The sequence below is a fragment of the Rousettus aegyptiacus genome, unplaced genomic scaffold (genome assembly GCF_014176215.1).
Source record: "Rousettus aegyptiacus isolate mRouAeg1 unplaced genomic scaffold, mRouAeg1.p scaffold_m13_p_8, whole genome shotgun sequence".
Classification (NCBI taxonomy): domain Eukaryota; kingdom Metazoa; phylum Chordata; class Mammalia; order Chiroptera; family Pteropodidae; genus Rousettus; species Rousettus aegyptiacus.
The window spans coordinates 85,642,606-85,714,694 of NW_023416311.1; the positions used below are offsets into that span (position 1 = coordinate 85,642,606).

General features: G+C 32.8%; 1 long non-coding RNA gene across 1 annotated transcript; it reads left to right on the top strand.

Moving 5' to 3' along the window:
• The first annotated feature begins 30,039 nt into the window (after positions 1 to 30,039).
• LOC107498330 lies at positions 30,040 to 50,627 on the top strand. The gene is made up of 4 exons (XR_001594038.2): positions 30,040 to 30,147; positions 36,424 to 36,591; positions 47,657 to 47,720; positions 50,531 to 50,627. It is a non-coding gene; the product is annotated as an uncharacterized LOC107498330 (long non-coding RNA).
• The last annotated feature ends 21,462 nt before the right edge of the window (positions 50,628 to 72,089 follow it).

Here is a 72,089-nt window from a genome sequence, read left to right on the forward strand (position 1 = left end):
ATGAATGAGAGTTCCCATTTATTTACATGCTCACCAGCATTTGGTGGTGTCAGTGTTCTGGATTCTGGCCATTCTAATAAGTGTGCAGTGGTATCCCACTGTTTTAATGACGCATGATGTTGCTTATCTTTTTATATACTTATTTGCCATCTGTATATCTTCTTCGAAGAGATGTCTGTTCAGGTCTTTTGCCTGTTTCTTAATCATGCTGTTTATCTTCTTATTGCTGAGTTTTAAGTTTTCTTTCTATATTTTGGATAACAGTCCTTTATTGGATATGTCTTTTGCAAATATTTTCTCCCCAGTCTATGGCTTATCTTCTCATTCTCTTGACAGACTGACTTTTTTTCTTTGTCTTTGAAATTGCCCCTATATTATTTTTGTCTTCTCGTAACTTGACTGCTTGAATTAACTACTATCTTGCTCTGCCATTGTTTACCAGGATGAGTAGTGTCTTTCAACAAGATCCATACATCCAGCTTCAGCTAGTTTGTCTACTTCTGTTTCCAGAGAGCTCAGAGTTCTTATCATGCTTGTCTCCTAGACAGTTTTCCCAGCCTTGTTGTGGAATTACCTCCTGTCCTAAGCCTGGGAGCAAATTCCTTAATGTAAAAAAAAAAAAAAAAAAAAAAAAATCAAGGAAATATATGACCTCTTTCTAACAACTGTGCACACAATTACCCTTCCTTAACCTGGCATCAGCTTTCAGAAATGTATGAACATAACAATTATTGCCTTTTATGCTCCTTTCAAAAGAATAATATTTGATGCATATCAAAGGTTGTATGAAACAGATTTGTAAATTATGAAGCATGAAATTAATATAACCACCTGGGAATCCACCTTCCAATTTAAGATTAATTTTATTGGCAATAACATTGACACTACCTATGCGCTCTGCCAACTTTCCTTAGGTAACTCCAAACTTAAATTTTGTTTTATTATTTTCTTTCTTTTAAAAAATAGTTTTGCTATAGATGTATAGTTCCAACAATATATTATTTAGTTGTGACTGTTCTTGGTGTTTTAACTTGTAATGTACCCTGCAGTCTTTGGCAACTTGTTTTCCCCACCCTGTTTCCTAAGATTCACCAAAGTCCCAGAAGTTGCTCCTCATTTCCGGTTCCTTTCCTTCTAAATAACATCTCAGAATCCTCATGCAATTTCCCATTAAAGTTATATTCTTTTTAACAAACAAACATATTGAGATATTTTTGATTTATAAAAATTTATAGATTTAAAGTATACCATTTGATGTTTTAATATATTTATACATTGTGAAAAGAACCACAGTCAAGCTAAATAACTTATCCATCACCTTTGAATAGTTGTCTTTGTGTATGCCCATGTGTGAGTGTTGAGAAGATTTAAGATCTATATTCTTAGCAAATTTCAAATATTATTATCAACTGTAGTCACCATGCTGTACATTAGATCTCCAGAACTCATTCATCCCGCATAACTGCAACTTTGTACCCTTTGACCAATATCTCCTTATTTTGGCTCCTCTGCCTGGCATACACCATTCTGCTCTCTGCTTCTATGACTTCAGCTATTTTAGATTCCACATGTAAGTGAGATCATGCAGTATTTCCCTTTCTGCGTCTGGCATATATCCCTTAGCATAAGTTCATCCATGATGTTGCAAATGGCAGGATTTCTCTTTTTAAAGGCCAGATAATACTTTTATAAATATGTATATTGCATTTTCTTTATCCATTCATCTCTTGATTGACACTTAGGTTTCTATATCATGGTTATTGTGAAGAATGTCACAATGAACATGAGAGTTCAGATAGCTCTTAGAGATATAGATTTCATATTCTTTGGATACGTAGCCAAAAGTGAGATTGCTGGACTATATGGTAGTTCTATTTTTAATTTTTTGAGCAACTTCATATTGTTTCCTATTCTCGTGGTGCCAATTTACATTTCTATCAACAGGGTACAAGAGTTCCCATTTTCCACGTCCTCTCCAATGGTTGTTATCTTTTGACATTTTTATAATAACCATTCTAATGTGAAACTCTCTTATTCTGAAGAAGATTTGCCTGGCAATTTATCAAAGTATTACTCTTCCCACATAGGTTTTAATTCTAATAGAATCAAAACCATGAGCTGAAAGATTATAAATTCTTATACAGGAAGTATAGGCACCAATAAACATGTAGAGATTGATTTGGGGAAATAGCAGTCATCCCCACAATGTTGAAATTGCAACAAGAAAACCTTTTTTGTTGTTTCCAGCCACATATAAGTTCAGTCTTTCCTTATAATAAGGAACTTATTCTTACAATGTCAGCTTTTGATATACTAATTAAATTTACTTATGGGCTAACTGGGTACTAAACAGAAATGAAAAGAATTTTAGTGACAGATTGAATTATGAATAAACGGTCTAATTCCATGTACAATGCAGAAATATATACTATGAATTATACTCAGTTAGATTTAATTTTACTCTATTTTATATTAGAAGGTCTTGATAGAACTAAGAAATGTGTATTTATAGTAGATATTTTTAATTTTTCTAGTGTTGGTGTATCTACTGGATAATATAATTTCATGCGTATAACTTGCTTGGATTAAAATAATCTTTGAAAATTCAGCAACAAATGTTATTTGTTTCAAATTCCTGTTGCCTTTATGATCATTACCTTAAAATATTTTTCTTATTTTCTCATCAACACACTAACATCCAAAGTGAACATATGCCTTTATAAGTAAACATAAATTTAATTCTCCACAGAAGTCTGAGTTAAAGCTAAATATAATCTTGCTTTTCTACCATCAGATGTTTGACATCTGCACTGATTTTACACTAACAAACTGAATATTTCTTGGAAAATTCTCACCTAAGAAAGTGTTGCATTTGAGGAAATTTTAAATTTCTAGTGTTTAGGAGAAAAAAAAAACACAACTTAATATATGACAATTTTCTGTTTTTTGACCACTCATCTATACTTTTAAGAACCATTTTTAATAAACATATTATATGTCTATTATGTTCAACTCTCAGCTCTGGTTTTGAGGTATATTTTTTTCTCTTTCAATGTTAATACTCTAATCCACTTTGACAATTGCATCAGTTTTTATTTTAATCTTACTCCTATAATAGGTAGTACTTTTCCAGTAATCAGTTTTGTCAACCCAAGAAATTAGCTAACTAATCGGTATACAAAACAAGTAAATAATGGAGTCAGCACAGTTTCTAGTTCCAAATATACAGCTTCCATTTTCCATTGGGAATTATTCTTAGCTATGAAACATATTATCAAATGAAAGAAAAAAAGGAGCAACAAATTTATTCTGAAAAATTCCTTCAGTGTCCTTTAAAGAAAATATACTCCTTTTTGTGTCTTTTTTAAATTTACTGGATATACCTACTCTTTTAGCTCAATCAGTAAACTTGGCCAACTTTTATAGATTAGAGTTCAAGTCTTCTTTCCTCATTTTTCCCCCATGAGTACTTTCTGTGCTTCTCAAACTTTAGCGTGAATATATTTTTAAAATCCAGGATGTGTATATTTTTGACATTTTAATATTTTTGACATCTAAAATATACCCTACGGTTGATTCAAATGTTAATTTGCTAGATTTTGTTATTCTTTTAAGCTGGATGTAGTATTATTTTATTTACTGAACATCCTTAACTTCCTTATGAGCGGCCTTTTTTCTTTTGAAACCTGCTTCTTATGATGACATTTTACTTAGTCCTAAATTTCTTTTTGAAATGCAGCTGGAGCTCATTAAAGAGTGAGATGAAAATGAGACTATGAGACAGACACAGACAGAGTGAGGAGAGAGAAACTGCTAGTGGCATTTGATTTTTCAAATTAAAACATATTTAACATATAGCATTATATAAATTTAAGGTGTACATGCTGATTCGATACATTTATATACTGTAATGTGATTGCTATTGTAGTGATAGTAGGCACCTCCATTAGATGTTGTTCAAGGGTGCAAACTTGGAACTAGTAGTAAATAAGTCCTAGAGATCCAAAGAACAGTACGTGAATATAAACAGTATTGTATTATAACATCAAACCTGTGAAGAGACTAGACCTTAGTAATTCTAATCACAAAAAAGAAATGATAATTATGAGCCTTGTTTTCTATTTTCCCTAGGCCTTAAATGGACCCCCTCTGCAATTCCCATGGTTTGATGGTTCAACCTTTACTTTCTTTACATAAAATACCACAGTGTACTTCTGATAAATTCCCCTTTTTGTATATGAAAGACATAAAAAGTCCTGACTAATACAAACTATTATTAATTGTGTATTTTATAATCAATGTCCTTGTGGAATTAAAGAAATCTGCATTTTTTTTTCTTTTATTCTTTTATTCATAGTTTGAGGAAGTCTTTGCCTATAGCAGTATTGATTGGTCAGCAGACATTTGGAAATCACTATTCTATCTCATGGCAAAACTGTTTTGAATTTTATTTGTTACTATTTCATGTTTGTTAATCTTGTCTCCTTTTCTGAGTTGTAACTTCTTTAGTTCCGAAACCATCAAAAAAATGTTTAGTATTACCAAAATTATATTTTCCCTCAAAATTTGGGAAATTTCTAGTGATAAGAGACATGAAGAGAATGTAGAGTCTTTGTAATTGATTAAATGGTTTTTGAAGGCAAGAGTGGATTTCCTGTATTAAATTTATTACTTTCTAACCTGATCATTTTCAGTCCAACCACTGTCAATCAAAATCCTAGTTATAACGTGGTCACGGGCTGCATAACTGACAATAAAGTGAATCACCATTGCTAAACAACTCTCTCTGGGTAAATGCTGACTCTGTAATAACTCTTTCAGATCTTGCCTTGGAATTGAATAAAATTAATATCAATATAACACTTGTTTCTTAAAGCTATTTTGGCTTTCAAACCTCCTAGAGGTTGAGTTTTTCCCTCTAGCATTTTATATTTACCACATCATCCCCAGTATAATGATAAAATCTTCTATCATTTACTCTTAGATTACCATTTGCAGCAAAAAAGCTTTAATTTTTCTCCTTTTTTATTCTTAAGGGGATGAAACTACATTTGAGATGGATGAAATCCTAATTACTGGAATCCTCAACCAGCTGCTTATAGCTGCCTCAGTGTCACAGAGGAGAGGTGTGAGTAGAAGACAAAGGTAAATTACCAGATTATTAGCTAGAGATATGGCTTCAAATCTCTATGTGGTAAACTGATTTCTCTTTTCATTCTAAGTCTTAATCCTGTATGAAATACAAGATCGGAGCTCCATGTTTAGTTTCTTACACTCAGACCATAATCACACTTGATAATAACAATCAGAAGAGCCAAGTTGGAATGAAGCCAAATTAGTGTACCAAGAGAAAAGGAAAATAATTTTGTACTTAAGGAGGAGCCGGTCTTATCTGTCACTCATATCTTCTCATGAGCACAGAGTGCAATTGTGCAGGAAGCAGGAGAGACTTCATTAGGCAAAAGTTAGCTCAAAATTATTTTACTAAAAATGTAAATATTGTTTTGTGATGTCACCTGCTTAGATTGTAGGATTCCAGAAAAGGATGACTAAAAATCCCCATCCACATGAAACCAAACACCACTATCCCTACCAATGAGGAATAGGAAGGAACAACAACAGCAAACAGCATTCCTTATGTGGCTTTAACATCTTTTTTTAAGGGTAACTCCCACCTTATCCTTCCGTGATCATTACATACATGATTTGGCTCTAGGCTGTAGTACATTCCTCCCTTCAGGGACAAATGAGTAGGTAGAGTATCAGGGAATTATAAGGAATAGAACTATTTCTTTAAAAACTACAGCTTCTCTGAAGATCGATGGCCAGAACAAAACAAAGACTTCGGAGCACAAATAAATATTGACTTTGTACAATGGTATAGGAACAACTGTATTTTTTTCTAACAATTATTATTTTTTTTGTGATAGTTAGCATTACCGATTTTCTACCAATGGTCATTTGGTCAACACTCCTACCCTGACGGTTTTAGTCAGAGCCTGAGCTTTACATTGACTTTTAAAATGTAGGTCTTTTTGTTTTGTTTTGTTTACCCCAGTAGATTTGAAAATAAATTTGGTAAACATATAAAAAGATTGAAAATCAGCTTTTATTTTTTTATCCACCCAGAATTTTTTACATTAACCTGCATTCTATGCATTTTAGTGTGACCTTTGATTATCTGGGAAGTTTAATCTTAATTCGAAGACTCAGAAATATTTATAAGATACCAGGTAAACATGGTCTAAGTATTACCCCCAAGGAATCCTGTTGTTTACAGATGCCTAGGAGGACTTTCCATTTATCCTTTTTCTGCTTCCTTTTTCTAAGCCAGAAAATAACTCCTTTTTACACATTCCTGTCACATTATTTCTTTTTGATAAATCTATCAGATATTAGAAATAAAATATAAAGTAAATACATTACAAATACTGGTTTATCCATATTTGCATTCTCATTTTCTCCCTCATTGGGTATTTCAAGATCAGTTAGCCATTAGGTCCTCCACACTCCTTGCCGCCCCCCACCACCAAACACAAACAATTTATGTCAGTTTATTGGTATTTTGCTATGAAGTTTGTCAGCTTGCCCACATTGAGTTCATTTTCAGCATCTTCTTTGGATGATTTTTTATGTGTAGAGTTAATTCCACGCTGTATTCCTCTAACACCATGGTTATTTTGAACAGCAGGATTTACGTTTTCTCTTTGAGTTCCTTCGTTATCCTTGAGTGAATACAATGCAAGAGTTCAGTAATATTCTTATACATAATGTTAGTTGTCCCCAGCTACCCTGAGCTATGACCTTAAATTTGTTTTGTAGCCACAGTGAATGCTATTACTTTTATTTAGTAAGGGTTGCTTGTTTTTCTTTCTACATTTTAAATGACAGTTGCATTGGGGAACAGCAAGTTTTGTAAAACAGATTTTTAAGTAGAATTCTTATTTTGGTTAAACTTATTGATTTTTAAAATGGATATCTAATAAGAATTATTCCAGTGATAAATGGTAACTTGAAAGTTTATGCCTATAGAAAATTTTAATTAATTTTCATTATTTCAGGAAAAACATAATGATAAATTTCTACCAAAAATATTATTGAAAGAACATACCTAATAGGTTTGTACATAGGTATTATTATTGTTTTTAAAGATTCTTTGTACCGTATTGGTTTTTTTTTTTAAATTTTTGCTTCTTTATTGGACACTTTGTAGATGTCACTTGATGCTATACTTTTTACTCAAATAATCATTTCATTCTAATTCTATAAAAGTATTTTTTAGATGACATAATCACGCAAATATAGCACCTAATTATAAATGCTATGATGAAGAATTATTTATCTAAAGTTTTTTTTTAAATAACCACGGTTATGCTTAAAAGTTTTAGTTAAAATTACTTATTACAGACTAGTTTACTTTTATAACCTCACTAGGCCAACAACTCACACAGATTTGTTTTTCACTATCGAGTTTCTTTCTCTCTTTCTGTTTCTTCTCTATCTCTTTCTTGCTTAGCAACCTAAGTGTTCATCAGTAGATGAATGGACAAAGAAATGGTACATATACACCATAAATTATTACTCAGCCATAAAAAATGAATGAAATCTTGCCAGCTGTAACAACATGGATGGACCTAAAGGGTATTATGCTAAGTGAAATAAGTCAACCACCTGTGAATTTCTAAGTTTTTTCAAAATAAAAAATTTAAAGTGTATAATGGATTTAACACCCCATCAACAATAGCAATTGTATAAGTTTGGATTGTACAGAGAAACAAAACCAATAGAGTATCTGTGTATCTATATCTGCTTCTATATCTATATCTATATTTCTCTGTAAAAAGCTTTATAATAAGGAATTGGCTCATGTAATTATGGAAGCTGACAAGTCCAGAATCTGCAGAATTGATGTCCCAGTTCCAGTCTGAAAGGTGGAAGCTGCTGTAGAAGCAGAAGGAGGTGATGTGCCAGTTTGAAGGTCATCAGGTATCAAGAATTCTCTCTTACTTAAAGAAGGGTCAATCTATTGGTGGAGTTGGGCCTTTAACTTACTGGGTGAGGCCCACCCACATTATGGAGTGTTATCTGCTTTACTCAGTTTACCAATTTAAATGTTAATCTCATCCCAAAACACTCTCACAGAAACACCCAGAATAATGTTTGACAGGTATCTAGGCACCCTGTGACTCTGTCAGGTTGACACATAAAATTAACCTTTACAGCAAATTAGGCAAATATTGAGGAATAAAAAAAAATAAGGTACAAATATAAAGTAATATACTCAATCACCAATTTAGCATTTTCTCTTTGGGGCATAATAATTTAGACCAAGGATATATTGGTGTGAAGTATATTCTTTTAAATTCTGTTCACTGGTAGTATATCTTTTTAAATACTCTAAGTGTGGCAGAGCTTAATCCACTGAGGATGGCTGTTGGTTTTTAAAATAATTAAAATCTATTCTAAGTTAATTTTGGTGAATACAGTAGTTTAATAAGCTATATAATGTTGTTTGTTTTAAAAGGCAAATATACATTTAAACTAGTCAAATTCTTCTTTGATTAATTAACTTTTCATAAGGCAAGATCCAAAAGAAAAAATTAAGAGTATAAGTATATCAACAGAATAAGTACATATTCTTACACATACCAATTTTAAAGTACAGGAACTTTTGATTTTTTTTTTTTAATTACTAGGTATTTGTTAAAAATCAGACTCATTTTACAGCCATGTTTTGTAGTTCATACTCTTTAAAGTTTTGAAAGTTATCTTTAATTCTGTCATGTCCAACTTGTAATATTGAAAACACCGAGGTCGAAAGAAATTTAAATGACTTGTCCAAAGTCATATAGCTAGTTAGTGGCAGAAGCAGGACTGAAATCCAGATGGTCAGAAATTTCTTCAGTAATAAACTGGAAAACATCACATAAGAGTTATTCTCTCACTTTCTCTTTCTGTGTACTGTTAATGAATGTTTTCACTTTATCTCTTAAATAGTAGTAAGATTCCAATTTTAGGTAGTAGAATGTTTTTGAAAAGTGAATAGAAAAGAGGAGCTGTTTTTAACCATGTTGTTCTCACTCAAGAAAAACAATTTTTATTTTAGCTTCTTTCACTTCAGGATTTTAAAATTAGGCATTATTTTATTAGTCCTCTAGTATTGTGGAAGTGAAGTTTTGCTTCAAATGGAAATATTTTTTTCTGTAACTTTTCATTGCTAATCTTTACTTTTCATTAATACTCTTTATTATTATTTTTAAAGGCTGGGGTAGATTCATACATAAGGCTATATAGAGAAATTTAAATAGAAATTCTAGATAATTATTTGAGTAATCTGAATCAAAATGGGTTACCCTGTTAAAAGAAGCTAATCAAGGGCAATATATATTTCTATTTGGTTTTACCCTCAATTGATCAGAAAATAATACCTTTTCCATTTCAGTTAGCTTCTTATTGAGTTTCTAATTGATCAGAAAATTTACTGAACATTCTGATGTTTATATAAATATGATTTTTAAAAAGTTTTATCTCTTTACTAACAGTAAGGAAAAGAGAACTTTTTCCCACTAAGGAGAACTCTGCATCTGTGTGTTTGATTACTGGGTTTTCTTTTTTGGGGGAGGGGCGGTGCTGGTGGAGGGGGTCGTAGCAGATTAGATTAGAGATAAACAGAGAAGCACCTAAAGAGCTGCTTTACTTGCTCCGGAAAGGATGATGATTTGCAAGTGGAAGAGAAAAGTTATTTTGTTTATTTTGTTTTAATTAGTTTCTTTATATAACTGAGTTTTCATAAGGCAAGATCCTAAAGAAAAAATTAAGAGTATTTTGGTAGTAGCGAAATCAACAGAATAAGTATATGTTCTTCCACATACCAATATTAAGGAATAGGAACTTTTGATTTTTTTTAACTTTTTTGAGCTTTTAGATTTTTAGCCCATTTGCATGCCTCTCATATCCTTTTGGATCCCTTTATCATTTTCCCGCTCTTGGACTCCCTGTGTGCTTTCTCACCAACCACAGGGACTCTGTGAAGGGTTGGCTTTAGGTTGATGGAAACTAGTTGCTTGTACATATAGAGGATGGAGTATCTGGCAGTTGATATCCTCCCTACTTAGCCTTTAACCATTGACCATGCAGCATATAAATACTTCAGCTTTCTCACCTCAGATCTATACTGTCTGTAGAGCTTAGGTGGGATTAAACCAAAGTGGCTCTATGGAATCTTGTCTGGGATTGGGCCCTTCCTTAGCCTTCTTTTCCCAGAGCAATTCCAACTCTCCCATGCTGAGGATTCTTCCTAATAAATTACTTTCATGAGTATCTTTTTCTCAGACTCTCACTGAGGACTCTGAACTAGTGAGGAAAGGCAGACCACAAAGATAAATGTTTCAGTGGGTGGGAATAGGGAATGGAGGAATTTGGAGTTAGAGAGACCATAGGGGTTGAGGGTGCCTCTGGGAGTGTAACATCTCCATTTATAGGGGGAAAGAAAATTTGAGAGGTTTTATTGTAGATTATGAATGGAATACTACTGTCTTAGATTGAGTTCCCTGAAAACAGACTTTGCAACAGACTAGTGCATATAGAAATTGCAGATAGTTTTTTTCTGGTGGTTAATGCCTGTGGGAATAGCTATGAATTTAGAAAGCTGCAGGTAAAACTGCTGCATCTCAATATAACGCTATCATCAAGGTGTAGTTAATTGTTCTTAACATTGTCTTAAACAGAGTCAAACACAGTAGTCTGTTTAATTGGTTCGTGGTTAAACATCCAGTGCAAACTTGACTAATCTGACTTTTCTGCAGAATATTTGGATGTGGGATTTGTAGTGTAGGATGTCTCAATGGGTGGCCAACGAAAAGGAAAAAAAAAAACAAACCTTTGAGCAGTCGTGGTTTTGTTTTATACCATGAGAACTGTGAAGAATCCAATCTGAGCAAGCGAACAGTGTGAAACACACGTGAAGAAAGAAGCAGAAGAGATAGAGATAAAATCTCTATATAACTCAGTTCTCTGGTTGAATTTAGTCCCAAGAACAAGATGTAAACCTACCATTGAAATGGGTGGGTGTTGAACTCATTTTTCAATTTCATGAGTTTATCTTCAGAGAGACGAAGTGACTTGGTTTAAAGCCTTTAAAATTAAGGAAAGATGTACACCTGAAATGACCTCGATCATTACTAAATTTGAGTCAATATAAGAAAAATGGACTTTAAAAGGCAGTGAAGAAATTTAACCTAGATTTAGTAAAGATTCAGGGGAGATGATCTCATAACTATAGGGTCAAATCCTTTTTTGTTTTTTTTTTTTGTGAATTTTTTTTAAAAAACTACATAAAAAGCAATACATTTGTTATCTAGGTATAAAATCCAAAAGAAGGTAAGTACTATCATTGCTAATTAGAGGAATTGGTAAGTTTTTTGTATACAAAATCAGTGTTAAAAAATTAATTCCATTTGTGACAGTTAAAAAATAAAATGTAATGAGAACCAGATATTTTAAATGTATCAACGCAAGTGATACATTTAGGTGAAAACAAAAAAATGATAACATTTTAGGTGTACACAGTGTATAAAATTTCACTGGACATTAAAAACACCTAAATGGAGAGACATAATCATATTCATGTATTAAAAGTCTCAATATTGAAAATGTGAAAACTTCTCTATACAGTTTTATTATTTATTATTCATTATGATTCCAATGAATATACATTATATTTTTTTTCTGGCAAGACAGTTATACAGAAAGAGCATGAGAAAAAATTTTATCTAATTATTTCATTAAATTGAAAGTGGACAAATATTTCAAAATCGATTATCATATAGGTGGTTAAATACGTATATGTGGATATATTAAAATAGATAGTTATCTATTTCATCTACACTCTAAATATTTACACACTAACTGTGGACAAAAATTTACTTTTGGAAAATAAGAGCTCACTTTGTGACTGCCTTGTATTTGGGCACATACAGGGAAAAATGCTTTTGGTGGTTTTTTTTTTACGAGCAGTACAGTTCAAATTTACTTTTTATGGCTGGGTATTTTTGGGGTGTAAATGCTCTGATTAATACTTTAGCTAGAATATGGGTTGTAATTCTCTCCTCTTGACTTGATTTTCCCTGTCCTGCCCAAAGCTCTATTTTCTCTCTGCCAAGCCCTCCTCCCACCCATCAGACCCACTCCATGTGATGATTAGCTAGTGCCTGGCTATTCTCTAGTGGGTTGGGTCTCTCCTATGAGGCTCTCAAACCTTTTCCTTTTGCCAATTTCTTTGGTGACTTTTAGCATCCAATTTTAGTCTCTTATCTAATATTTCACCACTCCTCTTGCCTTCGCTATTTAAAGGTCTTTTCAAACCTCTGCTGTTTTATTTTTACCTTTGGGTTACATAGTGAATCTCATGTTTTGCCCTTTGGTTCTAAAACTAGACGTCAAAATCTTATGTGAGTTATACCAGGCTATGGAACTTGGCTTCTCTCCCTGCTTTCAGGGTCTACCTTATTGGGAGGAGAGGTTTCCCTTAAGCGTATCTGAAATTTATGAACATTGCAAAAAAAAAGACTCATTCAATTCTTTGTAACTTTTCTCTCAGAAAAGTTTTAAAGGAATTGTTTCTACTTAAATTTGCTTAAGTAACATATTGGGATGTTTTTGTTTCTTTTATTATTTTACACTTTTTCTAATTTATTTCTAGTATTAATTCTGATGCTATTTTCCCATCATATTGTAAAGTTCTTGAGACAAGGGACAGTTTCTCCTCTTTGTGTCTTTATTGAAAGCCAAAATGAAGTATGCAGAGTATTGCAAGTAGAAAATAAAAATTAACTGCTTCAAGAAAGTAAATAACATCAGTTTCAATTTACTCATTTCAATGGAGAAGAAATTTTATTTCAATGAAAAAGTGGTACATCCCAAACACTGCAGAATGCATATACATTTTTTTGAGCTCTTACACTAGAAATAGTACCAATTAGAAGGAGAATCCCTGAAGAGAGGATAAACGAACTGAAATTCTAAAGATGAAAATTAGCCATCATTTCAATGAGCTGGGGAAAGATACCAGGTGGAGATGGCAGCAAGTGCATCTGGCCAGAGAAAGCTTTATATATTCAAAGAACAAAAGAATAAGTGTGACTGGAACTTAAGGAAAGAAGTCTAATCAGATGTAGGTTGAGACAGAGGCAGGAGATAGATCATGTACAGTGGTGAAGGTATGGGAATAAGTTTTCATTCTGAAACTGAGCAAACAATTAGAGAGGTAGGATTGAATAGTGCTGAAGAGCATGATTCAAATCCCAGCTTTTCCAGGTATGAATTCTGTATCCTTGGACCAGTGACTAAATATCTCTGCTTTGACTTATTCATAGTTAATATGGAAAGGATAATAATTTCTGCCCTTGTGTTTGTTGAAAAGATTAACTAAAATGTCATATGAAACATTGAAATTTGTCTGCATGAACTAAGACATCAGTAAGTGATAGCTACTACCATTGTTAGAGGGATTTAAGTAAGAAATTAATATTTAAAATAAAGATCACTGAGGCTGCTGCACTGAGCCTACACTGAATGAGTAGAGGGAGAGTGTAGGATCAGAGAAACTTAAGTGTGCGCTTCATATCAGGTTGGTGGCAGGAAAGACAGAGAAAAATGAATTGAGAGGCCTTATTTTGAACTTAGTAAGTTCGAGAGGCTTTGGGGGTTATTACTTGATATAAAGACATCAAATGAGCAATTAAATGTGTCCAAACTCAGGAAAGAGATGTGGCTAGATGTCACACGTTTGGAAGCCAATAAAAACAATGAAATGGGATGTGTTCACCTAGAGAGAGAGTTTAGATAGAGAAGGAATCTTGGAGCTATAGTATAGCATTTATATATATATTTGCTAGATAAATTACTCAAGGCACAAGTGTTAATTCATTTGAGGAGACACACATTGGGATCTATATTGTACCAAACCTTGTGTGTCTTCAGCTATTTCATATAATGCTTCTTCTTTTCTCTCATGAATTTTGCCTCATTCCCATTGAGTCATGCCTCCATTATTAGACCTGAGGTCATGTCTGCTTCCTAACAGCCCTGTGAAGGGCTAAATAACACAAACCAGATATGGGGAGGAGTTAGTTTCCATGGAGTGAACATTGGCCAATGGGAACCAAGAGAGAAAAGGAGCTCTGTAGGTAAATTTCCTTTTTATCTCTCCAATAGACCACTGCAAGTCGTTTTCAAGAGTATCATAGGTATATTCTTTATTGGGAGGCAAAATATGTGGTTTTCTTTAAATGGTATTAGCAACCATTGATTTTTTAATGCCTAGTTCCAGTAAGTCAATGGGAGTTACAAAAATGATAACATTCTATTATTTTTTCTTTATTTGCAGGAATATTCTATAAAGAGTAATTTTATTTCATTATCATTTGTTTACCCAGTGGTACAGTTTATATATGAAAGGGATAGTAAGTGTTTGATCATTTACCTTTATTACCTGTTCTTAAAATAAATAGATAATTCTCTTTCATTGTCCAAAGTTGATCAACTAGGTGTTTTGTGAATAAAATTATTAAAAATCAAGGATCTGTGCTTATTTGACATTTTGTTCTGCTGCAATCATTATTATAGTGTTTATCAATTCATCCTATCTTTGGCTAGTGAAAATCCCTTTAAATTGTCTCTTTCTTTCGACATGCCCCATCTTAGTTGTGGATTTTTCCAGTTTCACAGAATTCATATAGGAGTTTGCTTTTAACTTTCCTGTGGACATCTTTTAGTCATCTCCCATTGTATTTTGAAAATCCCTCCTAGTTTTAGCTGTTGTTCTCAAATGGCCTATTGAGCTATCAATATTTTTATGTTTTGGGGCATATGGGACAACTAAATAGTTCCTTTCCTTTCTGCTCTAGTACATTTTTCTGGGCCCATGGATGCCATAGAGTCTGAGTTTCTCCATGGGGAGAAGCAAGGGATAAAAGGTAAGGAAGAAAAGGGGGAAATATGACTAATAGTTAAAATATTACCTTTATACACCTAAGATAGTTCAGATATTTTTCCTATTGCCATTCTGTATTACATATAAATCATACATCAATCTTGTAAAAAGTATTAGGTATTGTATTTGACCATGAGTGACTAAAAACTAAGATAAACAGTGGATTAAACAAATTAATTATCTCATATAAGACAAAAACTGTAGTAGATAGTCTGTGGTTGATATAGCCTCTCAATTATAATGTTGGGTTGCTTCTATCTTTCTTCTCAGCCATTCTTAGCAAATGAATTTTGTTACGCTTTGGCTACTTATTTCTCATTTGTGGCTCACAGCTGAAAAGCCGGTAGTTTTGTTGTTGTTGTTGTTGATGATGATGATGATAATGTTGTTTTCCTTTAGCTAGGGATGTTCTACCCTTTCAAGCAAATACGGAGTTTATTAATAAGGAAGAAGGGAATATTTATTAGCCAACTTACAGTTTTGCCATTCCATTTAATACATGAGACAATTGTATCATAGAAAATTTAGGTAACTTTGTAGATGCTCACAAACCTGGGAAACAGTAAAGCTGGAAATTGCTATTCTTAGCTAAAAAACTGATTCTCACTTCATATCAGTGTAAATAGGCAGAATTCAATTTTGATGATTTTTTTCCCCTTCCTTTTTGCAATTTTCCCATTTTTCAAGAACCCAGTTCCTTAAAGGCTTACTCTTCCTATTCAAATTAGAAATAGTTTTATTTTAAAAAATTATATTTTTAGTATTTAAAGTTTTAAAGTGATTTTAAATATTCTAATTGGTTTCTTAAATTAACCTATGCATTAGAAAGATGCTGTTCCAATTGTTATGGCTAAGAAATTAAAATTATGATTTTAAATGACTTATCCAAAGTCACAGAACCAGGTAATGGTGAATTCAGAGCTGAAATACAGACCCTCTGATTCCTATAATAATTATCATATGTTCTACTACATGGTCTTGAGACAGTCTTTTATCCTTTGGCAGTCGTACCCCAAATTTAATAGTGAAGAGTTCTTTAGTTGTCAAAAATTATGTATGCTCTGTATGATAGTTTTACTTTTCATGTAAATTGATTGTTAATATTTGAAATACATAATTAACACTTACTACATATTCTGCAATATAAATATTTTAAAATATTTTCATAGTAGGATCTATATTCACTGTATGAAAATTAATATATAACATTTAATAATTTTATCATTTTTGTGTACTTTCTGTGTTCCAGAGACTCTTATTTATTTTCATTATTTATTAAATCTGCAAAAAGTTTTTATTTCAAAGGATCATATGTCTAAAGTTACATCCCAAGTAATGTTGGAGCTGGAATTCCAGTCCAAACCTGTTGGCAAAGCCGATTAGCTTCATGTGTTTATATATGTGTAAGATATGGTTATTTATTGAGTATGTATAAAGTGCTTAGATCATAAATTTTTTAGCTCATTGCTGTATATGGGCATCATCTCCAGTAGGTCACGAATTGAGTCTAAGGGGTTACTGGCTTAATGACTTGGTATTATTAATATTTTATCTTCAGGAAATGATGCTTAACTCAAAATAATGAAAAATTTACATGCCTTCCCTGAAATTATGCTTAACATAAAGGTGTGAGTTTTATGTATTGAAAGGAATAGTGTTAGCTTAGGCAGTTAGGCAGATCTTTCCAAACGTGCTTCTAAGGTTCTAAATAAAAGACAGCAATTTTATTTTTACTGGTTTGCTTTAAAAAGAAATGCGTTACTAGGAAATCTAAGGAGTTGAGGTAAAGAATAGAGCACGCTTGCATTATTAAGTCAGAATAATGTACTTTCCAAGATCTAGTTGTCTTTCATTTTAGGATTAACATATGTGGTGCGAATCTTACGTAATGGGGTTGCGTTCCAAAGACAGAGAAAAATCAATGTCATTCCTTTAAAGTTATACCTCATTTCTCCAAACAGCAACTCAGTGGCTTTGAGTTATTAATTATGTCACAATTCGAGGAAAACATGTCTTTGTGAAATGTAACTTTGCTCCTTAAAATGTTTTTCTGTTTTCTGAATCTATTGGGGAGACTACTTACAATAGTTATCTTTTGTGAACTAGTATGTAAATAATTAAATAATTAATCCGAAAAGATTATATCAGTTTACTTGGACAGGGTCAGAACCTGAGAATGGAATGAGATTACGTGAACAATATTGTTGTTAGATCATATCAAATCTCTATTAACAAGGACATCGTTATTTACATAAAATTTGAACCTCTGTACACTTAAATTTGAGCACAGTTTAACCATGAAGCATGCAAATTAAAAAGATCATCAAGTGAACAGATGATTATAGATGCACAGAAAGAAATGAGCTTGTTAAATTGCACATGTCTGCTTAGTCACCAGTAGCATCGATACCAGTTTACGTCTTGATTGAAAACGTTACCTGGGTATAAAACCCGGACAAATCATTAATGGGCTGATTGCTGCCAATGATATTGTAGCCCAGAATTCTGTATATATAAAGTTACAGCTAAGTTTAAGTTATTGGAAAGTTAAACTAAACTTGACCTTAGCAGAGTTCTGTAAGGGAGTGAAGCTAATCAAAATTTTTCACCTGAAATAACTTATTCAGAAAGATCTTAGGAATATATTCTCATGAAATATACGTGTTAATTGGAAAAGAAGACTAAATAGTGTATACCTACATATATTGCTTGTGTGTTTAAAACATTTGTCACTCTATTCTTTCTTTAGTTTCAAAGAACCTGCAATGTGCAGTACTTTTCGAATGTTTTCCACATCCTGAGCCTAACGGTTATACCTTGTACTCAGGCTTTTCTTTTTAAAAGCTCCTATATATCATGTGAAACACAGTTTGTTAAAATCATATTGTAATGAATGGCCTATTTCAAACAGGCTTCTTTGGAATGGATTGTGAACCCGCAAAAAATCTCTAAGGGAGAAAACTCTTCATCACTTGAGAGTAGCCATGTGGCTTATAATAGCATTGTTTACCTTTAAGTTAGTCAATGTGTGACTTATACCTCTCCCACCTTCTAACACCTGTACAAATTTCCTTTTTAAATTGCATCAGAAAAATAATTTTGCTTTATTAGAAATTATTCTTAAAGGAAATGACATGACAGTTGTCTAATTTTCCAGAGGCTTAAGCCTGTTTTTTTCCATACTAAATTGTAGTTGTAGAAAAAAATTACCTTATTTTATTAGTTCGATCTCTTTAAAACTGTTACCAAAAACAAAATCCAATAACAATTTGCTGCTCCAAGATTTGCTTTTGGAAATTAGCAATCTTATAAGATAGCCATAGAAGCCAAAAAAAAAAAAAAAATCTTATTTCGTTATATAACATGTATATTTTTATTATCCAAGTGTAAGAGAAATTATTATGGTCAGAAATATTTCATAATAATTATATTGGTAATGCTGCTTACAGAATTGAAGGAAAGAAAATTTTTAGTCTTTGAGGATAACAAATTTGAGCTTGTTAAGTCCTTGGGTAGAAGGAGAGGCTGCCTTGTGCATTATAAGATGTGTAACAGGACTCATGATCTTTGCCCTCTAGATGCCAACAGCGTTCCCCCGAATCTCACAACGAAAATGTCTCCAAACATTGCCAAAGGTCCCCTGAGGAAGGGATACAAAGTCACTCCTAGTTGAGATGTAAAAATAGTCAAATTCTTAGATCATCAAGATCAAGTTCAAACTGTCCTACCCATCTGATTTGCTTTTTGTATTGTAACAGCATGGTCAGTAAGTTACAATATTTAGAATGTTGGACTTCTGAGGTTCTGGAGAGAGATCTTTTCTCCGATTTCAGAGAAATTGTTGTACAAATTAATCTTTGATGATAGTTTTCTTGCCCATGTGTAGTTAATAATTATACAAAGAAAAGAAATACTAGGATGTTAGTTAGATATAGATGTAAGTATAGGGATCAGCTAAAACTAGTTTATCATATAGTATGTAATATAATAGATATTCATAGAGTTTATTTGACTCATTTATAGTCATATATTCAGTGGCAGAGCTGGGCTTCCCATTCTATTGCTCTTTAGATTACACTGAGATAAAAATTTTACCCACAATTTATAACATAAATTAGTTTAACAGTAAGTCCTATTGAAATAGATATGATACCAAATAAATAGTTGAAAAAGGGAAAGTAGAATTGGTTTCAGAGTAGTTAAATTGTCTTCAGCATTTATAGATGTTGATTTATATAAACAGGTACTCTTGAAATAAGCCGTCAGTTCAGAAAAATTCAGTAAATGTTTGTTCCCCCAAAGGATCTGAACCCAAAATATTAAATATCACCAGAGTTGAAATATTATTCCCATTTTAGAAAAAGCAATTACAGAAACTCATAGACATTTTCACTCTTTTGATATGAACTTATAATTATTTAGGGTTTGATCTTCTCGTGTGTGAAATGTGAAAAGTCCTTACTCTCCTGATGTTCTGTTTTTTTTCTCATTTTGTTAATCATTAGCACCTGTCCTAGCGAGAGAGCGAGAGCTAAGAAAAGAGATGAAACTCCAGGCAGTCCGTGTTTTTACTTGTTAATAATAATCAAAAGAGGAGAAGAGGAAACATAGAAATAGATTTTATTGTCCTCCATATATTTAGATGTGACTTACTGCAAAGGACAGAGAAAACAAGGAACAGTGCTTCACAAATCCTTTGCCAAGGATAATGTTTGATTGGTAGATAAAATAGCCCATTATCTCTTTACCTCATTTATCATAAATAAAATGTACATTTACTGTGTTTTGCAAATTACAATTAACTTCTGCCTTTCACTATGCTGTTGTCATAATATCCCTGAAAGGTAATCACACAGGTATTAATACCTCCTTTTGTACAGACATAAAAAAAAAGGTTGTTTTTTTCAAGGTCACATGCCTGAAAAATCATCAAACTGACTATGAGATTGCAGTCATATGGATCTTCAACTAAACTAGGACTTTTTAATGTTACAATCAATCCATTCATTTAAAATAGAGTGGGAAATGGCTCCATTTATTTATGTTTTTTGTGGAACAAATTTTTATAAAGAATTATTCTAGTAACTACAATGCAAGTATTCATGTGTGTATAACTTGATACATCCTTAGAGAACAAAAATATATTTTTGGAGATTCAAAAATATATTTTTGTTTTGGATTATTAGGTTATTTGTTTACTTTTTTTTTAATTTAATGTAGATTCATGGTCAAGATTGCATAGGGAATTCACCATGAATATTTCAACCACTTCCATTCAAATCTTTCTCCAGATCGTAAGGTCTTAGAGAACAGTGTCTCTCTACAATAATTTTTAACAAAGAATAATCGTTCAAAAAAACCAACAATCTTACTAATGCAGATAATAACCCTTCCCCACTAATCTGCTAAAATTGAACTAACCAATCGACAAGCTGAAAGTTTTGTTGTTTATTATAGCTGCGTTCCAATTTCTGACTAAACAGCTGTGCTAGCTCTTCTCTAAGTCACAGTGGCACTTTCCTACTCTTTTTTTTTCTACTTGGAATACAGATATTCACTTTTGCAATTCATCTTGTAGGTTTATATATTCTGTCAGGGTCTTATTCTCACCTCTTGCTGCAAAGCCTTGAACAGAGTGGGTATCCGGTATGTTTGCTGAATAAGAAATGACTGAAAAGGACAAGGTGGTGCACAAGACAGAATTAGGTAAATGGTTAAAGAATACTTATGGCCCTGTTTGCATATGACTTTTACACTTTCAGAGATCAAATGGAAACAGAAAATTCGAGCTCGAAGAGATTAGAAAAATCATTCGGCTCAACTTTATCATTGTAACCTTAAAAATGTGAATCTCAGAGTATTCGATGTAACTTAAAAGAGCAAATTAGTAGGAAAAATACTCCAACGCTGGTCTCTTTTTTCCCCCAATGTATTACTCTTTTCGTTTAATTAAATCTCATTGATTTTTGTATTATTTTGGATATAGTATCCCATTTGTCTTCATTGCTGGAACAGAGAAAATTGAAGTTCTGGTACATAGTGAGATGTAATAAAGTAAAGCAGTTATTCTCAAACTTCAGGTGCTTTAAAGTCACCAGAGGGCTTGTTAAAACACAGACTTCTGGAACCCACCTTCAGAGAGTCTGATTTATAAAATTTGGGGAGGAGTCCACAAATCTCCATTTTTATCACATTCTCAGATCCCGCTATACATCCAGGAACAATGCCTTGAGGAACAACTTAGAGTAACTATTGTTTTGTTTTGGTGATGGAGTGGAAGGGAGAAGAGATACTACCCTTTATAGGTGGAAAGGGAACTGTTCTTGTGACATTTTTTGTTTCTCTTTTTAATCCCTTTAGCCCCTCTGGAGGTGGAATTACTTATCTAAGGTATGAACGTGGGGAGGTGGGTTCAACAGGACTCTTAGGGCTGCTGGGCCACAGGGTATGAAGTATTTCAGTGCTCTTGGAGGACCTCTGGCCTCTATGGGAATACCTCCTTCTCTTATTGACATGGTTGAATGGGAAAGTGGGTTTTGTTCATGTATTAACAAGTCAAATTGGCTAAAATAAGTAGAACACATCCTCCTCCTTCACCTCTCAAGGATAAGGATCGTATCTTGATCTCTGTATTGACTCTTGGTTTTATTTATTAATGAAAGAGAATTAAGAAGAGAAAGGGAGTTTAATTTATTTGGAGCCTCCTCAGGAGAGCCTTGTGCTTTGATGCAGAGAAATTTGTTATAAGCTACCCAAGTATTTCAGACTATTACATTTATATACATATTCTCTAAACATTTTTAAGTAACTGGAACATCATAATAGCTGTTTTTAGATATTTAATCATGTCCCAACAATTCTAGACTTTCAATGTTTTATTCTATTAAAGAGTCCAGGGTCATATTGTCTGGAAGTAATTGAGCTCTCTTTTCCGAATAAATCAGTGTAATCTGCAGTCCAATTCTTGCTTGCCAGGTTAAAAAAAAAAAAGTAATGAATGTCTCACATTATTTGGCATAAGTCAAACATGGAGTATGATATATTTTTCCTATATCCTGTAATATAAACAATCTGCATGGTTTTTTACAAGTTTACATTTTATTATTAATATTTTAAAGTAAATGAACCAAAAGTATATGAGTACATTCTTATTGTGATAAGAAAGTACCCCAAAAAAGAAAATGCCACCTTTTCTGAATCTCTTCTATTTTCCAGAGGTATAAACTGTTATAAGTTTGCCGTGGCTCTTCGATTTTTTTATTATGCATTAAAATGCAAAATTTTATTTTGTATTTTTATTTAACTGATGATGAATATATTGTTTTATTTCTGGATTTTTAAATTTTAATATTTGATACATAAATTATAATATAAAAATATATTTAAATGTTTGGTAAATTATGAAGCATAATAATACAACACTTGTAAAAGAGTCACATCTGGAGTTAGAATATTATTAGTACCACCGAATCGACTCATAAATACCACTCATTTGTGTGCTAGTTTCTCCTCAGCCATTATCCTAATTACTTTTTTTAATCCTGGGTTTGAAATTTTTTTTTACATATCCTTAAATAATATACATAATAAACAATAAACTAAATAAACAATGTTTAGATAAGATCGGAAGTTTGTAAAAGTGATGTCACAGCAATAGAAGACTTCTGCATACTTATTCTTTATAGTCAACATTCTGTTCCTGTGTTTTGTTCATATTGTTCATATAGTTATGTTTCATTGATTTTTACTGATCTATCTATAGAGAGCTATGCAATATATTTATGAATTCTGTTGAACAATATGTAGGTTATTAATAATTTTGATTTATAATGAACTATGCCACCATGAATATTCATGTATGTCTCTGGTTCACATGTGAATGAATTTACTTAGGAAACAAAATTAAGAGTGCAGTTTCTAAATTGTGGGGAATGTCTATCTTCAGCTTTGCAAAATACCATTTTCCAGAGCAGGAGTGCCAGGTCCTGTGAACACTAGCTGAAAGTTCCCAGTTCTCCACAGCCTTGTCGAGGCTTGATCTTCAGGAGCCGTGCTGACATAAATCAAGTTTCTGAGCTTATTGTCCTATTAAGTTCTACCAATCAGTTTTTCTTCCTAAAAATTTCAACCACCTCTCCTAGTTGCTATAGCTTTATCGTAAGTCTTGATATAAGGTTGGGCAATTTCACCTGCCACGTTTTTTTCATTTTGATTATACTTGTGTCTTTACTCTTTTGTATACAATTAGGATTCAGCTTGTAAACTCTCAGATACTCTTTTTGGACTTTTTTGCTTATTATTTTGAATCTAAAGGTCACTTAAGAGAGAATTTATATTTTTAACTATTTGAACTTTCCATCTATAAAAATACTATATCTGTCTGTACAATATGATGTTCTCTCTGATTTCTCTTCCCCAAACTAAACTTCAAGGCACAATGTATAAAAACCTGTATGCAAGAAAAAGTCATTCTCTTACCACTTCAATTTCTCAAATTCTTCTTATTCTTTTGCAGTGAATGACTAATCCTGGTGTCATTATTACAGATATGATAATCGGTTAACACCTGAATGGGTATCAGTGCTGTATGATCCTTGGAACAGAAAGTAGCATATCCTTACAAATAGTTATTACCTACAGAAGTTGTAGGGAAGAAGTGGCCAGCTAGGAAAAGAAAAGACAGAGCTGAGGACTCAGAAAGAATCATAGTGTTCTGCTTGTCCTTAGATAGCCCAGAGAAATAAGGATGAGAGAGCAAAACATCTAAAGTAAAGACAAATCTAAGACAAGGAGCAGCATAGCTGTAAAAAGGTAGAATCTTGCTTTCTTGTAGCTGAGTAGAACTACTTATTGTTACTTTCAATATGAAAAGTGAGAATTTATAGGTCTGAATTATGCAAGTGATTAGACTACATCAAAATCACACCTCACCATCCTGACACATGTCCTTGTCCTAAAAGTACAGATAGTAGTTTTCAGATGAACCAGTAGACAATATGTCAGTGACTGTCAGTGTGATTTCTCCTTGCCCTGGACTTTCACAGCACTGGCTGGGTCTAACCTACTTTATACATTTTACATAACTTAAACACTTTTTTTATTCACTTAAAAATAGTAAAATATAATTGTCAAATTATCACGATAATTTTTTTTTCATTTTTAAAAGGAAGAAGGCTTTTAATTATTCTCTTCCTCAAAGCTCAAACAAGAGTTATTGAACATTCAGTTCCCAGTGAGTTCCATTCAGAAAAATCATTTCTACATTACCTGTATTGGTCCTAAATCATATGATTTCCTTCTCAAAACTGTTATTTTGTGAGTGCGTGTGTGCATAAAATATGACTGTAAAAAAATATGGCACTGGCCCTTCCTTCCTTCCTTCCTTCCTTCCTTCCTTCCTTCCTTCCTCCCTCCCTCCCTCCCTCCCTTCCTTCCTTCTTTCTTTCTTTTCTTTGTTAATTGAGAGTTTCCGATCCACACAGGGGAAAACTAATCAGTAACATTTGCTACTAGTTCTCTGATGTTCCATTTCAGCTTACTAGCTCTACATAAATAACCCCAGGTGGATACTTTTCAGATCTGATACACCTTGCTGAGCTCACTCCTGGCTTTTGGAAGACTTCTTTGACTGGATTTGAAGCACTGACCCATCTAGCTAATAATCTTTCTAAGGAAGATAGTCACTGAATTTTATGCCTTTCTGTTTGGTTAGCGTACTCTCAAGTTCTGCATCTGGAGACCATAAATAAACCTTTTTGTAAAAATTAAGAAGCATTTGCTAAAGGAACTAAAGAGAAGGGGAGCATAGAGAAAATTCTATAGATATTATCTAGACACAAGGCCTTTCTATTCTTAGTATTATTTCCTTACCTTTGCATTTCCTTAACAGTAATTTTGCAAATTAAAGGCATATGTCTGAGGTCAATATGAGATCATATCATACACTCTACTTTAGTTCCTTTAAAATAATTGCATTTTATTAGCTTGTTACTACCTTTTGAGGATTTAAGTTAGTAGGGATTTGATGCAAGTGTATTGAATTGATTAACTGAAATGTTTCTTATCTTATCTTTTATTCAATGATTATGACTTGCCCTAGAATATCCCCTGTGTCAAATATGACAAATATTATTTGTAAACATAACAGATAATAGGATAAAAGTGCTAAAAGGCCAAAAATTCTAATTTTTAAATGGAATTAATTATTTTTTTATTAGGTACAAACTTGTCAGTCACAAATATTCAAATAAGTACAGATTCACACATTAGAAGACATATTCTAGTTATTATTTTGGGGCATAGAGGCTATCCTGAGTCATGGCTGGGTTATGCAAGAAGTTAGAAAAGAGAAACTGAGAAGGAGAGAAAGGCAGAAAGAGGACAAAAGAGATTTACAGACTATTAAGCAGGAAAACAACAACAACAATAACAATAACACAACAAGATACTTGAGAAACAGGTGGAGAGAAGTGATAAAGGCAGAGTAGGTATGCGGATGTGGTATAGAAGATGGGTATAGCAGGTTTGGGCATGAGCAAATTAAAGCTCCTGAAACGGTTACTTTCAACTTGCACTCTTCTCTCCTTGTGGACATGCCAGTGTTCAGGCTTTGTTACTTAGCTTCATGCATTTTTCTACATATTGTTGTTGGAGCCATTTAATGTCCACCCATAGCATGAACCCTGATTTATATTCTGAGATTCTTATTCTGGCTTTATGAAAACTCCTTAGAGGATCACTCCTTAAAAGTAATGGCTGGAAATTTAGGTATCTGTCTGTTTTGTTTTTAACAGACAGTGTAAAGACATTTTATACATGATTTGCATATTTTATACTAATTGGTTTAAAAATAATCTGCACTCAAATCTGGTTTCCAAATTTAAAAACTTGCAGATCATAAGAAATAATTTTTTTATGATATCTTTTAATAGATGTTTGTAGTTTAATAGGAAGGACTATAGGATCACAGGGCAGCCACTAGATTCGTGGTCATGTAATTGACATAATTTGTTGATAAACACTCCAGGCAAATGGTTAACAACTCAAATAGAAATTAGATTACTTTCGTGCATATCTGGGTTTTAGTAGTTTCTGGACATGAGACCTTCAAAAATAATTTAGCCTTTCTGACCTTCATGTGTTGAAAAGAATGATAACATTACCTACTTTCAAGAGTTGAAATAGTAAATACATGAGATTCAGGTAAAACTAAGCTTGTTCCCTCTTGGAAGATTTGTGTATGTGGTTCCTGCTGCCTGGCCACTATATTTTCACGCCACTCGGATCTTTTCATGGCTCTATCCCTTATTTCATTGAAATCTCTTATCACTGAACACTCATTCTGAAAGTAACTATCCTTTTCCTTGTACTCTCTACCTTTGTCCCATTTATTTTTCTTCTAAATCTGAATTACAATAACATTTAATATGTCTGTCTTTCTCATTGTAGAAAATTTATCTATCTTGTTTATTACTATATCCTAGGAACATAGTTGTTCCAACAAACATTTATTAGATGACTAAATGAATTGACATAATTCATATAAAACACTCAACAAAGGAAACTACCATTAACTAACTATTAAGTTTGTGCTAACATAATAAGGCTGCATTCTTGCATTCTTTTTGTGTTAAAAAAACCCCCACACATATTAGGTAAATTTCACTTTGACCTTGAGATTATAAAGTTATATAGTTTTATTGGTAAATAATTGTCAATACTATTCTTAAATTATATTTTGGATGTTTAAGCAGCTAATTGGTATTTCAGTACATTAAGATATATAGACTGACTGACTAAAGTTTTATAATTTTTGAATGTATATTTTTGTTAAAAAATAAACAATTAAAAACTTGTCTTTTCATGTGTGAAATATATATAAGAAAATTATATGAAAATATAAATTTTCAATTTTTGAAGTCTGATTAAAAACATGAATCAAAAAGAATGGTTTTCTCTTCATAACTTAAGATTAAATTTTTTCTAAGCTTAAAATAAAGAAGGTTAAAGATCTTATTAGTATAAAATAAAAATTAAACTTTATCGAATTTGTTAAATTAATGAAGTTGTTCATCCTAAATGAATTTTCTGGATGACTAGGGCTTACGTTTATTCTGTTAAGCATCTACACACACACACACACAAACACACATATACAGAATTGACTCTACTCTCTTTAAAAAGAATACACACTACTTAGCAGAATTAGACTCAGCTAGTTCTGATCTGGGTTAAACAAGGACATCATTGCATGAGTTGAGAGACTGGCAAAAATCCCAACAGCAAGCAAATGGAAATAGAGAGGAGTGTAGTGTTCAGGAAGTCCTGGCGGAAGTAACAGGTCCATGAGTAGAGGGGAGTAATAATTGTGAGTCAATAGTAAACAAGAGTTAGAAGAGTGGTTCTATAGTCTAGCAGTTAGCACGTCTGCTTTACATGCAGAAGGTCTGGGGTTTGTGTCCCAGTGGAGCCACAGTTCATGGTCTACGGCCATGCAACCCTGAACAAGCCCAAAGTCTGATCTTGGAAGCTAAGCAGGGTTGACCTGATTAGTACTTGGATGAGAGACCATCTAGTAAGACCAGGGCCCGTAAGTATAAAAAATAATTAAAAAAAAAAAAAAAGGTAGATGAACTAGCTAGAGATTATAGAGAATCTAATTGCAGCAGAGATAGCCAGAAACCTAGTGTCAATATATAAGTATTGTGGAGTCAAACTATAGACCCTGAGGAAATGGGGTAAGATAGAAATCTTTACACAAGGATATGGAAAGAAAAATCATAATTATAATAGCTACAATTTATTGAACCCTTATACAAGATAGAATTCTAAGTGTTTTATAAGCCCATATGAAATGTGTTCTATTATTATACCAGTTATTAAGATGAGAAATTACAGAGACCAGTAATTTGCTCAAGGTTATAGAACTAATAAGCAGAGTACAGGATTTAAGCCCCGGCAGTCTGGCACTAGAAGATACATCCTAAGTCAGTACACTTTACTGCCTCTTTTCTTAATTCAATAGCAAAGACAACTAACAACTACTGTTTACTGTGTACCAGGTACTGTTCTATGTGTTTCACATTTGTTAACCTAATGCATCTTCAGCCTATCCCAATTGCTACTAATATGCAGTTTGCAGAAGAAGAAACTAAGTCTCAGAAAGGCTAAGTGTGCCATATCAGGGTAACGCAGCTAGAAAGGTGCCCATTTTATGTGATGCAAGAAGGGAGAAAGCCAAACACTCTACTGGAACTGGGCTGACAGGTTAGAGGGACCAGCAACAAAGCTGATGTGTTGAGTCACTAGGCTAGCATTTCTTAACGTTTTTAGACATGGGCCTCTTCTCCACTCTTAAAAGTTACTGAGAGATGCCAAACTGCTTTTGTTTATATGGGTTATATAAATTGATATTTAGTATATTAGAAATAAAAATTGAAATATTAAAATATTTATTAAAAGATAATAAATTAACTTCATATTAGCATACATATATTTTTTACAAAAAATAACTATATTTTACAAAACTGATAAAAAATAGTGAGAAGAGTGACATTGTTTTTACCTTGATGCAGTAAAGACTTAAGAAGGCAGCAGATTCTCACATCTGCTTCTGCATTCAATCTGTTGCACTAGGGGGTTTGGTTGATATAGATAATGACTATTTAGACACACCAGAGAAGTAGTTGGAAAAAAGTATAACGACCTTTACCAAACATTTCAGATACTGTATTTGCATACTGTAACCAACTCAATAAGTGCTTGTTTCTTAAAGGAGAGTTGCAATGTGGAATCTGAAGTCTTATTAGTGAACATTTCTTACTTAATTACATTAAAATCTATTAATCTATGTATGTCACATTTTGAAAGAGTCTCTTATCATTGCTAGATTTTGTAATATGCATCAGTTTTTTGGGAAATAATAGTTTACTGAGTTTTGTACATCTTCCAAATGTTGATGTATTTCATTAGACAATGGAAAAAGTTCCACATTTATTAATATCCCAATTTATCTTTCTAGAAATTAAGAAGCTGTCAAGTTCACGGTGGCAGTTAAAAGTTTTCTCAAATCCTAACTTTTGCTTAAAAGCTCAAATTTCATTATTGGCCCCTCCCAATATAGTTTTTTTAATATGAGAATCTCACTTTATTCATTTTGTGTGAAAAAGGCCAGCTAAGTACTCAACTGTGAATAACTGTAGATTGTCATTCATTCTTTCAAATAAAAATTGTAGTCCATAAAAGTCATTAGTTTAGCTCACAATTTAAACAATAGCACAAGGGTAATTCTTTGAGATAACCATCATACTTCATAATGGAACAGAAGTGCTTTATACATGCTGCTGATTTTGTCACATGGAATAATAAAAACACTAAAAGCAGATGTACTCATCTGTTTTTGAGAGTGAATAATATAAATATTTTCTACATCAGATATTTTAAGAAACTGGCATGTTTTTGAATATAAGTTTGTGGAGGTGATGAATTCAGTAACTACTGAAAATTTTTCTTTGGTTGAAAACTATTTCTCCTGGATTTTCAGCCATATTTATGAAATTTCAGATTAGATTTCATATAAGAAATATTACTTTTATTTATTGTATATCAGAAACTATATGAGACACTGAAACTATATAGTAAAAGAAAAAAAAAGCATAGCTGTGATACCTGTTCTAAACAGTCAAGCCTCGAATTCAGGCATATAAATAATTAACTTTAATATAATGAGACTTGCGATCTAATGGCGGCATTTATAAATTGATTTGTACAAACAGAAAAAGGGTAATTAATTCTTTGTCTAGAGCTAAGCTTGTGGTGTTCAAGTAAACTAAAAGGGCGCATTTAGTTGAAAGGTCAGTGTTGTTTATTATAGCTTGGGCTACTGTAAAATATAGAGCAGATTAATCAGTATCATTGCAGGAATGAGTAATATCAGTAAACTTGTCTGTGTTGTGTTTTAAAGGGCTGAAGTCTCCTGAAGCAATGACCTTATATTATTTATTAAAAGACAATAGCAATGACAACTGTTTGAGATTCACATGTATATGTGACAAACTAACGTATACTTCATGAAGAATAAAAGAGAACTCCAAAATTGAACTCAAGCCTAGGACTCCATGGGAAAATGAGGCCAGAAACAGATCTGTCAGTACCAAGTAAGTCAACATATTGTTTGAAGGTGAATATTGACTTGTCCTCTCATGAAACTAGCAAAGAATGTAAAAGTCAATGAACTATCCGTAAAACAGAAAATATCCACCCTAGAGCCTTTCATTTACAGTATTTGTCATCCCAGGTATGTGAGCAATAGATTATAACTGTCAGATTGAGTGTAAATGAATCTTAATGTATGCTTAGTTAGTAGTGATTAAAATGCTTACTTACATTAATACACCATGCCATTGTCTTTTGAGTCAGTTCTCTCTTGATAATAAGATGTTTCCCTCCTATGACACAATTCCAACTTGGCCATAATCAATAAAAAATAGTACACTTGATAAAAAAGGAAAGGACATGTGGAACAGCATGATCTAAACCTCAGATGTGACAGCATGTTCAGTGTGGCTTAGAGCAGAGGACAATGCTTGCTTGGGAAGGAAGGTTGGCGATGAAGCTGGAAAGCCGAGAGGCCTAGGCAAAATTGTAAATGTGCTCATATACCATACTTAGAAATTGGAACTTTATGCTAGATATTTAAAGTAATTTAAGTAGAGAAATAAGTCATCAGATTATCTTTGTAGCAGTGGGGAAGATACTTTGATGGTTGATGAAATGGAGGCAAGAAAATGAGTTAACAGTAATTGAAATAATATGGCATATAAATGACTTCTTGATGAATGAGGCACTACTGTACCAAAATATATTAACGCATCCATTTATTTGGCAGTTAGGATTACATATGTAACTTGCCGGGCAGTTGACAGCATTGCATTAGCCTTCCAGATTCCCAGGAATATGTCAGAACTTTTCATATCACTCACTCTATGGACATCTCACCCAGTTTTGCCTTACCAACATTTCCTTTTTAAGCTTGTTGTTTGCCCCAGTTACTATTATTCACTAAAAGATGTCCAGTTATTTCCTCTTATTGTTTTCACTATTGCTCCCTGTGGAAAAGGCTGTTTACACTAAGAAAGCTCAGAGACAGATCATATTAAGATTGTCCTTCACATTTGTTCTTCTAGGAAACCACCAGACAGGTCAAAATGACAAGTCTCTGGGAATGGGGCTTTGAAAGAGTTCCAACTCATCTTTCCTCCTCCAGTGACTGCTAGGTGATTGGTTTTCATTATGATTGTGGGCAGTTGGATATGAAGCTATTGTGGAAATAGAAATAGGGTAAGCTGAAAATGACAAAGGTCACTGTTCCTACCAGTGTTTTTCTTGAATAAATACTCCCCAGATTGTTGCAACTCTTTGGTTAATTTCCAGAGTTGTAAAAAAGCTGATTCTTCTAATTTTTGCCAGTATTGTCATTGTTTTTATGGGGGTGATTATTTTTGGAGGTGCTGTTTTCACTAAAGTCACCTCTTTAGGCTCATTTTAAATTTTAATAAATAATTATGTAAATTCATTGAAGGATTTTTCCTCTAGCTTTATCAAACTATAATTAACAAATACAATTGTATATTTAAAGTGTACAGCATGATGATCTGAAATGTGTATATGCTATGAAATGATTACCACACTCAGATAAATTAACACATTCATAGCCTCACATAGTTGCCATTGTGTGTGTGTGTGTGTGTGTGTGTGTGCGTGCGCGCACGTGGGGAGCTACTTACCATCAACTCTCAGCAAATTTCAAATGTACAATATAGTATTATTAACCATAGTTACAATGATACATATTAGATCTCAAGAATTTATTTATATCATAATTGAAGGCTTCTACTCATTGACCAACATTTTTCATTTTCCTCTCATTCCAGCACCTGGTACCTACCATTTTACTCTCTGTTTCTATGAGTTTAATTTTTTTTAAGATTCCACTTATAAGTGAGGTCATATATATTTGTCTTTAATTGTCTGGTTTATTTCTCTTAGCATTATGTCCTCCAGGTTCATCCAAGCTGTTACAAGTGGCAGGATTTCCCTCTTTTCTATGGCTGAATAAAAATGTGTTTTATATATACCACATCTTCTTTATCCATTCATTTATTGAAGGATAGTTGGGTTGTTTTCATAACTTAGCTGTTGTAAATAATGCTACTAGACAGATTTCATTTTCTTCAGATATATATCCACAGTGGAATTACTGCATCACATGGTACTTCCATTTTTAATTTTTTTATGAATCTCCATACTGTTTTCCATAATGGCTGTACCAATTTACATTCCCACCATCAGTATAAAAATGATCCCTTTCCTACACATCCTTGCCAATATGTCATCTGTTATCTTTTTGATAAAAGTCATTCTAATAGATATTCGAGGTCTTTTGTGGTTCCATACGAATTGTAATGTTTTTTCTATTTCTGTGAAAAATTGAAATTTTGATAGTGATTGCATTGAATCTAGAGAACATTTTAGGTAGCATAGACATTTTCACAATGTTCATTCTCTTTCAATTCATGAATGCAGGATATCTTTTCAGTTATTTGTGTCTTTTTTTTACATTTCTTTCATCAATGTTTTATAGTTTTCAGTGTACAGGTCTTTAACTTCCTTGGTTAAATTTATTCATAAATATTTTATTGTTTTAATGCCTTTTTAAATAGGATTTTCTTTACTTCTTTTTCATATAGTTTGATGTTAGTGTAGAGAAATGCTGTTTTTCTGTGTGTTGATTTTGTATCCTGCAACTTTTCTGAATTCATTTATTAGTTTAATAAATTTAAAATTTTCCATATGTAAGGTCATGTCATCTGAAAAGACAGACATTTCTATTTTTTTCTTTCTGAATGTCTTTTATTTCTTTTTCTTTATTCTGTTAATATGGTGTATCACATTTATTCATTTGCACATGCTGAACCATCCTTGCATTTCAGGGATAAATTTTTATCATGTCGTATGATTCTTTTAAAGTGTTGTTGATTTGGTTTCCTAGTATTTCGTTGAGAATTTTTACATGTGTGTTTATCAGGGATATTGTTCTGTAATTTTCTTTTCTTGCAGTGTCCTTGTCTGGCTTTGGTACCTGGCTAATGCTGGCTTTGAAAAATAATTTTAGAGTGTTTTCTTCTCTTCAGTTTTTTGAAAGAGTTTGAGAAGGAGTGGCATTAATTCTTTAAATGTTTGGCAAAATTCACTAAACCCATCTAGTCCTGAAATTTTCTGTGTTGATTACTGATGCAATTTTCTTACTCATTATTGGTCTGTTTTAATTTTTTATTTCTTCATGATTCAGTCTTGGTAAGTTGACTATTTCTAGAAAGGTATCCATTTCTTTCAGGTCATCCAATTTGTTGGTGTATATTGCTCATAGTAATCTCTTATGAGCCTTCATATTTCTGTTGTATCAGTCGTAATGTGTCCTCTTTCATTTCTAATTTATTTAACTCCTCTTATTTTTCCTAGTTAGCTAAAGGTTTGTCAATTTTGTTTTGTTGATATTTTCTGTTGTGTTTATAATTTCTATTTCATTTACTTGTTTTCTGGTTTTTGTTGTTTCTTTTTCTTTTTATAACTTTAGGATTAGTTTGTTCTTCTTTCCAGTTCCTTGATGTACGAAGTTAGATAATTTATTTATAATTGTTATATCCTCTTGATGAATTAACCACTGCATTATTATATAATTATTTTAACAGTTTTTGAGTTAAAGTTTTATTTTTCTGATATTAAGATAGCTACTCCTGCTACCTTTGGTTTCCATTTCTATGGAATATCTTTTTGTATCTTTTCACTTTTAGCCTATATGTGTCCTTAAAGCTAGATGAGTTTAAACTTATTTTTAATATCAATGGACTCCTATATCATTTTAGTATATCAGATTTCCTGTCTTATTCTATCTGGTAATTTCTTGTATTGAATTTCCTGTTTTATTAATTAGTTATTCTTGCACTGGAGTTATATCTTGCCCTCAACACTTCTAGAATTTTCACTCTTTCCCAAAGCCTAAGGTAGTATGATATAGGGAAAAATAAATATAATTAAAGACAAGGGACCTGAGGTTGATCTTTGGCTTACAGACTTTACTGAATGTTGGGCTTAGGTACAACATTTAGCTTTTATCATCCCTAGTTTTCATACAATCTGACTTTACAAAATCGCTTAATCATTTAGGGGAAAAAATTATGAAGAAAATGTATTGACCCAATTTAGTAATTAAATATTTAATGAACATATAACCTGGAATTTTCACTCTTTCCCAGGGGAGAGGCTTATTATTATTATCAAGATTTCATTAAATGACACCTATGATCTGTATCAAGGATTTATATAAGTATGCCATTTGAAATGCTTTTCATTTTAAAAAAGCAAACTGTTTTCAAAGTATTTATTGTTAATTTAATACACAATAAAAATTACAATGCATTAAATGAGTTGCCCTTTAATCAGAAGTGAGTATCAAAAATGACATAAACAAGTGATATCTTGGAGAGGATGCCTGTTTCAAATAAAAACTTGGCTTCACCTACTGTTCTAATCTATGTACTGAGTACAGCATCAATCACCATCTGTCGTTCTCCTCTCATTTACTTAACTTGCCTCAACATATATTTGTGTGTGTGTTTTTTGGAGGTGGATATAGGGTGGGGTGGTTATACACCTTCTGCCTAAGTTTCTTTTTTAAAATGTGGCCAAATGTCAACTACTAATTTTTCTTTCATTTTTAATATTTAATCTCAATTTTTTTGTGTATAAAAGTAAAAAAATAGAATTACAGGATAAAGAGATTTGTTCACTTTTCTAAAATAATACAGAATTTTATGCAAAATGCAAGTTACTCACTTTATTATTAATAAATAAGATTGATTTTCTTTTAAATAACTTTCTTCTGATTAAAAATCAATACAAACTTATTACTGAAAATTTAGAAACAAGAGCGAATACCATGAAAAGAATAAAAGTGACTTGTGATACTCATATCTACAGATAATATTTATTTAAAAATTAACATATATATACATATATACAAATATTAAATGAAGGTTTAAATCTTATTCTTGCTTTAGTTTTTGTCCAGCTACCTGTTTTGTCATTACCCTCTGTTTGGTTTATTTACATTTTTTTAACCGTATCTGCTCTACTATGAGTAATTATTTACTTCGGTTACCAGGAAAACAAACATTGAAAGTCAATTTTTGTAACCATTTTACTACCTGACTGAAAAGATTTTAAATGAGTCTTGGTCTATCTTTGGACTAGAAAATTATTTACTTAAGTATTGGAGAGGATTTTTAATCTTACCAAATTTAGGTGTGTGTTAATAAAATTATAGGCTTTCGAAAATTGGATTTATGTTTTGGTTATGAGGAGGAAATTTGAGTCAGTACTTACACTCAAAATTAGAGTAACTCCTCTAAATTTCTTCTATCCCACAATTATAGTACAATGAAGACATGTTCTTTGTTCATCAAATAGAATTTATGTAAGATATGTTGACTTTTGTCCCCATATGAGAGAGGAGGCTTTTATTATAAAAATACTAATGTTTTTTCAAAGGTAGACTTAGCTATAGCAAACCTCAAGAACACTGTTATTTCTTGATACATCAAGCACTTATTTGATAATTTTCTTAAAAAATTCCAGTATGTGCAAGAGTATATATATCATCCCCTGGTCCTCTGTAGTATGCCATCATCTATGAGGCTTCTCACAATTTCTCAGGCCATAACACTGATTTGATGACTGTCATTTTGTGTAGTGCTGTCAAAACACTTAATTGACTTTTCAAAGTAATAAACATTGGCATTTAGACTTCAGTGTACTGAGCTGAAAAGTGTTTCCGTAAGGACATTTAAGGCTGAAAGTAAGCTAAGTAATTTAATGCAGGAATTGAAAATATGAGGTCGTATCAGTGTGGCTTATTTTTACCACTTTAAACTTGCCAAAATTGGTTTATAAGTGGTACTCGTTCTGACTTAATTAAGAAGTAAATCTGGGGAAAAAGGGAACGGAATTTAGTAGAATTGATTAGATAAAGGTATAAAGGTTTGTTACATTCCACTTCCAACTGCTGTGCTTTTCCAACTCATTGTGCTTTTCCCCTCTCTCTCCTTCAGATTTCTTACTAATAAACTATATTTTCTTCATTTTAATGGAAATGGCTTCAGCTAGTTGTTATTCTAGGAAAGGAGGGTAGTAAAATAAAAAGTCTAAATGCTAAGATACTAACTGATAATAGCCGATGGCATTACATTCTTTGCCTCCTTTACCTTTAGCAGTTATTTTATATTTTTAGGCTACTAACCCATATAATTCTAAAAAGTTTTAAGGTGACTGAAAATGATCACAGTTAAAATGCTTTCTTAAATACATTATTTCAGGAAAAATCAGGCTTCGAATGGAAAGGAACATATGTATGATAAAGACAGGAAAGATTCTCATGAAAAGGGAAGGCTTACTAACAGTCTGAAGATGGAGAAAGAAGAATGAGATTCATATCTCTGAAGATCTCATAATAAAGCACTATTTTTTTTGTGTGTGATTGAATGGTGAGTCGTTTGATGCCATCCTATATGTTAATAAATGAGTAATATGGCTTCATTCCATCCCATAAAATGTGATACCCATCTTGCTTCCAGTATTTCCACAGATTTCTAATAGTTTATACTATTATACTTTATGATAAATGTTTTCATAGCTGATATCTATATTAATATTCTTATCCAAGCATCAAATTTTATAGTGTGATATGCATACCTCTGCTTCTCTTCTCTTGATTTGCCAATGTTGGCTGTGTGTAGCAGAAATTTACAAAGGTATACTAAAGGTTTGGGGAAAACAAAGAATAATTGCATCACACATAAAAAAAAAAACTGCTTTATATTTGATTCCAGATGCCATTCTTTTAAAAATTGCATTAGTTATTTCCTTCTCAAGAGAAATTCTAATGGCAGTGTTCCTCTGATGACACCTTGCTGTGAGGAGTAACCTCTCTTCATCATATATTTTTTATTTTTTCTGAGGCCCTTACAGCATCTCTCACATTTACAGTAGACAACGCCTGAACACCAATAACTCTCTAACTCAGAATATTATGTATTTATCTTTGTTTTCCTCTCCGTTTTTAGACAATCAGTAAGAGAAGAACTTTGTTTTTTACATCCGAAAGGGTCACCTAGATATTTTACTATTAAAATTCTCTGGAATTTTATTTCTTCTTTAGAAGATATTTGCGGTTATGATCAACATTTGTTTAGAAAATAATTATTTTCCTCCATCTATATTAACTATTCAAGTTAAGAGATTACAACCCAATCTATGTACTAAGTTACACGAAAATTTCTTTGGAAATGTTGAAGCTAGTTTTCCAAGTGACATTAATATAAGGAGCAGACAATATACTGTTTGGGTGATCATGCCAAGTTATCTATTCCAAGAAAGAAAAGTACATAATAGTGAAGACGGAGGACAACTGTAAAATATACTAAAAATACTCTGATAGTCCTACATGCATCTGAGCTGGAAGGTATAAGTTTATAACAGTATTCCTTGGCTATTTTGATCATGAAATATGCAGTATTTTTGAATTTTACATATTAAGCACTTAGGTTTTTTCTTCATGAATATGACAAGGAAAGAGTCCAAATCTATTTAAAAATATTTGGCGTTAAATCTTCAAATAAGGATTTTCTAATTAAGCAAAGATTGTTCTCCATATTTGTAACAGAGAATATATTTAATTCAGCATTGTAATTTCAACTGTGCTCTGCTTTAATATTAGCAGTATTTATTTAATAGGCAGAAGACAATTATGAAGTATTTCAAATATTTTATCAGAGTGTTCTTTAGAAATTATTTTCTGTTTCTCAGAGCTTTTGAAAATGGATAGAATGAGGAAGAAATGATACAGTGGGTATTGAAAGCTTATGTTATCCAACAACTTCATTTGAATAAACTTAGAGATTAGGGATAGTTGTTAAAATTGAAAATCAAAGATATGTACACTGATAAATGAAGCAAATTCTTTTACTTAATATTTTCTCCATATAAAGTTATAGGAAGAAATAGATTTGTCCTGTATTTTTCCATTTTTAAAGTGATCTTCAGGAAATCTACATTTTTTTCCTTTGGCGTCACATATTAGTCACTTTTGGATAGCTAGAAATTTCTAATATAAGGTTTTTGCAATATGGAGGATAGAAACAATTTCATAAATATATAAAAAATTATAAATACTCAAGAAAATATAATTTCTGACTAGTAATGGCAGTTTTTACATTTTTATATAATTTTATTAACCAATGTCACCCCAATATATTTAATAATGGCAGTTTTTAAGAAATTAAGAAATTTATATTAGGAGGTATTTCCTTAAGGCATTAACTTATACTGCCTTAGAAATTGCCTGGAAGGAACAAATATAGGTTTTTTATGACCTCAGAGAAATGGTCTTAGAAATCTTGAGTCACATGGTTGAATAGCACTTGCTATAGAATTTGTCCCTATGTTCTCATGTAATTTCCTTATCTAGAATTTTCTTTTTTTTCCATATATTTCAAGCAAGTAATAACATACTCCTCAGTCACCACAAGAATTTTCTGATCCTTAAAATCTGTGGTACATTGCACCATGCTGTTTCCATGGTTGCCAGTTTTCTCTACTTATTTACTTGTCTATCCATCTCATCAGGGCTCTGCTTCATGCTTGTTTCAGGGACTAGCTTTGCTCAGGTTGGAGATCAATTGTCTAATCAACTTCCTGAATGACCACCATTTTCCATTCAGTGTGTGTTCTCTGACCTCTAAATGATTACAGCTCTAGAAATAGCTGTAAAAAAGACTTGCTCTTTCATTTAATTTTGTATATCTCCCCATAAAGGAACTTAGAAAGTCAGAGGACACTATAAGAATATCACCAAATAAATGTCCTCGTTCAATTCTGAGAACTAGTTGGGCAGGGTAGATATATATAATATATTTGTGTGAATGTGTATTTACACATAAACTTCAATAAGAATTTTACACAATATGTATATATATATAATTTTATTCAGATTTAACACTTAAAAAATAGGTCATAGAAAAGTAACTTGTCCAAACTTGTAAAACTAGTGTCTTACAAAAGAAGATTCAAACTCATAATTCTTTCATTCAAAACCCATGCTTTTACCATGCTGCCATGCTGTGTCTTGAACCAATTTTTATTGACTTGACTGACCAACCAACTTAAACAGTTGAACCTTATATCCCTATGCACATCTTTTCCATTCATTCCATTGCCATGAATCCCTGAAAGTTTAATAAATGAGATGTGCTAATTAGCATCTATTTTATAAGTGGAATGGAAATTTTCATAGCCAAGCTTCCTACCCGTGGAAAAAAAAGGCCCTTTTTATGTGAAGCTCAGGGCCCGATGAGTAATCACAGCACACCTGTCAACAATATGAAAACACTCTTTTGAAAGTTGTGATTTTTTTTTCAAAAGACTGTCATAAAAAGAATCTATCTTTTTAAACTTCATGTGGTGATGCCTCACTGCGATGACTCAGCAGGTATTCTTATGACTCCCTAGGCATTAGGTAGTTTTGAAATGATTGCGTCAGATCTTCAAATTCACTAATCTTCTAAAGAAATTATTTTAAAGGGATTTACTTATGTCATTAAATAGATTTGAAAGGTCAGGTTTGGCCTGAACAAAATCATACAGTAGATAATATTTGTCTCTGTTTTGTTAATTTTATTATATTTTTCCATGATTTTTTCTCATTTTATGTTTTTATATCTCTCTGAGTTTCTCCTATAACAGGAAATTGAAATATATATAAAGATGTGCATAACTAACAAAATGACACACTCAAAATTTTAGTTTTTAAACTCAAAGAATAAATCTTCTCTAGTAAAAATATCAGTACTGGAGACTATTATAACTGACAGGATACATTCTGGCTTCCTTACCTCTATCCCATGGAAATGACTATTTTTCTGTCTTCAGTAGTCGAGTGTAGTAGAGATCTCACCAGAGAAGATGGCTTTCTGTAGTTATCTTTAATCTCTCTGATTCCCATCACGCGAACTAGCCCTATTTATTTCTTCTCTCTTCTACCAGACACTTTTTATCCCATGCTTTAAGATCCTCAGAATATTAGGCTTGCTTCTAAGATTCCCAACTGTTTCCTTATCTGCCTCACTCTCTAACAATTTATATTTTTAAAATTATAACATTACTATATCTTTATTATAAATGTTATTTCTTAAAAAACAATATTCAGTTATTTAGAAGTATCATAATCTATTTTAAAATTTTATTTAAATTTTTTATTTTTTTTCGAAATTATGAGTGCTTCAGGAAGGAAACCTTTGCCCATAAACTTTTGTGCATGCATCTTAATAATTATTTAGGTTAATTTATTATAAGGAAAATTAATGGCTTAATAACCTTTTTTTAATTTTTAAAGAATCTTTATATTATATATGTACATATGTGCAAATATCATTTTCTAGGAAAGTTATGGCAATTAACACGTTTACTTCTGTAACATATGCTTTGTATTTTTCATAACATCATATATTTTTAATTTTGTGTTTATTTGATAGGTAAAATTATTAACTTGCATTATTTTAGTTCCTAAAGAAATTGAATTTTTTCCAATTGCTTGTTTAATACATTAAGGCTATATAGTTACATGTACATTATTATACCATTTGTTGTAAATATTTTCCAGTCTGTTTTTTGTCTTTTAATATTGCTTATGGTTTACTTTTTTGTACACTTATTTATGAGGTAAGTATGAATTCTATTGGTTTTTCTTCTGTGATTTCTCTATTAAAAAGAGCAACTTTAAAATAATGATTTATAAGCAAACCTTTTCTTACCAAGGATTTCATTTTTATACCCTTGAACCATGCTCCAAATCTCTCACATTGGGAGAGAGAAAAAAAGGACTTGAAACAGAAAGACTCTTCTTTGTAAGATTAAAACAAACAAACAGGACAGATCACACTAGGCTAAAAAGAAAGTCACACACATGGGTGCTATTTATTATGTTTTCTGTCTCATAAAGTTAAAAAAACAGTACTTTCTCTAACCAACCTGCAGTTTCAATTGTAGTTAAAATAGCCACAGATACAAAAGAGAGTATAATCTCCATTTCCTATTAATTCCCAAAGAGTTTTTTGTTGATGTTGTTGTTCTCAGACTTCCTTACTGAGACTTTATTTTTTTTTGCTTTAATTCTAAGGATTCTTCTCATTAAAAAGTTGAAGTCCTCTAATTGATGACTTGTATGTTGTTATCTTTCCTTTTTATCCATGAGTCTTTTCTAAATCCTATTTTTGAGCCCACTAATCAGGAAAATCCTTTCATCTCCTTTAGACCTTGTAGAATAACAAAATATTGGCATGCAAAAAAGTGAATTTAGATACTCGCCCTACACCAAATACAAATTTAACTCGAAATTGGCTCTAATTCTAAGAGACCAAATTTTAAAACTTTGTCAGCTGGTAAATGGATAAACGACAGGTGGCATATCCATACATTAGGATACTATTCAGTAATATAACTAATCCTGATACATACTCTACCATGGATTAACCTCAAAAATATTATTCAAAGTGGAAGAAGCCAGAACTAAAAGGCTTCACAGTATGATTCCATTCATTTGGTGTCTTCCTAAAAGGCACAGAGACAGAAACCAAGTTACTGGTTGCTAAAATTGGAGGTGGGAATGTGGATTGACAAAACTTTTTGGAATCATGGAAATAAGCTACCACTGGATAATGGTGACGATGGCACAACGGAAATTAACTAGCTGAATTTTTAATATTTAAAAATAACTGAGTTTTGCACTTAAAATATATAAATTTTATATGTAACATACTTTAATAAAGGGTAAAAATTTGTCTACTTCACACTTAACGTTGATATATCTGTGGTGCAAATGAATACAACTTGAATTATAGCTTTTTTTCCTACTCATTAAAATTCTCAAATTTAGAGACACTTATCTTCAGTTCAGCTCTAAGTTCCTTTGCACATCTTCTACTCATGATAGGCATTTAACAAATATCACAACCAGTCAACTCACTCTCCACAGGAATTATGAAGCCTTAGTTTCATCTTTTTATTGATTATTCTATTTGGTATTTTATGCCAGAAATTTTAATGAGATACTTATGTACAATAACATATAATTCTCATAATAATGCTATAATGGATGATTTTTGCCACTTTAAAAATGAAACTATATGACATACATTAAGCAATTTATCATAAGTGGGGGGTGGTCAAGTGAAGATGTGGAGGCAGACAGTCTATGCATTTAATTTTTGTTATTATATCCTTAACTTTACTGCTGTAAACCCTCATGCCTGGAGCAATGGCAAAAGGAAAGGCCTCAAGAAACATTTTTTATTGAATTAATCAATCAATTAATTAATATGTCTGAGAAACACACTCTGAGTTTTCTACATTACCATGTCCCCATTAATTATTATGTACTCTATAAGCATATACCAAAAAAAAAAATGCTTATCTTTTTCCAGTTCCTTGCTGCAATTATCTTCTGAAAACATAATGTTTCAACTCCCCCACAAAATGTGTGAAAGCTTTGAAAGCAGGTGGACATTGACAGTGTATCCCCCTTGTTTCATGATGATTTGATTCAATGTGCAAATGATGTAGTTAATCGCACCACGAAGTAATTCCTAAAGCCTGCCTGTGACTGCACAGTAAAAGACTTATACTGCTTTATATATTCAAATTTTTACTATAGGACTTTACTTGCTACTAGGATTCCTAAATAGAAAATGTGTTCCATTATTAATATTTTTGAATGTATTAGAATCATAGTATCTTGCTAAACATCAAAAATCATACCTATGGTCAACTAATACCATGGGTAATATATTTCTCATAACTCTAAATCTTTGTGTAAATTTATATGTCTTTGACTTTTTGAATACCAATGCTTAGCTAATAATCTTATTTAATTACTTTTTGAAGGTATCTCTGAATAGATATTCAATGGTATGTTTTTACAATGCAAATGAAAACTTAGTTAATAATATTTTCAATTCAGTTTCCTAGGATGGACGAAGTCTCTTAATCATCCATCATCATAGAAAGAAATGACAATAATAAAATATAAATGAGTTGAAGAGTTGAAAATGGTCATTACAAATTTTTTTATAATTGATTTTAAAAATTCTGAAAAGAGTTCTGTATAGGGATGCATACACCATTTATTAATTGGCCGATTATTTTTTATATTGATTGATAAACATGTCTTGTGGCTATTCATTTCCATAAATTGAATGCCATAGTTATGAAGTCATTAATATTTAATTATTGATATTTCTAAATAGAAGAAAAATGATTATGTCATATGTACTATTTAATAATTGCAGTGATGCTGTGGTGAGTTGCCCAGCTCTCCGCTTCAGAAGTGAGGTGCTTCCTGCTGCTGATATGTTTGAACTGAATCCCTTTTTTAGAATTTTTCTTAACCGAAGAGGCTAGCCTTCCCAAAGTAATGCAGTCAGTGGTGGGCAGTCAGTAACCAATGACTGGTAGATGCTGGTTGTAGAGGGCCAGCCCACCTGGGCACAAAGTTCAATACCATGAAACAACCATTCCAATTTCACTGCTCCCTGTGGGATGAACTGAGGCTTCTGTTGTGGCTATTAAATTTCACAGTGTTTCTTAGAAAATCTGATATTAGACAGTCGATGCCAAGTGTGGTTTAAGGATTCTGAATCTAAAATGGATTTGAAGCTGGACCACTAGCCCACTAGCTGACTTTAGGAGCCCTGCCATCACTGGTAGGTTGAAAAGGGATACCTCTGGCATGCTATCAGGTGAGGTAACAACAATCACTGGGATGAAATACCAGAGGATGGTATCTCAGATTTTAAAGAGTACGAAGTGATTATAAGGACGAGGAAACCGAATGGCTGTTGCTAAGTACTATTTGCCCACCTGAGAAAGACAATGAAAATCTGAGCCAAAGTGTGAATATGGAAGGGTTTCCTCAACAGTATATAAAGCAACTGATTTCTTATAACTGGAGGGCAGAAAAACTCAGAATCATGCCTAAGACTTAATTATAAGAGTAGCTGACCCACATAGAATGTTGACTTTTCAGCCCTGGTAACCCAAAGACATGAAGTCCAGGTCCCTGATCGGCAGGTGCACAACCTGAGGAGGAGTTCTCCTTAAAATTTGTGTCCCAGCTCCTCCCTAACCTTACCCTACATTCAGAGGACCTGCCTCTGAGAAGGAGAACACAACTGGCTAGTGCTAATGCTTCCGGGTTGGTCATAATGAAGCTAGTTTTACAAATGTTGAAAACAATGCAAAACGGTTCAGCTGCTGTTACAGTAAGGAACTGCCACCGCCAGAGTGAAAAATCATCATTTGAATTTATGGGGGGAAAAAAGAAAAAGAAGAAGCAGACGGAAAACCCATAAGAGCAGGCAGTAAGAGCGAGTCATTTCTTCTTCTAGCCTTTCAATTTCTCTAGTGATGCATCCTAGCAGATCCTATAGAGTCATCAAACAAAGCAGAAATATAGTCTGCAGAGACCTAGCACCAGTATACAAAAGTGAATCTACAAAGCAGAATGCAAAAGAGTAAAACTGAGATACAATCATTTAGTAATTGCTTTGGTAGATTGACAGGAGGTAAAACCTAACTGCAGAGCGAAGAGAAGACTTTGAGACTGTGAGTGTATGAAAGTCTTCAAGTTTCTATAAAGTGATGCATGAAAATGGGTCATTAGAGGTGCCTGAGAAATCAAGAAGAAATTGTTAAATAGAAGAAACATTTTTAAGTAGAACAATGTATGTTGAAAGGAGTGACTGAGTAAAAGAAAAAAAGACAAAGAAATCCTGCAAATATAAAAAAGGGAAAGCCACCAGAGTGGCGTTCTTGGGTAGGTGAGATGGGGTATGGAAGGTTTGGCCTTGGAAGGAGACACAGGGAGTTTGCACATATTAGTAATGATGGCAGACTTCATAAGAACTGATGAAGTTGACTTTATAGTTGTGGTAGAAGGAACAAGTGAATGATGCCCTCACTGCTTTTCTCAGTAAAGTAGAAAGCAAGATTACCAGCTGAAAGCAAAGAGTGGTGAGACGGGAGATAGGGTTTTTTTTAAATATTTGTTGAAAAGTGTGGTAGAAGGAAAGGACTCCCTTGCATTAAGTGTCGGCATGGTTATGTGCTTTCTCTAATTATATTCAATTGTGAAGAGAGAGGTATGCAGTAGATTGACATTTGTATAATGCTAAGATTTGGGTTTAAAGGGATAGAGGGTCAAGGGAATGATTATAATAATAAACTATTGAATCTAAGAAGACTAAAGTACAAGTTAGAATAAGAAATGTGAGAGAGTGGAAAGATTACGGTGAAAGGATACTAAGCTGCACAAAATGAGTGACAGATAGAATGTGCTGAAAAGAAAGACTTAGTAAGTTTGACCTTCTAATCTATTTTGGAAGGTAAAAATGACCCCATAAGTAAGCAAGCGTACATTATGTACACAATTTAATGCTTAACGCAGAAGTGGTTTTGAGATAAAGGCAGACTTTTTCTTTACCAGTAAATTTTTACAATATTAAGTAGACAGCAAAGTGGTTAGATATAAAACGGATTTATGTGGTTCGAATCAATATAAGATGCTAGGCATTTGTGACAAGCATTTTATATTTTATTTCATATAATAGGAACTGTAGAAAAACTGAGCCCCTGACTTCTTGCTCTGAGATAATTTAACTGGAAAATTAGGAAATATTAAGTCTCTGTTCCTTCGGAACTGAAACCAACATACATTCTTGTGCCTATGCTAAACGATTCTAGGATGAAGCATACTTTCCTCTTTTATTTTTTTATTTTATTTTATTTTATTTTTTGTGCTAAACAATACAAGGACTGGCCAAAAATCAATTGAACTACTTGCTCCAAGAAATATTTGCTTCTGGAAGATAAGAACAACTAACTTTGGTTGGCAGAATTCTAAGGTGAACTGCAGTGATCCATTCTATTGCTTAATCCTCTTCCCTTAGTGTGGGTGGGTGGTATTTATATGGCATCTATGCAATATAATATAGTAAGACAGTAATATCACTTCTGTAATTGTGTTATATGGCAAAAGTGAAGGTAATTTGCAGATATAATGAAGGTCCTGAACAGTTGACTTTGAGATAATTAAAAAGAAAGCTATTTTGAGCAGACTTGCCCTAATTAGATGAGTTCTTTAAAAAAGGCACTGGTATACCCTGCTGAAGTCAAAGAGATTCTCTTATCTTTGAAAAAGCAAGCTATCATTCCCACAGATGGTCTATAAGAGATCTGCATGGCAAGGGACAATGAAGATCTCTAGGAGCTGAGAGAGGTGCCACCTAGCTGGCATCAAGAAAACAGGGAACTCAGTCTTACCACCGCAAGGAACTGAGGTCTGCCAGCAGCCATGTGTGCTTGGAAGAAGATGCTTTCGAGGAAAGCAGTCTGGCTGATACCTAGATTGCAGACACATGAGACCTTGGACAGAGAACCCTGCTAAGCTATGCCCTGACCCAAGGAAATTGTGGGACAATAATTGTTGTTTTAAGCCACTAAGATTATGGCGATTTGTTATGCAGCAATAGTAAACTAATATACTCAATTAAATATCAGCATATTTATCAAATATCACACTTTTCTCAATACTTACATTAATATCCTTACCTTCTTGTTTCTCATAATGCCAAGGCTATTGTATCAGAAATTCTGCCCAACTTAACCAGTTTTCTTCCTTATAAGACCTGCCTTAAAAACACCTAGCTCAGGTCCTAAAACTTCATAAATACCTTTCCCTGAATTCTCTTTTTTGAGATATCAACAAGACTGTCAAGCTGGTGTTCTATCTTATGCAATAGGTCTGATAAAGTGAGTTTCACTTGAGCACCAGGGTTTCTGGGATTCTTTTGGAGAGTCAACATTAATGCAGCCTCTAATATTTCAAGTAGTATCAATTAACCAAATATTCAGATGAATCTGATAGGAAAATGGGAAGTTTAAATGTGTGCGCAATAAATATGCATTTACATAAATATAAAGTGAATATATATATATATATACATATATATATATTCTAAACAGTTTTGGAATGTTTCAAGTTATGGCTCATTATAGTTAGGTGGTAAAGAGTTACAATCTGGAAATATGTTATAAGTAACCCCCTCATGTTCACTTCCATGGAACTAATGTATTGAATAAGGATTCATTTACCACAGGCATCAAAATAGAAAATGTTCCAAGCTGTCTGTATATTCCCAAGTGGTTTTTAGGGCAGAATGAAATTTATAGTTGTCTGTACAGAACTCAGTGTCCCAAAGTACATAAACAAATCATTTACCTTGTGCTGCTTTCCAAGGATGCTATCTAAAATAAGAAAAAATAAAACAATCAAACAAGTAAAATATATTTGAATTTAAATTGTTGTAGTAGTTATTTCATGAGTTTCTTCAGAGGCAAACATTGAAAGCATTATTTTTAAAGTTTAAATACATAAGCAATGGAAATTATTATATGTTAACAAACAGCCCAGCACTTACCAATATAATTCTTTCCAAATAGGTAGTAGACGTGGATGAAGCTGAGCTTGAATTACCTTAGTCTTAATTGACTTCTTGAGTCCATGGTAAGTAGTTTGCTTCTTTTTACTAATAGATGCTTCAAAATATACTTCCGTTTCCTCACTAGTAGATAGCAGCATCTTTGCTAATATACAAATTAGAGGATATACTTCTATTTACATACACTATGTTAAATAAATTAGTGTGTCATCTTCAGAAATAATATTTCTTGACTCTGTAGATGGGCCTATACTTAGCATAGTGGTAAAGGTCAGCAAACTGGCCTATGGGCCAAGCATAGCCCACCACTTATTTTTCTATAGTTCATGATGTAAGGATATTTTTACATTTTTAAAAGGTTCGATAGTAGTAATAATAGCATTTTTCAACACATGAAAATTATATGAAATTCAAATTTCCGAGTCCACAAATGAACTTTTACTGGGGTCATGTCAACATTCATTCATTTCCTTGTTGTCAATGATTATCTTTGTGCTATGTCAGAATTGGGTAACTGGAGCAGAGATCAGGGGTGCTCTGTTCATCACTGTGCCCTGCCACTGGGTGTACTACAAAATCTCGGGGATGTGGTTATAGCTCAGTGATGTTTCGAGTGCCATGTGTTATTGCCATAGCTCGTTATTTTATTTAATGCATGTATTTGTGTATGCCTAGTGAATATTTTTTATGTCAAAACAAGAAGAGAAAAGTGGACTTTGAACTCTGTTCTTTTGAGACAGAATGTTGTTGGGTTAGTGGTTATCTAATTACATGGCAAAGGACTGTGTACATTAAGCATTGATGTTATAACTGGGTTAAAAGAGCTTTTTACCAGACTAAGCTCCCATCATAATCTTAATTCATAGGAAAACAATGATCAAAAAAATTAAAAAATTTAAAATAGAATATCTCATCAGGGCAGAATTTTTCTAAGAAATAAAAAAAAAGAGAAAGAAAATAAGGCTATAACCAGTTTCCATACAGCTCCTTTGCTAATCAAGCAAAGAAAGCCATTTACCAATAGTGAGTTAATTACATCATGGTTGATTTCAGGAGCTGAAGAAATTTGTCTTCAGCTTGTTTAAATCCATTAGCCTTTAAGCAAGAATAGTTTTCTGAGTGGTTAGAACATTGGGAGAACATCAAAAGGAAAACAAGACAAATTATTTTGAGTAATTGTCCTCGATTCATGATGAGTTGCCCAGTATTACCAGTGCTGTCACTTTTTTTTTTTTCATTCAAGAACGTAATGCAGAGTTTGATTTGACTGAAGCATTAGCCTCTATGAAGAGTCTGAGAATATTTTCAAAGTTTAGAAAGCTCTAATTCAGTACATAATTAAGTGGCATTCCCTAAGATTTTTAACACTGTTCATGTTAAAAATATGTGTGAGGTGGAAAAAGACATAGTTGAACAAATTTACAAAGCTTATGAAAAATGTAAGGAGTGTAAAACCTATGATTTTTTATTATATTATTAACAGGTATTTTATGGAAAATACTTAAATGTATTATGTGTTATTGAACCAACAGTGGCAACGATGAACTTCATTTGTTCTTATGGACTTGAATATCTTGACTTACTCCACCAGAGAACAGTTAGATGGCTTAGCAGTGTGCTTTTTTCTTTATGTGTGAAGTTTTTAGCTAAAGGACAAGATGGAATTTTCCTGAAGGAGAAGAATCACCCTCAAATACTAATATCAAATACCAAATGGCTTTGGAAATTAATTTTTGCTTAAGATTTGATAATATTAATGAATTTAACCAAATTCTAAGACAAAACAATGCTTATATGCGACACACCATAGAAAAGTCATTTTGACAGCTAATATTTTTAAATTGCAAATAATGTTTTGCTGCTTTATACATTTCCCTGTGCTGTCAAAAGTTAAAATGAGGAGCAAGATCTTCTTCTCCATGCAAATTATAGTGAACGTACTTGCTCAAACCACAGTTCCATTAACATTTTTCAAACTTCAACACAAATGCAAAAGAAATATGCGTATATTTAAAAATTTATTTAACTTTGCAGTTGAGGTGCCTCCACCAAATTTTCAGAGGGATTAATCTACAATGCTATGACATACTAAAATGCAAATATCAGGAAAAGAGCCTAATAGAATTATATAAATGCCTTTTAAGTGATGACTAAAACTTAATTAAAATCACATGCTAGCGAAGTGATATCAGTATCATCAGTATTTGACAATACCTGTCAGTATGAAAAGACATTTTTAAAGATGAAATACATAAAATTTTATTGTAGATCAGCATTAATAGATGAATATTTGTTATCAATTCTGATGATAGGGAACATTAACTTTGAATCCCAAAGGAGCAAAATGGTAGCCTTCCCTGCAAATAATGATATTCTTCTCATGAATAGATCTGTACTACAAAAAAAAATATTTTTAATTGTCGTTATTATATTTAGATTTCATCAAAAATTTTAAAAAAATTCTGTTATGACTACTCATGTGTAATAGCCAAGATTTTGACTCTTGGTTCATAAAGCCTCAGATATTTATTATTTGGCTCTTTACAGAACAGTGGTCTGAACTCATAGTTAAAAGATCACAGAACTTAAATATAGAAGGACAAATAATAATATAAGTTAAGGTTTTTAATGTGTCACATGAGAGACGTTGATAATAAAGAATGTTGGCATAAATGAATGAAGACCTCTCTGGGTAAATGTAATTTAAGTTGTGCCTTAAAGGTTGAATAGGAAGGAGACAGAAGAAGAAAGCATGGAAGAAGTTGCTTCATACAGGGGACATGATATACGCAAAAGACAAAAAGGCAGAAACACGCAAGTTATGTTTAAGAAACAATGGGATGAGCCTTTTGACTAGACAAGAAATTTTATTTAGGTTACAAGAAGCAACAGTCTGCAGACCGGAAGAGGGCTCTTACCAGAACCAAACAAGTCTGGGCATCAGATCTTGGACTTCCAGCCTTCAGAACTGTGAGGAAAAAAAAAATTTTTTTTCTGTTGTTTGTAAGCCACCCGGTCTATGATATTTTTGTTATTGCAGCCTAAGCTGACTAAGACACCAGGTTGGAGAGCACAGAGTTTATTTTGTGGCACTTTGGAGATTTATAATAATGAATAGGTTACTGTATATGAATTTTTCTGTTTATTCTCGATAACTTTAAGTAGCATCTTCTCCTTGATGTTTCCCCCAACTCCTTCTAGGTTTGCAGTATGGCTGAAAGAACACAGTTAAAGAATATTTGGCAGTGATTAATTCTTTCTGATGTTATATAGCTCAAGGCAGCTATAAATATTGTGGACTCTAAACTATGATATGTTGTCAAGAAATACATTTTATTGTTTCAGAGAAAGAACTGAAATATTTGACTTTTAAAAATTTAGTTTAGTAGCAAATATATGCCGCACATGCCATACAGTGATGTCACTTATGTTTAACCAGGTCACTTTTATTGATTCCTGCCTATAATTAAGACAGTTCAAATCCAAGCATTTGTCCTCAGATTGTGGTAGGAAAAAAAATGAAAAAGAAAGAGGGTTGGGATTGATAATACATTGGCTTTCTAATGCCTCACTTATGATATCATCTCAAGGTAGGGTGGAGATTCACTTCTGAGTAGCTAATTCTGTGAAGGATGAGAAGATATGTTTAGCCCTTTCCCCATAACCAGTTGTCTTTATCTTGGAGAGAAGATTTATTAAAGGTAATTTCAAAAACTGTAAGGTATGTGTCCTAGTCCATGAACAAATGCTTTGCAATAATCTATCCTATCTAATTATTAATTGAAATGATTGATTTTTTAAATAATTTTAATGCGGAAGAAAGGATATCTAGGTGATGCAAAATTTTACTTTAAAACTAACTTTTGCTTATATTTATTCACTTAAATATACTGTAAATGAAAACATTACTTGTCATTTTTTTTACATAGCATTTGCTTTAAAATAAACCTGTCTTGTTATATCTTGAATTTACAAGGCATATGAGTATATAGAAGTGGGATCTGGGCTTAAAAACATTTCACTACTCCTCTAAATGAAGAAAATATTTTTTTAATGAAGAAAGGAAATGGAAAAACGTTATGCTATTATTGCTATATAAGTCTTTATGTCATTTGACTATCTGTGGCTCCAAAGTTCTACCTCCAGCCTTGTTCAGCTCCATGAGGGAGCTTACATACTGTAATGTGAGATGTTCTTACATCTTAGTTTGTACAGAGTTGTTTTACTTATGTGAAATTATCCAATGTATAATTTAAATTTAAATGACATTATCATATTCCTCTTTCCCTTTTCCTGTGAGAAGGAAGGTGAGTAGACTAATTTTATCAGTTACTTTGTTGCCAGAGCAGAGAAAAGATGATCCGTTTCCTAGGGCCACAGTTACTATGAAAATGAAGAAAACATTCAGATTAGTGAATTGAGGCAGTAGAAATCCATAAGATAGAATGGACATCAAAACAAGAGAATCAGAAGAATGACTTTGAGAAAAGGACTATGGAGCCGGAAAATTGGGGGCCAGATAGCCAAGTGTATAATGACACAGAGGCTTGTTGATCTCTGACAAGTAAATACTTGAAAGTACAAACTTTCTTCTTCTTTTTTCCCCCCAAACTTTCTTGACACTTTTATTGTATTTCTTAGTCATACTTAGTTCATGGGTCAGGGAGAGGATGGACATATTTGAATAAAGGTTGACTATCTTAGGTAAAAGAAATAAAAATGAAATCTATAGATTATCTGGTGGAAGGAAAAAAGGAAAAAGACTAGTCTATAATGTATGAACTAGACAAGCCTGTGTCTAAGAGACACAGTGTCTCTCAGAATATTACTTAAGGATATTTATATTTGTTTGTGTGTATATTTATATACATATAAACACACACGCAAATACACGTACTCTTTCTGCGTTCAACAGTACTTTCTAAATGTATTTCACCAAACTTTTTTTAATGGAGTATTTTTTGTGTGAACACCATTTTCTAAAACATTTAGACACCAAGTTTCATTTCATGATAGCAATAGAATCATTCAGTTAGCAATCTAATCTTCTGTGTTTCTCTATTCCCAAAGCCTGGTATTTGGTGGATAGGCAGTGTCATTTGTTGACCCTCATTGCTTGGCCCAATAAACTAAGCAAACTTGTATTCATATACCTTTACAAGTGAGAAAACTGAAGGAGAAAGAAGCTGTAGTTTATGTCCCTAAGGATCATAGGGATTAAATGCAGATCTGTTTGCCTCATCCAGGGATATACTGTTTTGCTGCTCCAGGGAGAACCTATCCACATAAATTATAATGTGTGTGGCACCCTCAGACACAGATCCAGAAAATATCATTATCATCATGAGCTCCCCAATTGTCATACTTGTCTTTGCAAAACCTATGCTATGCACTTTCCATTCTTTTTGTTGGGGGAGGGTGCCCTTGCCTCTCTGTCCTCTCACAACTGTCCATCTCTAGCAGAAGTACATGGTTCTTAGGGAATCTCTGTGGATATTGGTCCTGGTTTGGGCAACCATAAAGGATTTAGTCCTGAATATGGGACTTTTAAAATCATGCTCATTTCTGGGCACCCTAGGTTTTCCGTTCAGTTTGCATCATCTATCTCTAAGGAGCACAAGAATGTGGCTTAGTTGGTACATTTTGGTCTCTTCCAGAATGATTGTTCTCCAACTTTAAAATGTGTATAAATTACCTGAGTGTCTTGTAAAAATGCAGATTCTGATTCAGTCGGTCTGGGGTGTGGCCGATATTCTGTATTTCTCATAAACTCCAAGATGATGTCTGTGCTGCTGGTCCACATACCATTTGGAGTAGTAAAGCCCCAGAATGTATTGAAAATCCAGAGGCAGATATTTCCCCCCATTTGAAATTTAGAATTTTTCAATAATCTTACTATGATAAGTGAGACCAAAATTTTCTTCTTGAGTTGTAGAATCCTGTAGTAAGCAATACCTGCTTTCCTGAGGTTATCAAAATTCAGTTGCCCCAGAGTTGTGAGGTGGCAGAGACTTTTTGTAAAGTTTCTACCTGGTTGTCATTGTGACATTAGAGCCTGGTTTTCAAATAATATAGAATTCTTCAGTAAACAATTAGAGGAAACTTTGATATGAATAAAATATTTGAAAAATTTATTAGATTAGTCACATTCCATACTAAAAAATACAGATTTATTCAATTCAATGGCATTTGATCACCCACTATTTTGAAGATCAAGTATTCAAAGGTGACTAAGATAACCCTGTTCTTATGGAGGCTGCTATCTGATAGAGATAAAAGATAAGTAAAAATAGAATTATAAGACTGTTCAGTAACCATAAAACAATATTGTTCCATACAAAGTACTATGGAAAAATACTATGAAAAAACAATGTGCAACTAATTCTAGGTGGGGCGGTTAGGGAGAACTTCAAAGGGGCAGAACGGAGGAGAAGGTGACGGCAACCTGAAGAGCGTAGTCGGCAGCACAGAGAGTAAAAGTGCGCTGTATTTGGAGTATCATGTCTCATGATATGTATGCAAAGTTCCAGCTTGAAATAGTGATAGTGGGAAGACGGGTAAAGATGAGTTTGGCAAGGAAATACAGGACCATATGTGGGAGAGCTTTGTGTATTATGCTAAGGAATAATAACTTTATCCAAATGACAAGATAGAGCAATTAGCAGTTATTAATTATGAGAGGACACAATGACATATGTGTAATAGAAAGTAACCCTGGTGGAAAAAAACGGGGGAGAGACTGGTAACTTTGGTGTGCAGGATTGGAAAGAGAGACTGGACTCAGAGGAATGAGTTTTAAAAAATTATTATAATAAGGATGATGAGGCATGAACTAAGGCAGAGAACATCTAGAAGATGGAAAGGAAAAAAAAGCAAATTTCAATTCAGGGAGTGAGGACAGAGTGACAAAATGAGGCATTTTAGCCATTTGGTAGAAATGATATTCTTTAGAGTTGGCAGTTACTATAAAGATCATTTGGTTAATATGATTGGGTTCTCTGTATTATAGCACGTTTTAAAAACACATACTTGTTTTTTAAATTTAAGTTAAATCTTTTTTTCTGTGACCAAGAACACAAATACAGATCCAGTAGTTCTTTCAGCCCTCCCACGCAGTCAGTGGCGGTGTTCAGGGACACCAGGTGGGTCACAGTGACATAAAGATGAACTGTCCTAGACACAGAGGGAAGCAAAGCCCTCCATCTCAGGACCGAGCTGATATCAGCTTGTCTATAATCAGCCTACATGAATTCCTGACTAACTTTTTTCTGCTTGTGATATATCTTGACCACAGGTTCTCTAACCACATATACTTATATTTTCCTCGGCCTCTTCCTACCTGTAAAGCCAGCCATGGTGATCAATATCAAGGAAAGTTTCATCGTGTTCTTCCCCAAGAAAGAAAGTAGAAACAAATTGATTCACAGATTGAGGTTTACATAAACTAAACTTTATGGTATCTGCCTTTGGGGCCATTAGACTAAAAGTATTGGATTTTGTGTTATCTGTGGGATAGAAAGACCCTTGAAACTATAAGATAGATAATTATTCTATAATATCATTTGTTTTACTTATTAAATGCTCCCTTTAGTTAGAAAATTATTTTTGGAAACCTCATAGGTACAAAATTAATGCACATGATCTGAGAAAATTGAATACATTATGACAAAACCCAGGGAAAATAAAATGTTTCTCTATTTTACATATAAAAGTTGTACAAACCGTTCAATGCAATGAATTTTCATTGAAGAGAGATTGATTTATCCAAACATAGGCATGATCTATGAATGCCATATGAATGCAAATAGATTTAATGAGAGCCAATGAATGGCCTTTGATGAAGATTCCAGAATAAGTTGGGTAGGAAAGGGGCTTTGTAGAAAGTCAGTACTCTTCAATCTTCTATCTTATTTTGTAATGTTTTTGAAATAATTTCTCCATCAACCCCAGAATAATTTAAAATATATTTTAAATAACTGCTCACAAGCACATTTCTTACATACCTTTTCTATCCACTCGGTTTTTCCTTTTGCCTCTCCACTTCTTTTAGGTTGCATATTTGAATGAACTCCTCTAAGGAAGGCCTCATTTTATAGGACTCATGCCCCTTCATCATCAGAAGCTTCCACTTCACCAGTGTGGCCCTCCTCAGACCAAGTTTGATTCAGTTCTCTTTCACAAACCATTAGACTGCAGGCTCATGAGAATGGGAATTATCTCTGTTAACCACTGATTTCCTGGCTTTTCAGGAATCTGTGCCTTGGATTCACTCTTTATTAACTACAATACTAAATACATTTATCCTTTAGAATATGAAATAAATGTTTTATTTAAAGTTGGCTAAATATTTTCCTTTTAAAAATATCAATGCCTGTCAACCTAGCTCTCTGTTGCACCTGGGAGTACCTAGAGAGCCTATGTGTGACTTTCCAAAGAGATTTTTCATAGTGCCTGGCATAGCACACCATGAAAAGCATTCATAGATGCTTTTGAAAATAATGATGCTCATAATGACAATAGACTTTTTTTCTATAATAAATGTTATAGTATTTTTATAAATGAGGAAACTGAGGTAAATACTTTAAAAATTACTGGGCCTACACAGTAGAAAGCAGGAAAAATACCTTGCTGCTTGGTGCTGTGTCAGAACACCAATATATATTTATGACTTCATTTCTTATTAAACAGCAGCATTTTCAAAGCATCAGCATTGCTAAGCATTTCCTAGCCCAAATATTATTTTTATTTGCCTGCATAAGGATTTATCTCCTCCTGTGGAACAGCAGTAAGCATAGCATTCTTTCATTTCTCAATAGAAAACTTAGGCTTTCTGCTTTAAACTGTATTTTCTTTTACAAAAACTAGTGTTCTGAGTAAGTTTTTATCAAGTTTCACAAGGTCTAGAAAATTTTATTTTTCTTCCATTTGCCCTGTTAACTGATACTTAAAAGAATCTTTCTACTTCACAGTCATGAGTTTCTTGAATTTCTCACTCTTCTTTTACCAGCGCCAAGACTTCTAGAATAACTAAACTAATCTTTATGTAAATAGAAACATGCCCAACAGTGTTCTGCAGCTGCTGTCAAGATGAAAATACCAATCTTTTCACCTCACTCTGCTTACATCCAACTCAGCAGTATCTGTACTTTAACCTCTTTTGCCTCCAAAGAATTTTAATGATTTAGTCCATCTTCCTAAGGAAAAATATTTACTTTTTACACATTTCCAGAGTTGTGTAAAGTATTAGCAGGATCAGATACTTTATGCAGTCATTAAGGAACCCTTCCAAATCTGAACACATTTGCTGTTGTACAATCACACTTGGCCATTTTTGATATCTTTGGATGGAAGATATTATTGGACATATTCCTAATCAAATCCTAGGAAGATGCCTTGGGTTGCTATTTAGCCAAATTATTCTAATTGCTTTATGAAAGTGAAAGAGGTAAAAGCTCTGGGCCATTGCCATGGGAACTAGGACTCTTGTCCCAGTTGAGAATTACAATTTGATAATAGCCATCTAAAATATGAAATTCCAGCATTATTTCAGAATACAGCTGGTATAAATTTTTAGAGAAAGAACATACTATTAGAGTTGAGAATACTAATTAAAGTGTAACCAGTTATGTAAAGTTTCAAAGTCTAGAATGAGTTTACTATCTTTGGTAGACTTTTTCTTTCTTAATTTAAAACTATATACATGACTTCACTTGAAGTACCTGAATGTCAGCTGAAACAAATTACTTCACAGTTAAAAAGATTAGGATAAAAATGAATATGACTCAGAGTTGGGAGTGGGAAGTGTGAGAGCAATAGTTTGAAGGCAAGAAGCGAGTTTGTGAAAGTGTCTTATATAATAGTCATAATAAAAAATACAGAGTGATACAAGTATTAATCTTTATAGCTATTATTTTTAACATATGTGAACAATTTGTATCATTTTGAATTAATATTTATATAATTTTTTTTGAGTAAAGCACTGTGCTGGACCCTTTTTTTTCTTATCATGGATATTATGCATCAGTAATACATAAGCTCTTTCTCAAGGCAGAAATTCTGAAAATGAGCTAGGGGCGAAATAGTCCAAGTGAAGAATTAAACCTATCAGTTATATAGTTGGACCTTAGACTTAGTCTTGAATTCTTCTTAATTAAAAAAAAAAAGCCTTTACATTTCTGCTCATGAAATAAACAATAATTATCACACACAATAATAGACTGTTTTATTTTCCCTCAAATTAAAAAAAAAGTAATTCGTTTTAAAAGACATATTTGTGAAAATAAGAGTTTAGGTTTCATTCGTTGATAATTTTCAAAAACTGTCATTTTTCCTCTCATTATGACAGGCAGAATTCCAAGATGGCCCTCCAAATTTTCCACTCTTGGTATATGGATCTTCTTTGATCTCCAGAAATGTAACTGATAGATTTTTCTTCTGTGATTAGGTTACATTATATGTCATCATTAACATCAAGATATGGAGGTCATCTGGATTATGCCAGACTTAATCACATGAGCCACTTAAAAGCAAAAAGTTTCTCTCTGTGTGGTCTCAGAAAGGTAGCCAGAGAGATTCAAAGCATCAGAGAGATTTCATACAAAAGCTATTCTCTGTTGTTAGAAAGCATAAGGACACTTGACAGGGACCTGAGACCAACCTTTAGGACCTAAGAGTTGACTCGATCCACAGCTAGCAAATAATAGAGACCTCATTTCTACCGCTGAGGGGGATGAATTCTGCCAACAGTCTGAATAAGCCTGAAAGCAGATTCCTTGTCAGAGTTTGCAAAAAAGGATGCAGCCCAGCTGACACTTGTTTTTAGCCTGTGGACCTTGAGCGGAGAACTTGGCCCCACTGTGCCTGAACTCCAGACCTATAAAACTGTAAGGTAATATGTGGATGCTGTTTAAGGCCACTGAGTCTGTCATAATTTAATATATGGAAATAGAAAACAAATACATTGACTTTTCCCAACATGATTGTTTTGTTCCTACACAGTTATAGAATCTCAAAGCCAGACAAAAGCAAAATGATGACAGTAGGGGGCATACATGACTCTGATATCATATTTTATAAGTTTGGAGAGAGAATCAAGTATGTATTGTCTGTATAAAATGTTTTAGATTACTTTTTTCTTTAATAAACTGGAAATTTCATTGCATGAGCCAGTGCTATCCAATAGTGAATATATGTGTGTATACACACACACACACACACACACACATATATATATAACACATATACATATTACATGTTATATTTATGTAAGGATTTGATTCAGATGATTATGGAGGCTGAGAAGTTCCAAGATACTCAGCTGGCAAACTGGATATGCAGGAGAGCCTGTGGCGTAGTTGCAGTCTGAAGGCCAGCAGGATCTAGACACAGGAAAAGGGAATGTTTCAGTTAAAGTCTGAAGGCAGGAAAAAACTTATGTCCCAGCTAGAAGGCAGTCAAACAGGAGGAATTTCCTTTTACTCATAGGACTTATACTTTCAACTGATTGGATGGGGCCCACGCGCATTAAGGAGAGCAGGCTACTGACTCAAATGTTAATCTGATCCAGAAATACCTTCATAGGTACATCCAAAAAAGTCTTTGACCAGATGTCTGAGTATCCTGTGGCTCAGTAGCCTTGACATGTAAAGTTAACTATCACATCTGTCAAGAATTATAATTTTATAATTAATACTTACATGTACTTCAATGTGTAATTCTCATATTCTGATGTTTGGGAAGAAACAATGATAGAAAAAAGAGAGAGAGAAAGAGAAAAAACGAATGAGAATTCAGAGATACCAGGAAGCCCAAAATCTGTCTAACAATGTGAAGTGGATGCTTCGCACGGCCGGCAGTGAAGCAGTAGCTCTGCACATCTTGTTCAACCTTCTTCGTGTCTCATTTCTCCCTTTCGAGTGCTGTCATAAAACTATTCACCTCTCTCTTTCTCTCTGTCAGACTTAAATAAACACAGATTCTATAACTACGAGCCCAAGAAAAGCTAGACTGACCTTTGATTGTTAATATTAAGTATTACTAAATTGTTGTTGGCTTTATATTAAGTTAGCTCCATGCCATTTGATTACAGTTATTAGTCCTATGCTTTCTTGTTGCTTTTAAAGATACTTAATGTTTTCAGAAATTTTGTAGCCATGATAATTTTAACATGTCAATGACATTAATTTTCATCTAGAAAAATATGAAAATGGGGACATCACAAACTCATATTTCAATATAAGGAATTTAATCATTCTTTAAAAAATTAACAGATCAGAATATTTGTAACTTGTTTATAAAATGTAATATGTTTTTAATGCTCAGTTACCTTTACTTCTACCTATCTATTTATAAATGCAGATATCTCGTGTAACAAAATTACTATAGTATTTAGAATTTATATTCATTGAGATACATTTGATGACCAAAAAACTTCTATAAGCTAAATATTTTAATTTATTACATTATATTTAGTTACTAATTTATATGTGACTGTAATTTAACAAGCATTTTTTTTTATTTCATTCATTCATTCAACAAATATGTACTGTGTGTCAAACCCTCTTTTGGGTTCTAAGTAGAAAATAGGATAGGTATAATCTATTATCTGTATCTGACAATCTTCAAAGTGCTGAAAAAATGTAAGGATGAATAAGATATAATCCCTTCTGTAATAGTTTGAGTCCTCCCAATGACATTAAATACACAAGACATTTTTAGTGCGGAATGCCTATAAAGGATTAAGAGGGAGAGGTAGAGAAAGTGGGGAAAGCCTTAGACCATGATGCAGGTTTAACACATTTGAGGTAGAAGAAGGAAAGAGGATTGGAAAGAAAGAGTCTGAGACTAAGGAAGAGTCTATAAAAATTCAATAGTATTGGATTTTTGACTAGGTTGATTGGGTGTCCTTAAGCCATGACCATCTGTTAAAAAGAGTGCAGCATCATGCAAGGAAGGCTCTGCATTAGTATCCCCGCTGTGATCAGTTATTGGCTATGAGCAGCTCAAAGGAAACATGACTTTAGCACAAACGTGAGGTTCAGGAGGGCGGAAGCTGGGTTATTAGTCAGTTATGCTTCCTGTAGCAGAATTGGTGAGTTTTCATGGCTGCTAGAGTTTACCCCACGGTACAGACCTACTTTACCATGCATGCTGTCCATGGGGGAGCAGATTCTCCGTGGTTTCCATGAGCCTTCCCTGAAAGCAAACTTGGAAAGATGTTAGTGAGATAAATTGCACCTCAGTTGTTGCAGTTGGTCTCAAGGTTGCAACTGGTACCCATCCTCCCTCTTTCACTATCCATTTTGTATTACATTCGCCTTTAGTTATCAGCTCAGCCGGCTTAGCTCTTATAGACTCAACTCTTCTGTTTTAAAGACTCAGATCTACCGGAGACATGACTGACTCCTTGTTAATTTAATCCCTTTCAGGCTGGGTTGCTACAAGTGTCAATCACAGTTAACATGGGGCAAGTACCAGGAGGTACCCAAGTGATCACTTTGGTTCTATGTGTATTCCTCCTTTACCCCACTGTGTAAAAGAATCCCACCTCTTCCTGCTGATCAGAGTCAGCTACCCCTCGCATGATGCTGTTGTCTGGACACAAGGAATCCAGAGTGCTTTGGTGGCAATCATACTTTATAAATCAATGGAAACCTTGCCGTGCAATCTGGAAAGAGTATGCTTTCTCTGGGGTTAAGGAGCTCTAACCTTCAGAGCTTAAAGTTTCAGGGACAGAGATGCAGGGATAAGAAATGTAAATTCCCCAGTGGGAACTTACTGACAGTGAGCCTTCCTCGCTGGTCCTCAGACATTCTAACAGATGAGCACATCTGATTGCTAGGGAGTATTCAGCTGGAGGATCCATTAAGTTCTTTTATCACTCCCTCCTTTCCCCCATTTCACATCATGCTTTTTAACCTGTTCATCTTCCAGTGTCTGCTGGTGGGCTTTTAGTTGTGGCAGTGTGAGGTTAGAACCTTTAGGGCCAATGGGAATTATAGAGCAATTATCATGGTGACATTGGAAATTTAGCTCTAATACTGTGCCAGGTATGTTCTTCTCTTTATTTCTTGAGACTGCTCAAATCTAAATAAGACATTATTCTCTTTCTATCCTGGCTATTTCATGTTCCTACTACCCATGTTAAGAAAAACATCTCAGTGTATTCAGCATGCACTGTGTAAAGTCATTCTGGACACTCTTGTGATTTAACAAGTCCTTCAGTTATCCCCGTTGACCACACGTGGCTCTAGCACCACAGCTCCAACATTTTTGAGCTCAACATTTGAACCTTTCTGTTTATTTCTTGTGGTGTCCCTCTCTGCTTATGAAGCCACGTGCTCAGCAATAATTATTTTATTTCATCAATTTAATCTGATTGTATGTTTCTTCCGGAAATTCCTCAGTGCTTTCATGCAACAAAAATGTCCCTCACATCGTCTATAAGTACTATCATTTATTTTTTTATTTTTTATGTCCTTTGGCTATTTCAATGGGATTTTTTCTTAAAGGCAGGAGAAATAAATGAGTGAGCTAATTTCATCTTCTTGGAACAGAGGCCCAGATTTAGAATAATTTTTGCAATTTCTTCAAACATAATCTGTCAATCCTGTTGCAGTTATTTTTAATTCAAATTCATTAATACGTTGACAACCTTGTAATATTTAAATTATTTCTTTAAAACATTGTACAATTCTTTATGCATTTATATTATTTATTACATTTCTAAACAATGTTTTTGAGATTCAAAATAACACTTTTGGAGGCTCTTTCTTTTCCTTATTCAGGGTATGCCTTATTTGTGTGTATATATATATACACACATGCATACAACATATGTATATAATCAGTGATGTCAGTTACAAAAGTGGTTGGTTCTTAAAATCTAGTTGTGCTAATATTAGAAAACCCAAGTGACAAAGAGAGACTTGGTCTTATTTTTAGCTGTTAGATCCAGTGGATATTGACATAATTGGAACATAGAGAGACTCTAAATCTCTGGCAGGGTGTAATCAGTTAAATCCAATCGTCTGCATTGCAGGGTGCTTTTCCATAGGCAGAACACAACAGAAAAATCATGGGGGGAGAAGGAGAAAACTTTGACCATGGAAAATAAATGGGATGACTATTACTTAATCACAGAATTATTTTAATCCTAGTGAATTAAAATTTTAAATAGTCTGAAAATAATAGAGTACTATTTACATTTTGGTATAGATGATCTGATGTAGTGATCATGACATTAAGTTTTATGTATTATTGAATGCTAAATAAATTTATACATTGGTTGTCTCTTTTTTGTAGTAACAAAATATGATTACTTTAAATTGTGTTTTGAATTACACGTATATATTCCAAGACTTTACTTTTTTAGAGCAGTTTTAAGTTTACAATAAAATTGAGAGAGAGGCACAGAGATTTCCCATATATCCCCTGTTCCTACATATGCACAGCCTTCCCTATTATCAACATCATTTACCAAAATTTTACCAAGGATAAAGTACACTGACACTTTAATTTACACAGTTTGTATTAGGGTTCACTCTTGTGTTGTACATCATTGGGTTTATACAAATTTATAACAGCATGGTACCATCATTATAATGTCATAGAGTATATTTTTACTGCCCTAAAAATCCTTTGTGTCTGCCTATTCATCTCTCCCACCCACCCACCTCTGGCAACCACCGATCTTTTTATTGTCTCCATAGTTTTCATTGTCCAGAATGTCATATATTTGGGATCATACATATGTAGCTGCCTCAGATTGGCTTCTTTCATTAGTAATATGCATTTAAGTTTCTTCCATGTCTTTTCATGACATGGTAACTCATTTTTTTTTAGCACTGAATAATAGTCCAATAATCATATCATCTTGATGTACAAGAGTTTATTTATTTACCTACTGACGGACATCTTGGTTGCTGCCAAGTTTTAGTAATTATGAATGAAGCTGCTATAGACATCCATGTGCAAGTTTTTGTATGGACATAGTATTCAGCTCCTTTGGGTAAGTACCAAGGAGTACAATTTTTGGATCATATGGTAAAAGAGTACATTTAGTTTTATAAGAAAGTGACTGTACCATTTGAATTCCCACCAGCAATGTATGAGAGTTTCTGTTGCTCAACATCTTTGCTAGTATTTGGTGTTGTCAGTGATCTGGATTTTGGCCATCGTAATAGGTGTGCAGTGGTATCCAATTTTTGTTTTAATTTACATTTCCCTGATGATATATAATGTGGGGCACCTTTTCATATTGAACTATTTTTGATAACACAACTTCAAGTGTCATTTAAGTAAACTTTCTATGATTTTCGGCTCTTCGCATGATTCAATTATATTCATAATGTATCTGTATGTAGACTATACGTGTATACATGTATGTATGTAGACTATACTATTCTATAGTAGAAAAGAAATTTATTTTTAACATGTAAATACAATAGGCCACCAGATAAACTAAAGTAAGAATAATCAATGTACAGCTCTTTTACTGTATTTGTAGCTCCATAATATCCCAAGTATGACTATGATCTATATATGTGACTGAGTTCCTGTTACAGAAAATATAACACAGTTGCTGATCGGTGACCTTCAAAAGTGGCTTTGTATTTGAGATAGGTTATTTAGACTAACATTTCTATGTATTTTGAGGAGCAGGTAAGGAGAAAAGTGCAGTGAACAGAATAGAGAGTAAATTTCTCACATTGTCAATACCCTCAGCTTATTAGTGATACTCTTTCTACCATTTACCAAGTGACTTCGGATCATGAGAAGCAGAATTGGGTTTCGCCTCCGAGGTTCATGCTGAGAGATCATCCATCCTGGTATTGAACATGGTGTATTGGGGACTGGACAGAAAGTAGAGCAGAATCAGTCCTTATGACCTGGATAGCAAGCTAGAGTTAACAGGATATTAGTTGAAGGTTTATGTTGACAATTGCCTGCTTTCTCAACTACTGCTCAGAAGGAAGATAGACCTGATCCAAAATTTTTTTACTTTAATTTGTAATTTTAATATGAAAATAATCAACTTAAAAATTATACTTTATAATATATGTATAGGCCTATATTATAACTGTCTGTATCTATGTATTTTATCATCTAAATAACAAGAGCACATTTTGATAAAACTTTCTCATAACATTGAGTTTTATTTTTTAAAAGATAGATACTTTTTTACATTTTATTATCAACAATATTATCTTCCATTTACTTTGCTCTGAAGTTTTAAAAATCTTTTTAAAATTTTTTATTTATCTTTAATTTTTCTACAACTCTTAATTACTCTTTGATTATGACTATTTTCATGGTAATAAGGGTCAACTTTCTTTTGTCTTTCATTTTATGTTTATGATCTTTTAAAAAGTCTAATTTCATTATATATATATATATTTTTTTTTGGCTGCAAATTCTCTTCTTACTTGAAATGCCAGTAAAGTTCTACTTTAAACATTTCAATTTTGTCTCAACTTATATTTTTATTCTTAAATTTTTATTGTAGTCAACTCATTTTAACAACTTTAAATTGTAAAATAATTATTTTATTTTTCTTATCCTATTCTTTAAAGTATTAAAGAATGAAACTAGAAGCAGGTTCCTGTGTCTGCAGCCTATGTTCTTTCTTCTAGGCCATATTGTTTTCTCTAATAATGTGGTCTGACCTACTTAGTTGTCAGAGAAAAGCCAAAGCAACAGTTCAGTGAGGACATGAAGTTAATCTTGCATTATCTAGGCTATTTAAGGAAAACCAGGCTGCACATAATCTAGTCAGGGTGAAGCATGTTCATAAAACCATCTCTCTGTTCTATCTAAAATTCTTCGTCACTGCACATTTTCGAGAGATTTTGCTCAGCTCCAGTATATGAAAATGTGGAGAGGGAAACTCATATTCTTTGAAAAGCCAGTACATGATGTTCACGTAGCTGAGAGGCCTGTGAGGTGAAACGTGTTTTGTTATATGGTTTAAAAAGTGCTATGTGCAACTCATAGACAAGGAAACAAAAAGTAAAAACAATCGTGCACTATTTCACACTCATTTGCACTGAAAAATAAAATAAAAATTTTCATCATTCCAAATATTGCTAGAGATGTGGAAAAATAAAAATCCTTGCAAACAGCTGATAGCATTATATTTGGAACAATGGAACTGAAGAATGGTTTTTTAGTGTTTGCTACAATTGACACATATCCTACACCTCATTTTTTTTTTTAACCTTTAGATGTACACACTTATAATATTGGTTCTCCAACTATTTTGGTCTCAGGACATCGTTAAACTGCAAAAATTTGTTGAAGACCTCAAAGAAATTCTACTTTTTGTGGGTAAAAAAATATTTCTTTGCCGTATAGAAACTAAATTTGAATAAAACTTTAAATATTTATTTATTGTTTTATGTTAAAACAGCATAAATTCATTACATGTTAACATAGCATATTTCATGAAAAATAACTTTTCAACTAAAGGAGAGAGAAATTCATGGGAAGAGTACCATTGTTTACATCTTGTTATCTGGCTTAATAGGGCACGGTGGATCCTCATATCTGTTTCTACATTTACACTAATTTAATATGTTGCTTTGGTTGCATTGCATGAGGAAAATACATATTTTGAAAAAAAGTATTTGAATAAATTTTCCATATAATTATGGATATTCTTCTTTATACTGCATCATAACTCAATAAATAATACTTTTTAAATGGTTACTTGCAATGTGGATTCTGTAGCCATGTAAAGAAACATTTTGTAGTTTTTTACACTAAAATTCATTGACTTATCTTATACTTCGAATAGGTCTTATAACCATGCATAATTTTGTTGCATCGCTCATTGGACATTTGGAAATATTGGGTCACTGAATTATGCAAAACTTCCAAATGTACACTATGAGAATGAAAAAGGCAAAAGATTTCTTAATATTATTGTAAAAATATTTCTGACTTCTCTCATACACTCATAAAAATTCTTTGGTATCCCCAAGGGCTTTCAGACCAAACAGAAGTAATGATTTAGAGTAACTCTTGCAGATATGCACAAAGAGACATGAATTATGTGGTTAATTTAAAAGTTTTAATTATATCAGGGAAAATAAGAAACATCTAAATATTCAATAAGAAAAACAAGTTATAGTAGAATCATATAGTTAAATCAACTAGAGATAAATGTATACTCGTGAAGAAATTTTAAAAATATATCATTTATTGGAAAAATTAAGTTTGGTGTGATATAATAATGCATGCAAAGTTTAAGAATATGTAAGAAAATATTGCATATCATGTAAGGGTACATAAACACATTGTAAAATATAAATACATAGATGAGAAAAATCCTAACACCAAACAAGATGGGAAGAAGAGAACTGAGCTTCTTAAAAAGCTTCAGAGAAGCTACCACGTCAGTCAACAAATGTAAATAACAGAAAAGTCTGTAGTATTCATCAGAAGAAATGAATTAAAGGTTAGCTATTAGAGCACTAGGCCTGTACTTGCCTCTACTTTCCTGTAATTATTGATCTTTTGGCCTGTGTCATATAATCTGTAGTAAAGCCCTGGTATTAAATTCTAAACAATATGAAAACATTTAGCTTAATACTCTACATATTTGGAGGCTATACAGAAGTACATCAGAGCCTAAATGAATTTCAAATAATGATGTATGCTAATGGATAGGAAGAAGTGGGAAAAAGTTCTGGAGTGATTATGAGTTAGCCCCTAAGATAAAAACAAAAAGATTTTATTCCGAAGTGTAAGTTCTCGGTCTTTCCTGGGAGAGGACAGTGCATCCAAGCATCAAGAATTCCCAATTGGCAAACGCAAATATACTCTGACATCACTACTTACTCTGAGCCCTAGGCTTCAAATATGAACAGGCAAACAAGAATCAACAATGAGTTTTGGAAATAAAACAATTGGAAAATAACACTGAACTAATAAACCAGAATAACAATCACCAATGAAAAGAATTAATAGAGGAAAACTTTATGTAAATAATATCCATTGAGAAAGTATCATATCAAAATAATTAACTATTCTAAAAATAAAGTCTTCTTTAGGAAATAAATACATAATTACTATAAATAAATCTACCTCAGTTTATGAACTAATTAGTAGAAAGGACAATGCTGAAGACAAAAAGAGTAAACTGGAGCATGGGGCCAGTAGACGTTATATATATTTGTATATTGTATGTTTCTTTTAACAAGAATATACGTTTCATGAATGCAGCGATTTTGTCTGCTTGGTTATTTATGGTAACTCCAGTGCCTTGAAAATGATTGGCATGAAGTGGGCACTCAAAAAGTTTGTCAAATAAAAAAATTAATTATCATGATTATCAGGAACATATTTATATATTGCCTACTTTAGTCTTTTGAAATAGAAATGCAATATCATATTATAAAACAGAATATAAAAATATTTGTTTAGCTTGCATAGAAGATATAAACTTGTTTTTGAAACCCCAAACTTTTATTTGTAAATAAGTAAACAACACCACCATTTTTAACATATAAAGCATTCTTTGAGGAGGGAGATTTTGAGGGAAAGTATTCTTAACCTATCTTGCATTTGTAAAAATATGTGACTGAAAATAGCAAAGCATTTTTATAAAATGACATTGGTGGCTGAAAAATAATTATTTTGAAAGGTAAAAATATCATACCAATCTGACTATTTTCTAATTGTCTCATTTGAAATTTTATTTGACCTCTTCCATTTTTCAAATTTCCAAATGTGCATTTTATCTCTTCTTTGATTACAGATTATAGTTATTTATTTTAAGTTGATGTCGCAAGAGAACAAATCATTTTTATTGCTTTTTGAAAATGCATTAAGAATTAATCATGACTTGGCTTATGACAAGTGAATCAACTTATAAAAAAAGTCAATTATATTGAATTATAAAAATAATTTCCATAAAAGTCTGTGGGCATGGTCATCAGTAAATGAGCAGATTTAAAATAACCATTTCATCATTATGTCTGAGACATCCCAATTTCACACATTTTGATTATTACTTTCCAAGGATTCAATGACTTGGATGCATGTAAAATAAAGATGATCCAATTTTATTAATCTGTAGCTTTGTAATACATTAAAAGATAATTTTAATTTTCATATGCCTGCAAGAAAACCTTAGAATTTTCTGAGAGCATATGAATGTGAGATTATCTAAGATTAAAAGTATTCTATAATTACCTCATATTGAATAAACCAAACTTAGAAAGGAAATTTGAATGAAGTCATTCAAAATAAAATCACAATATATTGGAGGGTTTTTAAAACAACCGATGGATTTTAGGATGTGTATAGTTTATGTCACAACGGCAGAGAGGAGATTTAATCCTGTTGGATAATCCTATGTGGCTAAACAAACACAGTTTTCATGGTATCATTTTTAACACTTCGAATATGAACATCCCATAAAGAATCTTTAACTTAAAAATTGTTTGACCATATTGTTCTCTGTCCTGGTGTCATAATATCTATCCATACAGTGCTCTTGAGAGGATAATTCCAAACTCACCTAATTTGGAGGTCACGAGAACTTTTCATTTATTCTGTATGAATCTAACATTAAGTTTTTACCATACTATGTGAAACTAACACCAGAAGATCAGAAAGAATTCAGAAACTTAATTTTTGAATGCAGATGTATGATCCCTACCCCTACTCCCACAAAAATTCCTGAAAGTATGCATGTGTGTGTATGTGTGTGTGTGTGTGTGTGTGTGTGTGTACTCCAAAAACTATAGACCTAGGCAAGTGATGTGAACAGTTAATCCATGTTTCTAAAGGTTAAAATGGTTAAGGTCAATTATTATCTCCCTCAAGGTAATAATTTTATTAAATAGTAGAATTAATAAAAAATGTATTACCTCTGACTTTTACTCTGTTTCATTTAGTTTTCAGTGTCTAATTTGAACACCCTTAATGCATACACTAACTCAAGGACTTGTATTTACTTAGGAGATGATCCTTGGACATACAAGTGAAGCAATAGGAAAGAGAGACAAGGAGAGGAGAAAAATCACTAAATGTGCATCAATAAGCAGGTTATGACTTAGGCAAATAGAGTTTAATCTCATTGGAAAGTTTGAGAACTACATAAAACTCACCTCAAAATTGTCCCTCCAAGGTACAGTTAAGCTGGGATATTTATCCATCATTAGAGTCCATCTTTGGTTAAGAATTTTCTGGAATATAAATTTTCTATACTTTTAAGTTGTTCTGTGTGCAAGATAAGAAAGCTTTTTAGAGAGAGTCCTTAAATGGAAAAGCAGAGTTATTAGCAATAAGGCGAGAAGTTGTGTGTCAATGGGCTTAATCTCTGGTGGTCAATCTTAACAGTAACGGAGGCTGTTTTTTAAATTTTTTCCCCAGTGCCACACCCTGCAGATATGTTAATTTGAGTCATATATATAAATTGATACAGAGAGGACTGTATTCTAGCTTGGGTTTACTATTGCCAGTCTCTTAAATTCTTGAAACCATCTTTCTCTTTTGTATTTTAGGCTTTTCCATTATGCTCCTGGCCTTGTATTCACATCCTAGAGTCTGCTTTAGCCATTCCTTTCTGTTGACTGATTCATTCAGCCTCATTTCTTTGCTCTACCCTCACCTCCTTCCTATCCCTCAGCTCAGTGCATTACCTTACTCTTCTTCGATTTAGTTGTTAGCCACTGAGTCTTTGTTAACTTATGTCCTATCTTCTGTTCTCACTCCCACAGGGAGTAGGACCAGGTAATTCCCATTTCTCATTATGTCTATAATACTGAGAAAACACATTAACTAAATTAACACAAAATAGTATTACCTTATTTAGAGTAAAGATTCTCATTTTATCTTGATGAGTAAATTTATCCAGTATTAATTACCAAACTCTCTTCTAAATAAATAATCAAAACCTACAGCTGGCCTTATCACCTCAATGAACATGGCAAAATAGTGAGTTTGCATTTCACTCGTTGCCAGCAAAAGTATATTTGCATTAATATGTACTTAAATTTGACTCACAGTATTTATGAGAAATGCATATATTTTCCTCAAGGCCTAAGTAAACTCATAACATAATTTTATTCCAACCATTTAAAATAATATAGAAACATAATTGAAGACACTCTAAAATATAATATTGAGTAGTTGATGATATTCACTTAGGATTTCCTAAAGTAAATCACAGTGAGATTGGATTCGGTGATTCAAGAAGTCTTATTAGAGCTATTTTAAATACCCCCAAACTTATAGGCTACATTTTATTTGCACAAGAATCTACAATTTCTTCTTTTATGAAATCTTAACAATGAACAGGTGCATAATAAAGAATGCAGGGGAAATACTTTTTAAAAATTACACTCAAACTCTGAATTATATTGTGAGGATTAATTTATTATGAATTGTAAAACCTGTTTTAATTGGAATAAGAAAAAATTAAATCAAAAATAATTTTTATATAGTAATGTTCCACTTAGGGACAGTGAAATATATATTTCAATTAAGAGCAACAGTCATATTAAAAGAGAAAGTAGTATTCAAGGTTTTAAATTACCAGTGCAATTATGCTAGTCAATTATTCCAGTTACTTCTGTTTATCAGTACAGATACAATTGTTAAAGATGGAATCTGGTTGTCCATTCTTCAGCCCAAAATACATACTGATAAACACACACAAAGGGTTAGAAGATATATTTGGGAGACACCAAGAATACCAAAGAGAGAAATCTTTAACAGGAAAAAAAAAATAATGGTTTAGACCTTTCTTTTCCGAAGACTATTTGTATAGCTCTGAGCACTTTAAAGTGGTAAATGTGAATGAAATAAAATTTACACTGATTCCTCATTAAAATATTAAGGATGAAAGCAAGAGTTGGGGCTTACAAAAAAAAATAACAAAAAACAACAAAACAAAACTCATGGCATACTAAGAAATAGTTTTGCCTTAAGAAAATTTCTGATTATGATCAAAGAAAATTGATTCAAGTACATTTTAATGTGATTGAGATTCAGGCAGAGAATTCTGAAAGGTGATTACCCAGATCCTAATACCAATTTCCATTCACTCCTGATAGAAGAAATAGCTCCATAATTATTTTTATCTTGCCATCTTGTCTTTGATAGCAAAACGTGATAAAGGCAACAAAATTATTTTTTCAAACTATATGCCAATTATCTGGTGAATACAGATACAATGTTTAAATAAAATGTTACCAAGTAAATTTGAAAAAATAATCACTCCCAGAGAGGGTCCAAGGATTCATTGGGCTGATATCAGACTTGGAGAGAAGGATTCCACCTTTGAGGATGTAGAACTTTTAGGCTTTTAGTCCTGGAAGCACTAGCTCCTCCCTGACATTGATAGGAGACAAGGCTGGAGTCAGTACCCTGTTGCAGCTGTGTGATTTGGTAGAGCCTTAGTTTACAGCCTAGTCAGCTCC